Genomic DNA, 72,089 nt, shown 5'->3' with positions numbered 1-72,089 from the left:
TATGACCACTAGAGGGAGACAAAGGAGCACTGGAGCCAGTTATGAAGGCAGCTGCTGTTATGACCATGGAGCCCATTGATCAATAATCACATACGTAATGCGATCTGGGCACGATATTAGTGCAGTGATAATACCGATGAGATGTATGAAATAGCGCATGCAGGGACAGGGGCCCATCCCTGCGATGTGCTCGGCATCCTCTGTCAGGACTCCTGTGCAAACATGGTCTATTCAACACACATGTGCGGTGGCTATTGCCGGGGAGGGTTGCGGACACAAGCTCTTGCGCCAAAGTGCGGAATGCTTTGCAGTCTATGGGGGCTGTGGCTGTTATCAGACATGGAGGAATCACATCAGATATCAGAGATGCTGTAATCCCCTCATAGAATATTAAGCCTCCTGTGAATGTACTGAGTGATACAGGGGAGAGTAGCAGAGTGAGACTGGGGGTGGTGGTGATGAGAGTGATGATGAGAGGAGTAGCAGAGAGGTGATGACAGTGGTGATGAGAGGAGCAGCAGAGTGGTGATGAGAGTGATGATGAGAGGAGTAGCAGAGTGATGATGAGAGGAGCAGCAGAGTGGTGATGAGGTGATGATGAGAGGAGCAGCAGAGTGATGATGAGAGGAGTAGCAGAGTGATGATGAGAGGAGCAGCAGAGTGGTGATGAGGTGATGATGAGAGGAGCAGCAGAGTGATGATGAGAGGAGTAGCAGAGTGGTGATGACAGTGATGATGAGAGGAGCAGCAAAGTGGTGATGAGAGTGATGATGAGAGGAGCAGCAGAGTGGTGATGAGAGGAGCAGCAGAGTGGTGATGAGAGTGATGATGAGAGGAGTAGCAGAGTGATGATGAGAGGAGCAGCAGAGTGGTGATGAGAGTGATGATGAGAGGAGTAGCAGAGTGATGATGAGAGCAGTAGCAGTGTGATGATGAGAGGAGCAGCAGAGTGATGATGAGAGGAGCAGCAGAGTGGTGATGAGAGTGATGATGAAGGAGTAGCAGAGTGATGATGAGAGGAGCAGCAGAGTGGTGATGAGAGTGATGATGAGAGGAGTAGCAGAGTGATGATGAGAGGAGCAGCAGAGTGATGATGAGAGTGATGATGAGAGGAGCAGCAGAGAGGTGATGAGAGGAGCAGCAGAGTTGTGATGAGAGTGATGATGAGAGGAGCAGCAGAGTGATGATGAGAGTGATGATGAGAGAGTAGCAAAGGGGTGATGACAGTGATGATGAGAGGAGCAGCAGAGTAGTGATGAGGTGATGATGAGAGGAGAGCAGAGTGATGATGAGAGGAGCAGCAGAGTGGTCATGAGAGTGATGATGAGAGGAGTAGCAAAGTGATGATGAGAGTGGTGATGAGAGGAGCAGCAGCAGAGTGGTGATGATGAGAGGAGCAGCAGAGTGATGATGAGAGTGATGATGAGAGAGTAGCAAAGGGGTGATGACAGTGATGATGAGAGGAGCAGCAGAGTAGTGATGAGGTGATGATGAGAGGAGAGCAGAGTGATGATGAGAGGAGCAGCAGAGTGGTCATGAGAGTGATGATGAGAGGAGTAGCAAAGTGATGATGAGAGTGGTGATGAGAGGAGCAGCAGAGTGGTGATGAGAGTGATGATGAGATGAGCAGCAGAGTGATGATGAGAGTGATGATGAGAGGAGCAGCAGAGTGGTGATGAGAGGAGCAGCAGAGTGGTGATGAGAGTGATGATGAGAGGAGCAGCAGAGTGATGATGAGAGTGATGATGAGAGGAGCAGCAGAGTGGTGAGGAGAGTGATGATGAGAGGAGCAGCAGAGTGATGATGAGTGGAGTAGAAGAGTGATGATGAGAGGAGCAGCAGAGTGATGATGAGAGGAGCAGCAGAGTGATGATGAGAGTGATGATGAGAGGAGTAGCAGAGTGTTGATGAGAGTGATGATGAGAGGAGTAGCAGAGTTGTGATGAGAGGAGTAGCAGAGTGGTGGTGAGAGTGATAATGAGAGGAGTAGCAGAGTGGTGATGAGAGTGATGATGAGAGGAGCTGCAGAGTGATGATGAGAGGAGCAGCAGAGTGATGATGAGAGGAGCAGCAGAGTGATAATGAGAGGAGCAGCAGAGTGATGATGAGAGGAGCAGCAGAGTGGTGATGAGAGTGATGATGAGAGGAGTAGCAGAGTGATGATGGGAGGAGTAGCAGAGTGATGATGAGAGGACTAGCAGAGTGGTGATGAGAGTGATGATGAGAGGAGTAGCAGAGTGATGATGAGAGGAGCAGCAGAGTGATGATGAGAGGACTAGCAGAGTGGTGATGAGAGTGATGATGGGAGGAGCAGCAGAGTGGTGATGAGAGTGATGATGAGAGGAGTAGCAATGTGGTGATGAGAGTGATGATGAGAGGAGCTGCAGAGTGATGATGAGGGGAGCAATAGAGTGATGATGAGAGGAGCAGCAGAGTGATGATGAGAGTGATGATGAGAGGAGTAGCAGAGTGATGATGAGAGGAGCAGCAGAGTGATGATGAGAGGACTAGCAGAGTGGTGAGCAGAGTGATGATGAGAGGAGCAGCAGAGTGATGATGAGAGCAGCAGCAGAGTGATGATGAGAGGAGTAGCAGAGTGATGATGAGAGGAGCAGCAGAGTGATGATGAGAGGACTAGCAGAGTGGTGATGAGAGTGATGATGAGAGGAGTAGCAGAGTGGTGATGAGAGTGATGATGAGAGGAGTAGCAGAGTGATGATAAGGGGAGCAATAGAGTGATGATGAGAGGACTAGCAGAGTGGTGATGAGAGTGATGATGGGAGGAGCAGCAGAGTGGTGATGAGAGTGATGATGAGAGGAGCAGCAGAGTGGTGATGAGAGTGATGATGAGAGGAGTAGCAGAGTGATGATGAGAGTGATGATGAGAGGAGCAGCAGAGAAGTGATGAGAGGAGCAGCAGAGTGGTGAGGAGAGTGATGATGAGAGGAGCAGCAGAGTTGTGATGAGAGTGATGATGAGAGGAGCAGCAGAGCGATGATGAGAGGAGTAGCAGAGTGGTGATGAGAGTGATGATGAGAGGAGCAGCAGAGTGATGATGAGAGTGATGATGAGAGGAGTAGCAGAGTGATGATGAGAGGAGTAGCAGAGTGGTGATGGGAGTGATGATGAGAGGAGCAGCAGAGTGGTGATGAGAGTGATGATGAGAGGAGTAGCAGAATGATGATGAGAGTGATGATGAGAGTGATGATGAGAGGAGCAGCAGAATGATGATGAGAGGAGCAGCAAAGTGGTGATGAGAGTGATGATGAGAGGAGCAGCAGCAGAGTGATGATGAGATGAGCAGCAGAGTGGTGAGGAGAGTGATGATCAGAGGAGTAGCAGAGTGGTGATGAGAGTGATGATGAGAGGAGCAGCAGAGTGGTGATGATGAGAGGACTAGCAGAGTGATGAAGATAGTGATGATGAGAGGAGTAGCAGAGTGATGATGAGAGGAGCAGCAGAGTGGTGAGGAGAGTGATGATGAGAGGAGCAGCAGAGTTGTGATGAGAGTGATGATGAGAGGAGTAGCAGAGTGATGATGAGAGGAGTAGCAGAGTGATGATGAGAGGAGTATCAGAGTGGTGATGAGAGTGATGATGAGAGGAGCAGCAGAGTGATGATGAGAGTGATGATGAGAGGAGTAGCAGAGTGATGATGAGAGGAGTAGCAGAGTGGTGATGGGAGTGATGATGAGAGGAGCAGCAGAGTGATGATGAGAGTGATGATGAGAGGAGTAGCAGAGTGGTGGTGAGAGTGATGATGAGAGGAGTAGCAGAGTGGTGATGAGAGTGATGATGAGAGGAGCAGCAGAGTTGTGATGAGAGGAGTAGCAGAGTGGTGGTGAGAGTGATGATGAGAGGAGTAGCAGAGTGGTGATGAGAGTGATGATGAGAGGAGCAGCAGAGCGATGATGAGAGGAGTAGCAGAGTGGTGATGAGAGTGATGATGAGAGGAGCAGCAGAGTGGTGATGAGAGTTATGATGACAGGAGTAGCAGAGTGATGATGACAGTGATGATGAGAGGAGTAGCAGAGTGGTGCTGAGAGGGATAATGAGAGGAGCAGCAGAGTGATGATGAGAGGAGTAGCAGAGTGATGATGAGAGTGATGATGAGAGGAGCAGCAGAGTGATGATGAGAGGAGCAGCAGAGTGATGATGAGAGGAGCAGCAGAGTAGTGATTAGAGGAGCAGCAGAGTGATGATGAGAGTGATGATGAGAGGAGTAGCAGAGTTGTGATGAGAGTGATGAAGAGAGGAGCAGCAGAGTCGTGATGAGAGTGGTGATGAGAGGAGCAGCAGAGTGGTGATGAGAGTGGTGATGAGAGGAGCAGCAGAGTGGTGATGAGAGTGATGATGAGACGAGTAGCAGAGTGGTGATGAGAGGAGCAGCAGAGTGATGATGAGAGGAGTTACAGAGTGGTGATGAGAGTGATGATGAGAGGAGAAGCAGAGTGAAGATGAGAGTGATGATGAGAGGAGTAGCAGAGTGAAGATGAGAGTGATGATGAGAGGAGTAGCAGAGTGATGATGAGAGTGATGAAGAGAGGAGCAGCAGAGTGGTGATGAGAGTGATGATGAGAGGAGCCGCAGAGTGATGATGAGAGTGATGATGAGAGGAGCAGCAGTGTTATGATGAGAGGAGTAGCAGTGTGCTGATGACAGTGATGATGAGAGGAGTAGCAGAGTGATGATGAGAGTGATGCTGAGAGGAGCAGCAGAGTGATGATGAGAGGAGCAGCAGAGTGATGATGAGAGGAGCAGCAGAGTGGTGATGAGAGTGATGATGAGAAGAGCAGCAGAGTGGTGATGAGAGGAGCAGCAGAGTGGTGATGAGAGTGATGATGAGAAGAGCAGCAGAGTGGTGATGAGAGGAGCAGCAGAGTGATGATGAGAGTGGTGATGAGAGGTGTAGCAGAGTGGTGATGAGAGTGATGATGAGAGGAGTAGCAGAGTGATGATGAGAGTGGTGATGAGAGGAGCAGCAGAGTGATGATGAGAGGAGCAGCAGAGTGATAATGAGAGGAGCAGCAGAGTGATGATGAGAGGAGCAGCAGAGTGGTGATGAGAGTGATGATGAGAGAGATGATGAGAGGAGCAGCAGAGTGATGATGAGAGGAGTAGCAGAGTGAAGATGAGAGTGATGATGAAAGGAGTAGCAGAGTGATGATGAGAGTGATGATGAGAGGAGCCGCAGAGTGATGATGACAGTGATGATGAGAGGAGTAGCAGAGTGATGATGACAGTGATGCTGAGAGGAGCAGCAGAGTGATGATGAGAGGAGCAGCAGAGTGATGATGAGAGGAGCAGCAGAGTGGTGATGAGAGTGATGATGAGAGGAGCAGCAGAGTGGTGATGAGAGTGATGATGAGAAGAGCAGCAGAGTGGTGATGAGAGGAGCAGCAGAGTGGTGATGAGAGTGATGGTGAGAGGAGCAGCAGAGTCGTGATGAGAGTGGTGATGAGAGGAGCAGCAGAGTGGTGATGAGAGTGATGAAGAGAGGAGTAGCAGAGTGATGATGAGAGTGGTGATGAGAGGTGTAGCAGAGTGGTGATGAGAGTGATGGTGAGAGGAGCCGCAGAGTGATGATGAGATGAGCAGCAGAGTGATGATGAGAGGAGCAGCAGAGTGATGATGAGAGTGATGATGAGAGGAGCAGCAGAGTGAAGATGAGAGGAGCAGCAGACTGGTCATGAGAGTGATTAGGAGAGGAGTAGCAGAGTGGTGATGAGAGTGGTGATGAGAGGAGCAGCAGAATGATGATGAGAGGAGTAGCAGAGTGATGGTGAGAGTGATGATGAGAGGAGCAGCAGAGTGATGATGAGAGGAGCAGCAGAGTGATGATGAGAGGAGTAGCAGAGTGATGATGAGAGTGGTGATGAGAGGAGCAGCAGAATGATGATGAGAGGAGCAGCAGAGTGATGATGAGAGTGATGATGAGAGGAGCAGCAGAGTGATGATGAGAGTGATGATGAGAGGAGCAGCAGAGTGGTGATGAGAGTGATGGTGAGAGGAGCAGCAGAGTCGTGATGAGAGTGGTGATGAGAGGAGCAGCAGAGTGGTGATGAGAGTGATGATGAGAGGAGCATCAGAGTGTTGATGAGAGGAGCAGCAGAGTGATGATGAGAGGAGTAGCAGAGTGAAGATGAGAGTGATGATGAGAGGAGTAGCAGAGTGATGATGAGAGTGGTGATGAGAGGAGCAGCAGAGTGATGATGAGAGGAGTAGCAGAGTGATGATGAGAGTGATGAAGAGAGGAGCAGCAGAGTGGTGATGAGAGTGATGATGAGAGGAGCCGCAGAGTGATGATGAGAGTGATGATGAGAGGAGCAGCAGTGTTATGATGAGAGGAGTAGCAGTGTGCTGATGACAGTGATGATGAGAGTGATGATGAGAGTGATGCTGAGAGGAGCAGCAGAGTGATGATGAGAGGAGCAGCAGAATGATGATGAGAGGAGCAGCAGAGTGGTGATGAGAGTGATGATGAGAGGAGCAGCAGAGTGGTGATGAGAGTGATGATGAGAAGAGCAGCAGAGTGATGATGAGAGGAGTAGCAGAGTGATGGTGAGAGTGATGATGAGAGGAGCAGCAGAGTGATGATGAGAGGAGCAGCAGAGTGATGATGAGAGGAGCAGCAGAGTAGTGATTAGAGGAGCAGCAGAGTGGTGATGAGAGTGATGATGAGAGAAGTATTAGAGTGGTGATGAGAGTGATGATGAGAGGAGTAGCAGAGTGGTAATGAGAGTGATGATGAGACGAGTAGCAGAGTGGTGATGAGAGGAGCAGCAGAGTGGTGATGAGTTTGATGAGAGAGCAGCAGAGTGATGATGAGTGGAGCAGCAGAGTCATGATGAGAGGAGTTACAGAGTGGTGATGAGAGTGATGATGAGAGGAGTAGCAGAGTGGTGATGAGAGTGATGATGAGAGGAGCAGCAGAGTGATGATGAGAGGAGCACAGAGTGGTGATGAGAGTGTTGATGAGAGGAGTAGCAGAGTAGTGATGAGAGTGATGATGAGAGGAGTAGCAGAGTGATGATGAGAGTGGTGATGAGAGGAGTAGCAGAGGTGTGATGAGAGTGATGATGAGAGGAGTACCAGTGTGATGATGACAGTGGTGATGAGAGGAGTAGCAAAGTGAGGATGAGAGTGATGGTGAGAGGAGCCGCAGAGTGATGGTGAGAAGAGTAGCAGAGTGATGATGAGAGGAGCAGCAGAGTGGTGATGAGAGTGATGGTGAGAGGAGCAGCAGAGTGGTGATGAGAGTGATGATGAGAAGAGCAGCAGAGTGATGATGAGAGGAGCAGCAGAGTGGTGATGAGAGTGATGATGAGAGGAGCAGCAGACTGGTGATGAGAGGAGCAGCAGAGAGGTGATGACAGTGATGATGAGAGGAGCAGCAGAGTGGTGATGAGAGTGATGAAGAGAGGAGCAGCAGAGTGATGATGAGAGTGATGATGAGAGGAGCAGCAGAGTGGTGAGGAGAGTGATGATGAGAGGAGCAGCAGAGTTGTGATGAGAGTGATGATGAGAGGAGCAGCAGAGCGATGATGAGAGGAGTAGCAGAGTGGTGATGAGAGTGATGATGAGAGGAGCATCAGAGTGTTGATGAGAGGAGCAGCAGAGTGGTGATGAGAGTGATGATGAGAGTACCAGAGTGGTGATGAGAGTGGTGATGAGAGGAGCAGCAGAGTGATGATGAGAGGAGCAGCAGAGTGATGATGAGAGTGATGATGAGAGGAGTAGCAGAGTGGTGCTGGGAGTGATGATGAGAGGAGCAGCAGAGTGGTGATGAGAGTGATGGTGAGAGGAGCAGCAGAGTGGTGATGAGAGTGATGATGAGACGAGTAGCAGAGTGGTGATGAGAGTGATGATGAGAGGAGTAGCAGAGTGGTGATGAGAGTGATGATGAGAGGAGCAGCAGAGTGGTGATGAGAGTGATGATGAGAGGAGTAGCGGAGTGATGATGAGAGTGGTGAAGAGAGGAGCAGCAGAGTGGTGATGAGAGTGATGATGAGAGGAGTAGCGGAGTGATGATGAGAGTGGTGAAGAGAGGAGTTACAGAGTGGTGATGAGAGTGATGATGAGAGGAGCAGCAGAGTGGTGATGAGAGTGATGATGAGAGGAGTAGCAGAGTGGTGATGAGAGTGATGATGAGAGGAGTAGCAGAGTAGTGATGAGAGGAGCAGCAGAGTGGTGATGAGAGTGATGATGAGAGTACCAGAGTGGTGATGAGAGTGGTGATGAGAGGAGCAGCAGAGTGATGATGAGAGGAGCAGCAGAGTGATGATGAGAGTGATGATGAGAGGAGTAGCAGAGTGGTGCTGGGAGTGATGATGAGAGGAGCAGCAGAGTGGTGATGAGAGTGATGGTGAGAGGAGCAGCAGAGTGGTGATGAGAGTGATGATGAGACGAGTAGCAGAGTGGTGATGAGAGTGATGATGAGAGGAGTAGCAGAGTGGTGATGAGAGTGATGATGAGAGGAGCAGCAGAGTGGTGATGAGAGTGATGATGAGAGGAGTAGCGGAGTGATGATGAGAGTGGTGAAGAGAGGAGCAGCAGAGTGGTGATGAGAGTGATGATGAGAGGAGTAGCGGAGTGATGATGAGAGTGGTGAAGAGAGGAGTTACAGAGTGGTGATGAGAGTGATGATGAGAGGAGTAGCAGAGTGATGATGAGAGTGATGATGAGAGGAGTAGCAGAGTGGTGATGAGAGTGATGATGAGAGGAGTAGCAGAGTAGTGATTAGAGGAGCAGCAGAGTGGTGATGAGAGTGATGATGAGAGAAGTATTAGAGTGGTGATGAGAGTGATGATGAGAGGAGTAGCAGAGTGGTAATGAGAGTGATGATGAGACGAGTAGCAGAGTGGTGATGAGAGGAGCAGCAGAGTGGTGATGAGTTTGATGAGAGAGCAGCAGAGTGATGATGAGTGGAGCAGCAGAGTCATGATGAGAGGAGTTACAGAGTGGTGATGAGAGTGATGATGAGAGGAGTAGCAGAGTGGTGATGAGAGTGATGATGAGAGGAGCAGCAGAGTGATGATGAGAGGAGCACAGAGTGGTGATGAGAGTGTTGATGAGAGGAGTAGCAGAGTAGTGATGAGAGTGATGATGAGAGGAGTAGCAGAGTAGTGATGAGAGTGTTGATGAGAGGAGTAGCAGAGTGATGATGAGAGTGATGATGAGAGGAGTAGCAGAGTGGTGATGAGAGTGATGATGAGAGGAGTAGCAGAGTAGTGATGAGAGGAGCAGCAGAGTGGTGAGGAGAGTGATGATGAGAGGAGCAGCAGAGTGATGATGAGAGTGATGATGAGAGGAGCAGTAGTGTGATGATGAGAGGAGTAGCAGAGTGATGATGAGAGGAGCAGCAGAGTGGTGATGAGTTTGATGAGAGGAGTAGCAGAGTGGTGATGAGAGGAGTATTAGAGTGGTGATGAGAGTGGTGATGAGAGGAGCAGCAGAGTGATGATGAGAGGAGCAGCAGACTGGTCATGAGAGTGATTATGAGAGGAGTAGCAGAGTGGTGATGAGAGTGATGATGAGAGGAGCAGCAGAGTGGTGAGGAGAGTGATGATGTGAGGAGTAGCAGAGTGGTGATGAGAGGAGCAGCAGAGTGATGATGAGAGGAGCAGCAGAGTGATGATGAGAGTGATGATGAGAGGAGCAGCAGAGTGGTGAGGAGAGTGATGATGTGAGGAGTAGCAGCGTGGGGAGGAGAGTGATGATGAAAGGAGTAGCAGAGTGGTGATGAGAGTGATGATGAGACGAGTAGCAGAGTGATGATGAGAGTGATGATGAGAGAAGTATTAGAGTGATGATAAGAGTGATGATGAGAGGAGCAGCAGAGTGGTGATGAGAAGAGTAGCAGAGTGATGATGAGAGTGGTGATGAGAGGAGCAGCAGAGTGATGATGAGAGTGATGATGAGAGGAGTAGCAGAGTAGTGATGTGAGGAGTAGCAGAGTGGTGATGAGAGTGATGATGAGAGAAGTATTAGAGTGGTGATGAGAGTGATGATGAGAGGAGTAGCAGAGTGGTGATGAGAGTGATGATGAGACGAGTAGCAGAGTGGTGATGAGAGGAGCAGCAGAGTGATGATGAGAGGAGTAGCAGAGTGATGATGAGAGGAGCAGCAGAGTGGTGATGAGTTTGATGAGAGAGCAGCAGAGTGATGATGAGTGGAGCAGCAGAGTCATGATGAGAGGAGTTACAGAGTGGTGATGAGAGTGATGATGAGAGGAGCAGCAGAGTGGTGATGAGAGTGATGATGAGAGGAGTAGCAGAGTGGTGATGAGAGTGATGATGAGAGGAGTTACAGAGTGGTGATGAGAGTGATGATGAGAGGAGCAGCAGAGTGAAGATGAGAGTGATGATGAGAGGAGCAGCAGAGTGGTGATGAGAGTGATGATGAGAGGAGTAGCAGAGTGGTGATGAGAGTGATGATGAGAGGAGTAGCAGAGTGGTGATGAGAGTGATGATGAGAGGAGTTACAGAGTGGTGATGAGAGTGGTGATGAGAGGAGCAGCAGAGTGATGATGAGAGGAGCAGCAGAGTGATGATGAGAGTGATGATGAGAGGAGCAGCAGAGTGGTGAGGAGAGTGATGATGTGAGGAGTAGCAGAGTGGGGAGGAGAGTGATGATGAAAGGAGTAGCAGAGTGATGAGAGTGATGATGAGAGGAGTAGCAGAGTGGTGATGAGAGTGATGATGAGAGGAGTAGCAGAGTGGTGATGAGAGTCATGATCAGAGGAGCAGCAGAGTGGTGATGAGAGTGATGATGAGAGGAGCAGCAGAGTGGTGATGAGAGTGATGATGAGACGAGTAGCAGAGTGGTGATGAGAGGAGCAGCAGAGTGATGATGAGAGTGATGATGAGAGGAGCAGCAGAGTGGTGATGAGAGTGATGATGAGAGAAGTATTAGAGTGGTGATGAGAGTGATGATGAGAGGAGTATTAGAGTGGTGATGAGAGTGGTGATGAGAGGAGCAGCAGAGTGATGATGAGAGGAGCAGCAGAGTAGTGATGAGAGTGATGATGAGACAAGTAGCAGAGTGGTGATGAGAGGAGCAGCAGAGTGATGATGAGAGTGATGATGAGAAGAGTAGCAGAGTGGTGATGAGAGTGATGATGAGAGGAGTAGCAGAGTAGTGATGAGAGTGATGATGAGAGGAGCAGCAGAGTGGTGATGAGAGTGTTGATGAGAGGAGTAGCAGAGTGATGATGAGAGGAGCACAGAGTGGTGAAGAGAGGAGTTACAGAGTGGTGATGAGAGTGATGATGAGAGGAGTAGCAGAGTGGTGATGAGAGTGATGGTGAGAGGAGTTACAGAGTGGTGATGAGAGTGATGATGAGAAGAGTAGCAGAGTGATGGTGAGTTGACTTACAGAGTGGTGATGAGAGTGATGACGAGTGGAGTAGCAGAGTAGTGATGAGAGTGATGATGAGAGGAGAAGCAGAGTGGTGATGAGAGTGATGATGAGACGAGTAGCAGAGTGGTGATGAGAGGAGCAGCAGAGTGATGATGAGAGGAGAAGCAGAGTGGTGATGAGAGTGATGATGAGAGGAGTAGCAGAGTGATGATGAGAGTGATGCTGAGAGGAGTAGCAGAGTGGTGATGAGAGTGATGATGAGAGGAGTAGCAGAGTGATGATGAGAGTGATGGTGAGAGGAGTAGCAGAGTTATAAGAGTGATGGTGAGAGGAGTAGCAGAGTGATGATGAGAGTGATGATGAGAGGAGTAGCAGAGTGATGATGAGAAGAGTAGCAGAGTGATGATGAGAGGAGTAGCAGTGTGGTGATGAGAGTGATGATGAGAGGAGTAGCAGAGTGGTGATGAGAGTGATGATGAGAGGAGTAGCAGAGTGGTGATGAGAGTCATGATGAGAGGAGCAGCAGAGTGGTGATGAGAGTGATGATGAGAAAAGTAGCAGAGTGATGGTGAGAGGAGCAGCAGAGTGATGATGAGAGTGATGATGAGAAGAGTTGCAGAGTGATGGTGAGAGGAGTTACAGAGTGATGATGAGAAGAGTTGCAGAGTGATGGTGAGAGGAGTTACAGAGTGGTGATGAGAGTGATGATGAGAGTGATGGTGAGTTGACTTACAGAGTGGTGATGAGAGTGATGATGAGAGGAGTAGCAGAGTGGTGCTGGGAGTGATGATGAGAGGAGCAGCAGAGTGGTGATGAGAGGAGTAGCAGAGTGGTGAAGAGAGTGATGATGAGAGGAGCAGCAGAGTGGTGATGATAGTGATGATGAGAGGAGCAGCAGAGTGGTGATGAGAGTGATGATGAGAGGAGTAGCAGAGTGGTGATGAGAGTGATGATGAGAGGAGCAGCAGAGTGATGATGAGAGTGATGATGAGAGGAGCAGCAGAGTGATGATGAGAGTGATGATGAGAGGAGCAGCAGAGTGATGATGAGAGTGATGATGAGAGGAGTAGCAGAGTGGTGATGAGAGTGATGATGAGAGGAGTAGCAGAGTGGTGATGAGAGTCATGATGAGAGGAGCAGCAGAGTGGTGATGAGAGTGATGATGAGAGGAGTAGCAGAGTGGTGATGAGAGTCATGATGAGAGGAGCAGCAGAGTGGTGATGAGAGTGATGATGAGAAAAGTAGCAGAGTGATGGTGAGAGGAGCAGCAGAGTGATGATGAGAGTGATGATGAGAAGAGTTGCAGAGTGATGGTGAGAGGAGTTACAGAGTGATGATGAGAAGAGTTGCAGAGTGATGGTGAGAGGAGTTACAGAGTGGTGATGAGAGTGATGATGAGAGTGATGGTGAGTTGACTTACAGAGTGGTGATGAGAGTGATGATGAGAGGAGTAGCAGAGTGGTGCTGGGAGTGATGATGAGAGGAGCAGCAGAGTGGTGATGAGAGGAGTAGCAGAGTGGTGAAGAGAGTGATGATGAGAGGAGCAGCAGAGTGGTGATGATAGTGATGATGAGAGGAGCAGCAGAGTGGTGATGAGAGTGATGATGAGAGGAGTAGCAGAGTGGTGATGAGAGTGATGATGAGAGGAGCAGCAGAGTGATGATGAGAGTGATGATGAGAGGAGCAGCAGAGTGATGATGAGAGTGATGATGAGAGGAGCAGCAGAGTGATGATGAGAGTGATGATGAGAGGAGCAGCAGAGTGATGATGAGAGGAGCAGCAGAGTGGTGATGAGAGGAGCAGCAGAGTGATGATGAGAGTGATGGTGAGAGGAGTAGCAGAGGGGTGATGAGAGGAGGAGCAGTGTGGTGATGATGAGAGGAGCAGCAGAGTGGTGATGAGAGGAGTAGCAGAGTGGTGATGAGAGTCATGATGAGAGGAGCAGCAGTGTGATGATGAGAGGAGTAGCAGAGTGATGATGAGAGTGATGCTGAGAGGAGTAGCAGAGTGGTGATGAGAGTGATGATGAGAGGAGTAGCAGAGTGATGATGAGAGTGATGGTGAGAGGAGTAGCAGAGTGATAAGAGTGATGGTGAGAGGAGTAGCAGAGTGATGATGAGAGTGATGATGAGAGGAGTAGCAGAGTGATGATGAGAAGAGTAGCAGAGTGATGATGAGAGGAGTAGCAGAGTGGTGATGAGAGTGATGATGAGAGGAGTAGCAGAGTGGTGATGAGAGTGATGATGAGAGTGATGGTGAGTTGACTTACAGAGTGGTGATGAGAGTGATGATGAGAGGAGTAGCAGAGTGGTGCTGAGAGTGATGATGAGAGGAGCAGCAGAGTGGTGATGATAGTGATGATGAGAGGAGCAGCAGAGTGGTGATGAGAGTGATGATGAGAGGAGTCGCAGAGTGGTGATGAGAGTGATGATGAGAGGAGCAGCAGAGTGATGATGAGAGTGATGATGAGAGGAGCAGCAGAGTGATGATGAGAGTGATGATGAGAGGAGCAGCAGAGTGATGATGAGAGTGATGATGAGAGGAGCAGCAGAGTGATGATGAGAGGAGCAGCAGAGTGGTGATGAGAGGAGCAGCAGAGTGATGATGAGAGTGATGGTGAGAGGAGTAGCAGAGGGGTGATGAGAGGAGGAGCAGTGTGGTGATGATGAGAGGAGCAGCAGAGTGGTGATGAGAGGAGTAGCAGAGTGGTGATGAGAGTCATGATGAGAGGAGCAGCAGTGTGATGATGAGAGGAGTAGCAGAGTGATGATGAGAGGAGCAGCAGAGTGGTGATGAGTTTGATGAGAGGAGTTACAGAGTGGTGATGAGAGGAGTAGCAGAGTGGTGATGAGAGGAGTTACAGAGTGGTGATGAGAGTGATGATGAGAGGAGTAGCAGAGTGGTGATGAGAGTGATGATGAGAGGAGTAGCAGAGTGGTGATGAGAGGAGTTACAGAGTGGTGATGAGAGTGATGATGAGAGGAGCAGCAGAGTGGTGATGAGAGTGATGATGAGAGGAGTAGCAGAGTAGTGATGAGAGTGATGATGAGAGGAGTAGCAGAGTGGTGATGAGAGTGGTGATGAGAGGAGTAGCAGAGTGGTGATGAGAGGAGTTACAGAGTGGTGATGAGAGTGATGCTGAGAGGAGTAGCAGAGTGGTGATGAGAGTGATGATGAGAGGAGTAGCAGAGTGATGATGAGAGTGATGATGAGAGGAGCAGCAGAGTGGTGATGAGAGTGATGATGAGAGGAGTAGCAGAGTAGTGATGAGAGTGATGATGAGAGGAGCAGCAGAGTGAAGATGAGAGTGATGATGAGAGGAGCAGCAGAGTGGTGATGAGAGTGATGATGAGAGGAGTAGCAGAGTGATGATGAGAGGAGCAGCAGAGTGATGATGAGAGGAGCAGCAGAGTGGTGATGAGAGGAGCAGCAGAGTGGTGATGAGAGTGATGGTGAGAAGAGTAGCAGAGTGATGATGAGAGGAGCAGCAGAGTGGTGATGAGAGTGATGATTAGAGGAGCAGCAGAGTGGTGATGAGAGTGATGATGAGAGGAGCAGCAGAGTGGTGATGAGAGTGATGATGAGACGAGTAGCAGAGTGGTGATGAGAGGAGCAGCAGAGTGATGATGAGAGTGATGATGAGAGGAGTAGCAGAGTGGTGATGAGAGTGGTGATTAGAGGAGCAGCAGAGTGGTGAGGAGAGTGATGATGAGAGGAGTAGCAGAGTAGTGATGAGAGTGATGATGAGAGGAGTAGCAGAGTGGTGATGAGAGTGATGATGAGAGGAGTAGCAGAGTAGTGATGAGAGTGATGATGAGAGGAGTAGCAGAGTGGTGATGAGAGTGGTGATTAGAGGAGCAGCAGAGTGGTGATGAGAGTGATGATGAGACGAGTAGCAGAGTGATGATGAGAGGAGTAGCAGTGTGGTGATGAGAGTGATGATGAGAGGAGTAGCAGAGTGGTGAGGAGAGTGATGATGAGAGGAGTAGCAGAGTAGTGATGAGAGTGATGATGAGAGGAGTAGCAGAGTGGTGATGAGAGTGATGATGAGAGGAGTAGCAGAGTGGTGATGAGAGTGATGCTGAGAGGAGTAGCAGAGTGGTGATGAGAGTGATGATGAGAGGAGTAGCAGAGTGATGATGAGAGGAGCAGCAGAGTGATGATGAGAGTGGTGATGAGAGGAGCAGCAGAGTGGTGATGAGAGTGGTGATGAGAGGAGCAGCAGAGTGATGATGAGAGTGATGATGAGAGGAGTAGCAGAGTGGTGATGAGAGTGGTGATTAGAGGAGCAGCAGAGTGGTGAGGAGAGTGATGATGAGAGGAGTAGCAGAGTAGTGATGAGAGTGATGATGAGAGGAGTAACAGAGTGGTGATGAGAGTGATGATGAGAGGAGTAGCAGAGTAGTGATGAGAGTGATGATGAGAGGAGTAGCAGAGTCGTGATGAGAGTGGTGATTAGAGGAGCAGCAGAGTGGTGATGAGAGTGATGATGAGACGAGTAGCAGAGTGATGATGAGAGGAGTAGCAGTGTGGTGATGAGAGTGATGATGAGAGGAGTAGCAGAGTGGTGAGGAGAGTGATGATGAGAGGAGTAGCAGAGTAGTGATGAGAGTGATGATGAGAGGAGTAGCAGAGTGGTGATGAGAGTGATGCTGAGAGGAGTAGCAGAGTGGTGATGAGAGTGATGCTGAGAGGAGTAGCAGAGTGATGATGAGAGTGATGATGAGAGGAGCAGCAGAGTGATGATGAGAGTGGTGATGAGAGGAGCAGCAGAGTGGTGATGAGAGTGATGATGAGAGGAGTATTAGAGTGGTGATGAGAGTGATGATGAGAGGAGTATTAGAGTGGTGATGAGAGTGATGATGAGAGGAGTAGCAGAGTGGTGATGAGAGTGATGATGAGAGGAGTATTAGAGTGGTGATGAGAGTGGTGATGAGAGGAGCAGCAGAGTGATGATGAGAGTGATGGTGAGAAGAGTAGCAGAGTGATGATGAGAGTGGTGATGAGAGAAGTAGCAGAGTGACGCTGGAGACACTGTGAGGAGCTCTCTGATGGCTTCTCCTCCAGGCACTGAAGCATTCTGCTGTTTGTCTGTGGGATGGTGGTGAGAGGACTCCCTGCTCCCCTCTGGCAGTACCAGGCTTCGTGTGGGAAGAAGCAGCAGCAGCCAGGACTATGAGTGCAGAATGCTCCAGCTACACCACCATGGAGAAGGTTCTGGTTGGGGCTTTCAGCTGTCCCAGATCAGACAGTGACTTGGGGGCCATATACTGCTGTGGATTTAAGGACTTCAAGTACTGCTGTGATGACCCCAGTAGCTTTTTCCCCTATGAGCACAGTTACATGTGGTGGCTGAGGTAAGTGCTGTCTCTTCTGCTCCATCTCCTGCACATAATACAGAATTATCTATGCTTGGGAAACTGAGGGGTATGCTGGTACTTGTAGTTCCACTACTGACAGACCACATACTGCCATCTCAGTACTGTACAGACATTACCGTATAACACACACTGCTGTGTACCGTGCGCTGCTCTGTGTATTACCTGACACACTCTGCGCTGTACATTACCGTATAACACACACTGCTGTGTACTGTGTGCTTGCTCTGTGTATTACCTGACACACTCTGCGCTGTACATTACTGTATAACACACACTGCTGTGTACTGTGCGCTGCTCTGTGTATTACCTGACACACTCTGCGCTGTACATTACTGTATAACACACACTGCTGTGTACTGTGTGCTGTACATTACCGTATAACACACACTGCTGTGTACTGTGCGCTGCTCTGTGTATTACCTGACACACTCTGCGCTGTACATTACTGTATAACACACACTGCTGTGTACTGTGCGCTGCTCTGTGTATTACCTGACACACTCTGCGCTGTACATTACTGTATAACACACACTTCTGTGTACTGTGCGCTGCTCTGTGTATTACCTGACACACTCTGCGCTGTACATTACTGTATAACACACACTGCTGTGTACTGTGTGCTGTACATTACCGTATAACACACACTGCTGTGTACTGTGCGCTGCTCTGTGTATTACCTGACACACTCTGCGCTGTACATTACTGTATAACACACACTGCTGTGTACTGTGCGCTGCTCTGTGTATTACCTGACACACTCTGCGCTGTACATTACTGTATAACACACACTTCTGTGTACTGTGCGCTGCTCTGTGTATTACCTGACACACTCTGCGCTGTACATTACTGTATAACACACACTGCTGTGTACTGTGTGCTGTACATTACCGTATAACACACACTGCTGTGTACTGTGCGCTGCTCTGTGTATTACCTGACACACTCTGCGCTGTACATTACTGTATAACACACACTGCTGTGTACTGTGCGCTGCTCTGTGTATTACCTGACACACTCTGCGCTGTACATTACTGTATAACACACACTTCTGTGTACTGTGCGCTGCTCTGTGTATTACCTGACACACTCTGCACTGTACATTACCGTATAACACACACTGCTGTGTACTGTGCGCTGTACATTACTGAATAACACACACTGCTGTGTACTGTGCGCTGCTCTGTGTATTACCTGACACACTCTGCACTGTACATTACCGTATAACACACACTGCTGTGTACTGTGCGCTGCTCTGTGTATTACATGACACACTCTGCGCTGTACATTACTGTATAACACACACTGCTGTGTACTGTGTTCTTGCTCTGTGTATTACCTGACACTCTGCACTGTACATTACTGTAGGGAAAGCATGTACTCTATAACAATGTGTATAATAAATGCGATCCAGCTATTTGCACTGACCCAGGGGCGCAGTGATTGGGGCAGGTGCCCCGGGGTGCATAAAGCCTAATTTCATTCCCTGCACTAACCATTCTCCACAACCATGGTAATATTGGATGTAATTGTCATTTACCAATAGCCTACCATGTCCCATCTGTCCTATAGGAGTGCACTGCCCTATACATTATATTCTATAATACCTGTGTACTCTGCAATATACTGTATAACGTCATCCCTGCACCGTGCTGGGTGATTACTCTGCAATATACTGTATAACGTCATCCCTGCACCGTGCTGGGTGATTACTCTGCAATATACTGTATAACGTCATCCCTGCACCGTGCTGGGTGATTACTCTGCAATATACTGTATAATGTCATCCCTGCACTGTGCTGGGTGATTATTCTGCAATATACTGTATAACGTCCTCCCTGCACCGTGCTGGGTGATTACTGTGCAATATACTGTATAACGTCCTCCTTGCACCGTGCTGGGGGATTACTCTGCAATATACTGTATAACGTCATCCCTGCACCGTGCTGGGTGATTACTCTGCAATATACTGTATAACGTCATCCCTGCACTGTGCTGGGTGATTACTCTGCAATATACTGTATAACATCATCCCTGCACCGTACTGGGTGCTTACTGTGCAATATACTGTATAACGTCATCCCTGCACTGTGCTGGGTGATTACTCTGCAATATACTGTATAACGTCATCCCTGCACCGTGCTGGGTGATTACTGTGCTGACTCCATCCTGACGGGACTGGCACCATAAAACCATTTACACAGCTGTTACCATTATAGTAAGGATTAAAGGAGCACAAATATCATTTTTATAGTAAATCCATATAAGTTTATTATACTCTCGATATCGTATATAATAAACATGTTTTACTGTGAACATTAGATTTGCTCTCCTCTAATTATTACTATACTGGTAATAGATGGTTTTTGCATATTTTGGGATTTAAAGGAAACACAGTAACATTATTCCCATTTTAGGAGCAGCAATTATTTAGTAAATCTGCTGGATAAACTTTTTAACAACTGTTCCCTAAAGGCGCCTGTCCATTAGCCGACTTTTAGAGCGATCCGACCAAAGCCAGGAGGTAATGGTTAGCCGGGAAGGACCAGCGATGCGCATACACGGGTCCTTGCCGACCCCGTCTATCTACGGAACGTCCATCAACCTAGCAATGATTTTCAGGTTCGGCATTTTCAGATATAGGAGGTCGGACTCCTGCACTGAATGACGTTCAGGTCACATAGTGAATAGGCCCCTTTAGAGTTCCTAAGAGATCTGTATTATCCCTGTTAAGACTCCAGCCAGAAAGCTGCGTGCTGGCTGCATAGATAACAGTATATATATATATACTATTACACCCAGGCAGATATTGTTACTCTCTACTGTATCAACCAGAATGAATAAAACCAGTAGGTGCTAATAATTCCTGTCTGTTGTTGGTATATAACAGGAACTGATTGCTATCTGCTGTTCCAAATGAAGTATCTGCAGACTTAACAAGATATTGAAATAGTGAAGGGATTTGTATAGGAACTGCGCTTAACCAATGAGCAGATATTTATATCATCCCATACACAGACAATGTAATTCACATTGACATCATTTAGTAAGATATACACATATAATGTTGCATAGGTCCCAGCAAAAATAAAATACACAATTAAAAGAGAGTAAATATTTAGCAATGACGGCAATAATAAAATGTATCCTATAAATATCTAATTCTCCGCTGAGAAACTGCTGTTATTCCAACGTATAATAATGTAACAGTCTGCTGATGAATTGTGGCAATGTCCATATTATAATTATATAAAGATACAGTTTCTCACCCCGATGTCTGCACAGTAATTCCGCTGTAATCCTTTAGTAGCCCATTGAGGATGGGACATATAGACAGGGCAGCTTATCCGGATGGTAGTGTCCAAACAGGGTCACCGGACCCTCGGCTTCCAACAGCAGTCCCCACGCTCACGCTGTGTCCGCACAGTACAGCAGTCCCCACGCTCACACTGTGTCCACACAGTACAGCAGTCCCCACACTCACGCTGTGTCCTCACGCACCAGCAGTCCCCACGCTCACACTGTGTCCTCATGCACCAGCAGTCCCCTCGTTCACGCTGTGTCCGCACAGTACAGCAGTCCCCACGCTCACGCTGTGTCCGCGCAGTACAGCAGTCCCCACGCTCACGCTGTGTCCGCACACACCAGCAGTCCCCACGCTCACGCTGTGTCCGCACAGTACAGCAGTCCCCACACTCACGCTGTGTCCTCACGCACCAGCAGTCCCCACGCTCACACTGTGTCCTCACGCACCAGCAGTCCCCTCGTTCACGCTGTGTCCGCACAGTACAGCAGTCCCCACGCTCACACTGTGTCCGCACAGTACAGCAGTCCCCACGCTCACGCTGTATCCGCACACTACAGCAGTCCCCACGCTCACGCTGTGTCCGCACAGTACAGTAGTCCCCACGCTCACGCTGTGTCCGCACAGTACAGCAGTCCCCACACTCACGCTGTGTCCGCACAGTACAGCAGTCCCCACGCTCACGCTGTGTCCGCACAGTACAGCAGTCCCCACACTCACGCTGTGTCCGCACAGTACAGCAGTCCCCACGCTCACGCTGTGTCCGCACACACCAGCAGTCCCCACGCTCACGCTGTGTCCGCACAGTACAGCAGTCCCCACGCTCACGCTGTGTCCGCACACACCAGCAGTCCCCACGCTCACACTGTGTCCGCACAGTACAGTAGTCCCCTCGTTCACGCGTGTCCGCATAGCGAGAACGACATGTCTGCCATACGTGAGGCTGCGGGTGCAGGGAGCTGGGCAGCCTATAGCTGGTCACTGGGAAGATTCCAGCAATGTTCAATATGAGTCCTCAGACCATCGGCTATCTGCCGCAGTAATCTCACTCACGCTGTGTCCATGCAGCGAGGCCGGCGTCTATGACGGAAAAACAATCACATCCAATATATCGCAGTGTAGTCCGATAAATATATCGGATGTGATTGTTTTTATCATTATAAATCTTTGTTTGAATGAATTCATTACATCTTCATTGTGAAACTCTCCTATGAAAAGTAACCACAGGTGCTTCCGGGTTAATTACATTTTCATTTATCCCAAGGTGAATAAATAGCAGCACTCCTACAGTAATGATCCATCCTCTGAGGAAATGACCTAATGCTGCATAGACACGTCTAACGATTATCTGTCCAACTAGCTGATTGGTTGGAATGAGAACCTGGTAACGTATGGGAGTAACTGACAATCAGCAATTTGCTCCTAAATGCAGGAAAATGGACAAAAACTGTTGTTTGAGCAAATTGTTTAGATCAAACATTTAACAATCTTGTCTGACGTCATTTTCATCTGTTTTCTGACATTTAGGAGCAAATTGCTGATCATCAGTTACTCCCATACATTACCAGATCTTCATCCCAACCAATCACCTAGTTGTCTGGTTAGACAGATCTTCTTTAGATGTGTGACCATCTTAAGGGTGAAGAAATACATTATTGGCAGGTTCTCCTTCCTATGTCACACAGCAGGGATCCAGCTATCGTCTGCAAACACCGCTGTAACCCAACTACCACAGGGACTTCTACTGGGTGACTGTGGCTACAGGCTCTCATCTCCCCTGGTATAGCTTCAACTGCACAATTGTCCTTCATAGACGCCAGCCTTGGACACAGCGTGAGCGAGGTTACCGCGGCAGATAGCCGATGGTCTGAGGACTCATTTTGGACATTGCCGGAATCTTCCCAGTGACCAGCTATAGGTTGCCCAGCTCCCTGCACCCGCAGCCTCACGTACGGCAGAGACGTCGGTCTCGCTATGCGGACACGCGTGAACGAGGGGACTACTGTACTGTGCGGACACAGCGTGAACGAGGGGACTACTGTACTGTGCGGACACAGCGTGAACGAGGGGACTGCTGTACTGTGCGGACACAGCGTGAGCGTGGGGACTGCTGGTGTGTGCGGACACAGCGTGAGCGTGGGGACTGCTGGTGTGTGCGGACACAGCGTGAGCGTGGGGACTGCTGTACTGTGCGGACACAGCGTGAGTGTGGGGACTGCTGGTGCGTGAAAACACAGCGTGAGCGTGGGGACTGCTGTACTGTGCGGACACAGCGTGAGCGTGGGGACTGCTGTACTGTGCGGACACAGCGTGAGCGTGGGGACTGCTGTACTGTGCGGACACAGCATGAGCGTGGGGACTGCTGGTGCGTGAGGACACAGCGTGAGCGTGGGGACTGCTGGTGTGTGCAGACACAGCGTGAGCGTGGGGACTGCTGTACTGTGCGGACACAGCGTGAGCGTGGGGACTGCTGTACTGTGCGGACACAGCGTGAGCGTGGGGACTGCTGTACTGTGCGGACACAGCGTGAGCGTGGGGACTGCTGGTGCGTGAGGACACAGCGTGAGCGTGGGGACTGCTGTACTGTGCAGACACAATGTGAGCGTGGGGACTGCTGGTGTGTGCGGACACAGCATGAGCGTGGGGACTGCTGTACTGTGCGGACACAGCGTGAGCGTGGGGACTGCTGGTGCGTGAAAACACAGCGTGAGCGTGGGGACTGCTGTACTGTGCGGACACAGCGTGAGCGTGGGGACTGCTGTACTGTGCAGACACAATGTGAGCGTGGGGACTGCTGGTGTGTGCGGACACAGCGTAAGCGTGGGGACTGCTGTACTGTGCGGACACAGCGTGAGTGTGGGGACTGCTGGTGCGTGAAAACACAGCGTGAGCGTGGGGACTGCTGTACTGTGCGGACACAGCGTGAGCGTGGGGACTGCTGTACTGTGCGGACACAGCATGAGCGTGGGGACTGCTGGTGCGTGAGGACACAGCGTGAGCGTGGGGACTGCTGGTGTGTGCAGACACAGCATGAGCGTGGGGACTGCTGTACTGTGCGGACACAGCGTGAGCGTGGGGACTGCTGTACTGTGCGGACACAGTGTGAGCGTGGGGACTGCTGTACTGTGCGGACACAGCGTGAGCGTGGGGACTGCTGGTGCGTGAGGACACAGCGTGAGCGTGGGGACTGCTGTACTGTGCAGACACAATGTGAGCGTGGGGACTGCTGGTGTGTGCGGACACAGCATGAGCGTGGGGACTGCTGTACTGTGCGGACACAGCGTGAGCGTGGGGACTGCTGTACTGTGCGGACACAGCGTGAGCATGGGGACTGCTGGTGTGTGCGGACACAGCGTGAGCGTGGGGACTGCTGTACTGTGCGGACACAGCGTGAGCGTGGGGACTGCTGTACTGTGTGGACACAGCGTGAGCGTGGGGACTGCTGTACTGTGCGGACACAGCGTGAGCGTGGGGACTGCTGGTGTATGCGGACACAGCATGAGCGTGGGGACTGCTGTACTGTGCGGACATAGCGTGAGCATGGGGACTCCTGGTGTGTGCGGACACAGCGTGAGTGTGGGGACTGCAGTACTGTGCGGACACAGCATGAGCGTGTGGACTCCTGGTGTGTGCGGACACAGCATGAGTGTGGGGACTGCTGGTGCGTGAGGACACAGCGTTAGCGTGGGGACTGCTGTACTGTGCGGACACAGCGTGAGCGTGGGGACTGCTGGTGCGTGAGGACACAGCGTGAGCGTGGGGACTGCTGTACTGTGAGGACACAGCGTGAGCGTGGGGACTGCTGTACTGTGTGGACACAGCGTGAGCGCGGGGACTGCTGGTGCGTGAGGACACAGCGTGAGCGTGGGGACTGCTGTACTGTGCGGACACAGCATGAGCGTGGGGACTGCTATTGGAAGCCGAGGGTCCGGTGACCCTGTTCGGACACTACCATCCGGATAAGCTGCCCTGTCTTTATGTCCCATCCTCAATGGGCTACTAAAGGATTACAGCGGAATTACTGTGCAGACATCGGGGTGAGAAACTGTATCTTTATATAATTATAATATGGACATTGCCACAATTCATCAGCAGACTGTTACATTATTATACGTTGGAATAACAGCAGTTTCTCTGCGGAGAATTAGATTATTTATAGGATACATTTTATTATTGCCGTCATTGCTAAATATTTACTCTCTTTTAATTGTGTATTTTATTTTTGCTGGGACCTATGCAACATTATATGTGTATATCTTACTAAATGATGTCAATGTGAATTACATTGTCTGTGTATGGGATGATATAAATATCTACTAATTGGTTAAGTGCAGTTCCTATACAAATCCTCTACTGTATCACCATTGTCTGCATAGGTAACATTATATACATATATACATTTATTACTCCCCAGGCAGATATTATTACCCTCTGCTGTATCACCATTGTCTGTATAGGTAACATTATATATATATATATATATATACACATTTATTACTCCCCAGGCAGATATTATTACCCTCTTCTGTATCACCATTGTCTGCATAGGTAACATTATATACATATATACATGTATTACTCCCCAGGCAGATATTATTACCCTCTGCTGTATCACCATTGTCTGTATAGGTAACATTATATACATATATACATTTATTACTCCCCAGTCAGATATTATTATTACATACACAGTACAGACCCTGCGCAGACCGAGAGACCTCCCCCACACACAATGCTGGCACATGTGCTGTCAGCAGACCGGTAGTAACATGCCAGGGGCTCTAAACTGGAGGTAAAGTGAATGCATCACACGTTACTATTACACATATGTATCAGGATGAGACCCTATTGATGCACTTATCCCTAGGTGTAATCTTTGATAATCTTAATTTCCTATTGGTGCAAAAACAAATTATAATTATTGTTTCTAAAACTGAATAATAAATATACCCCTTACAGTTTACACTGATACCTTCATATGTCACATGTATATACAGTCAGGTGCATAAATATTGGGACATTGACAGAATTTTCATATTTTGGCCTCTAGTCACCACCACAATGGCTTTGAAATGAAACAAACAAGATGTGATTTACCTGCAGACTTTCAGATTTAATTTGAGGGTAATTACATCCAGATCAGGTGAACGGTGTAGGAATTACAATGGTTTCTATATGTGCCTCCTACTTTTTAAGGGGCCAAAAGTAATGGGACAAACTAAACAATCCTAAATCTAACTTTCACTTTTTAATATTTTGTTGCAAATCCTTTGCAGGCAATTACAGCCTGAAGTCTGGAACACATAGACATCACCAGACGCTGGGTTACATCCCTGGTGATGCTCTGCCAGGCCTCTACTGCAAATGTCTTCAGTTCCTGCTTGTTCTTGGGACATTTTCCCTTCAGTTTTGTCTTCATCAAGTGAAATGCATGCTCAATCAGATTCAGGTCAGGGGATTGACTTGGCCATTGCATAACATTCCACTTTTTAGCCTTAAAAAACTCTTTGGTTGCTTTTGCAGTAGGCTTCCGGTCATTGTCCATCTGCACTGTGAAGCGCTGTCCAATGAGTTCTGAAGCATTTGACTGAATATGAGCATATAATATTGCCCGAAACACTTCAGAATTCATTCTGCTGCTTTTGTCAGCAGTCACATCATCAATAAATACAAGGGAACCAGTTCCATTGGCAGCCATACATGCCCACGCCATGACACTACCACCACCATGCTTCACTGATGAGGTGGTATGTTTTGGATCATGAGCAGTTCCTTTCCTTCTCCATACTCTTCTCTTCCCATCACTCTGGTACAAGTTGATCTTTTTCTCATCTGTCCATAGGATGTTGTTCCAGAACTGTAATGGCTTTTTTAGATGTTGTTTGGCAAACTTTTTGGATCTCATATTGAGAGTCGACAGCAACTGATTCCAAATGCAAATGTCACACCTAGAATCAACTCCAGACCTTTTACCTGCTTAATTGATAATGAAATAACGAAGGAATAGCCCACACCTGTCCATGAAATAGCTTTTGAGTCAACTGAAAAGCTATTTCATTACTTTTGGCCCCTTAAAAAGTGGGAAGCACATATAGAAACCGCTGTAATTCCTACACCGTTCACCTGATTTGGATGTAATGACCCTCAAATTAAATCTGAAAGTCTGCAGGTAAATCACATCTTGTTTGTTTCATTTCAAAGCCATTGTGGTGGAGAATAGAGGCCAAAATATGGAAATTCTGTCAATGTCCCAATATTTATGCACCTGACTGTATATGTAATTCTGTATATGTAATGTATACCCATTAGGCTGTTACGTAGGCTGTTACTTATCCTGTTACTTATCCTGTTACTTATCCTGTTACTTAGGCTTTTACTTAGGCTGTTACTTACGCTGCTGGTCGTGTTCTCTTGTTTCTACAGCGTGGGAGCACTGATGGGCTTATCCATAGCAGCTGTGGTCCTCCTGGCATTTATCATCACCGTTTGTGTTCTCTGCTATCTGTTTATCAGTAACAAACCACACAACAAGCTGGACACTGGTCTGAGTCTACAGTCACCAGGTGAGTTCAGAAATGGGCTATGTGTGTGTGTGTGTGGGCTACGTGTGTGTGGGCTACGTGTGTGTGTGTGTGTGTGTGTGTGGGCTACGTGTGTGTGTGTGTGGGCTATGTGTTTGTGGGCTACGTGTGTGTGTGGGCTATGTGTGTGTGGGCTATGTGTGTGTGGGCTATGTGTGTGTGGGCTATGTGTGTGTGGGCTATGTGTGTGTGTGTGGGCTACGTGTGTGTGTGTGGGCTACGTGTGTGTGTGTGGGCTACGTGTGTGTGGGCTACGTGTGTGTGGGCTACGTGTGTGTGTGTGGGCTACGTGTGTGTGTGTGGGCTGTGTTTCTTCTGCAGCACTGAGAACCTAGAATAGACTTCACATACAGATGTGTATCACGCTGATGATTGTGCATTATGCAGAGATGGGATGCACCATTGCAGACATTGCGGTGAGCAGCGTTACACATATACATCACTATTGTCTCCATGTGTGTGTTAGAATACTGTGGGTGAGATGCACCATTGCAGACATTGTGGTGAGAAGCGTTACATATACATCACTATTGTCTCCATGTGTGTGTGTTAGAATATTGTGGGTGAGATGCACCATTGCAGACATTGTGGTGAGTAGCATTACACATATACATCACTATTGTCTCCCTGTGTGTGTTAGAATATTGTGGGTGGGGTGCACTATTGCAGACATTGTGGTGAGAAGCGTTACATATACATCACTATTGTCTCCATGTGTGTGTTAGAATATTGTGGGTGAGATGCACCATTGCAGACATTGTGGTGAGCAGCGTTACACATAAACATCACTATTGTCTCCATGTGTGTGTTAGAATATTGTGGGTTGGATGCACCATTGTAGACATTGCGGTGAGCGGCTTTACACATATTCATCACTATTGTCTCCATGTGTGTGTGTGTTAGAATATTGTGAGTGGGATGCAGCATTACAGACATTGCGGTGAGTAGCGGTACATGTATACATCACTATTGTCTCCATGTGTGTTAGAATATTGTGGGTGGGATACACCATTACAGACATTGTGGTGAGCAGTGTTACACATATACATCACTATTGTCTCCATGTGTGTGTTAAATATTGTGGATGGGGTGCACCATTGCAGACATTGTGGTGAGCTGCGTTACACATATACATCACTATTGTCTCCGTGTGTGTGTGTTAGAATATTGTGGGTGGTGTGCACCATTGCAGACATTGTGGTGAGCGGCGTAGCACATATACATCACTATTGTCTCCATGTGTGTGTTAGAATATTGTGGGTGGTGTGCACCATTGCAGACATTGTGGTGAGCGGCGTAGCACATATACATCACTATTGTCTCCATGTGTGTGTTAGAATATTGTGGGTGGGGTGCACCATTGCAGACATTGTGGTGAGCAGCGTTACACATATACATCACTATTGTCTCCATGTGTGTGTTAGAATATTGTGGGTGGGATGCACCATTGCAGACATTGTGGTGAAACCTCCGAAAATGACATTTCTGTGGTTTGGCTGCTCACCTCATATGCACCAAGCTGTGGATTACGATACATTCCAGGGCATGGATGCGGTGGGCAACGCCCTCTTTAGCCTATGGGCTTCTATTTGCGACTCAAAGGTCAGCTTTTACCGGGAGAGCTGTCCTTGGCAATTTTATTCATGGTGAATGGCGTTATTTACGCCGACATGCATGCGTTGAGTGGCGTGATGTGTCCCACCCTCTGTGCCATTGTATAAGGGGCATTAGTATTCCTTTGCTGGCAGCACAGACTGTGTCCAGCAACAATATTTGCCAATGAATAAGATTAGTCCACAGACTTCTTGGAGAAGTTATAAATCCATTTCCCTTTAGAATCCAAGCTCAAAATAAGCCACAAGTGAGACCTGCAAATGCCACTTGTATGTACAATGTGTGCCATGTACACTGTACTTAATTGTTTCATTAGTATTCTGCTGTTACTTAAACATACAAATTGCTTTCTCAGGGAGACCCAGCTGGAGAGGTAGAGGTGGGGGGTTGCAGAGGCTGGCATCACCCCCCTCCCCAGCTATGGATTGCGGTGATTGGGCGGTGGCACAGGTTCATGATGACTACAAGTTACATCATTAAGGGCCTGTTTCAGAGTTATGCGCTAATACTGCCGCATCTATGTATGTGTGTAAAAATGCTAATGCAACAGCAGCTGCCACATGTATTGAGCCCCGCCCGAGCCATCGCAGCTGTCTACAACTGTATACGCATAAGCCTGCGTTTATAGCCGCCACTGCAAGATGCCTCCTCCAAACGCTCCCTGACTCTCAGTCACACTGCGAATAAATTATCGCAGTGTGCGACTATGGTAATGTACCCTGGCACATGCACAGTGGCAACAAATTGTGTCATTTGCGAAAACATGGCCATTATGTACAACACTGAATCAGACCCAAAGCCCCGACACATCTGGGAGGATGATTTACTCTCTCAAGAGTCCAGGAGAACTCCCCAAACATCGGGATGAGTAGATTATATGTATGATTATAAATACAACAGTATATTACATGTCACCACCCATCTAAGTCTCTGCTTTCCGATATAGATTCTCCTCACATTTCTGCACAATACAGGACAATTTATTATTGATGACAGCAGAGCTAGTAACCAGGCTGATTTCTGTACACAGTGACCATTTCTACAGCAATTTCATTATATCTAACACTAGATCCTCTGCAGATTCTCCTACAATAAGCATTAACACTGTCTCTCCTACACTATAGCTTATTATACATACAAAGTCATGGTGTGGGTGGTGCACTTCATCATGTTACACTATATAGCTTATTATACATACAAAGTCATGGTGCGGGTGGTGCACTTCATGTTACACTATAGCTTATTATACATACAAAGTAATGGTGTGGGTGGTGCACTTTATAGCTTATTATACATACAAAGTCATGGTGTGGGTGGTGCACCTCATCATGTTACACTATAGCTTATTATACATACAAAGTCATGGTGCGGGTGGTGCACTTCGCTATGTTACACTATATAGCTTATTATACATATAAAGTCATTGTGTGGGTGGTGCAATTCATCATGTTGCACTATATAGCTTATTATACATACAAAGTCATGGTGCAATTCATCATGTTATACTATAGCTTATTATACATACAAAGTCATGGTGTGGGTGGTGCAATTAATCATGTTACACTATATAGCTTATTATACATACAAAGTCATGGTGTGGGTGGTGCACTTCATCATGTTACATTATTGCTTATTATACATACAAAGTCATGGTGCAGGTGGTGCACTTCATCATGTTACAGTATAGCTTATTATACATACAAAGTCATGGTGCGGGTGGTGCACTTCATCATGTTACACTGTAGCTTATTATACATACAAAGTCATGGTGCGGGTGGTGCAATTAATCATGTTACACTATATAGCTTATTACACCTACAAAGTCATGGTGTGGGTGGTGCACTTCATCATGTTACACTATGTAGCTTATTATACATACAAAGTCATGGTGTGGGTGGTGCACTTCATCATGTTACATTATAGCTTATTATACATACAAAGTCATGGTGCGGGTGGTGCACTTCATCATGTTACACTATATAGCTTATTATACATACAAAGTCATGGTGCGGGTGGTGCACTTCATGTTACACTATAGCTTATTATACATACAAAGTCATGGTGCGGGTGGTGCACTTCATCATGTTACACTATATAGCTTATTGTACATACAAAGTCATGGTGTGGGTGGTGCACTTGATCATGTTACACTATATAACTTATTATACATACAAAGTCATGGTGCAGGTGGTGCACTTGATCATGTTACACTATATAGCTTATTATACATACACAGTCATGGTGTGGGTGGTGCACTTCATCATGTTGCGTTCTGTGATCTATACTCCTTACATCTTTCACTCTCTGTTTTAATGAACTTCATCTATGTCAATTACTTTCTTCAACACTAATAGAAATAAAGACCAACAACATGAACATTTATGAAGTATAAACAGATCAGATATATACTTGCTGATGAAATTAGGAGCCCTGATCTGAGTAAATGACGGCATGTCGACTCCACACTCCAGCTGCCGTAACCTCTCCTGCTGACGACACATGACGACATGGCAGAGAAAGAAGCATGTGTCTGTATAAGATTGTGTAACTGTCCCCTAGGGGTATATACAGTCAGGTCCATAAATATTGGGACATTGAGAGAATTTTCAGATTTTGGCCTCTATTCACCACCACAATGGCTTTGAAATGAAACAAACAAAATGTGCTTTACCTGCAGACTTTCAGATTTAATTCGAGGGTAATTACATCCAAATCGGGTGAACGGTGTAGGAATTACAACGGTTTCTATATGTGCCTCCCACTTTTTAAGGGGCCAAAAGTAATGGGACTATCAACTCAAAAGCTATTTCATGGACGGGTGTGGGCTATTCCCTCGTTATTTCATTATCAATTAAGCAGGTAAAAGGTCTGGAGTTGATTGTAGGTGTGACATTTGCATTTGGAATCAGTTGATGTCGACTCTCAATATGAGATCCAAAGAGCTGTCACTATCAGTGAAGCAAGCCATCATTAGGCTGAAAAATCAAACAAACCCATCAGAGAGATGGCAAAAACATTAGGTGTGACCAAATCAACTGTTTGGAACATTCTTAAAAAGAAAGAACGCACCGGATAGCTCAGCAACACCAAAAGACCCGGAAGACCACGGAAAACAACTGTGGTGGATGACAGAAGAATTATTTCCCTGGTGAAGAAAAACCCCTTCACAACAGTTGGCCAAATCAAGAGCACTCTCCAGGAGGTAGATGTATATGTGTCAAAGTCAATAATCAAGAGAAGACTTCACAAGAGCGAATATAGAGGGTTCACCACAAGATGCAAACCATTGGTGAGCCACAAAAACAGGAAGACCAGATTAGAGTTTGCCAAACAAAATCTAAAAAAGCCATTACAGTTCTGGAACAACATCCTATGGACAGATGAGACAAAGATCAACTTGTACCAGAGTGATGGGAAGAGAAGAGTACGGAGAAGGAAAGGAACTGCTCATGATCCAAAACATACACCTCATCAGTGAAGCATGGTGGTGGTAGTGTCATGGCGTGGGCATGTATGGCTGCCAATGGAACTGGTTCCCTTGTGTTTATTGATGATGTGACTGCTGACAAAAGCAGCAGAATGAATTCTGAAGTGTTTCGGGCAATATTATATGCTCATATTCAGTGAAATGCTTCAGAACTCATTGGACGGCGCTTCACAGTGCAGATGGAAAATGACCCGAAGCATACTGCAAAAGCAACCAAAGAGTTTTTTAAGGCTAAAAAGTGGAATGTTATGCAATGACCAAGTCAATCCCCTGACCTGAATCGGACTGAGCATGCATTTCACTTGATGAAGACAAAACTGAAGGGAAAATGCCCCAAGAACAAGCAGGAACTGAAGACATTTGTAGTAGAGGCCTGGCAGAGCATCACCAGGGATGAAACCCAGCGTCTGGTGATGTCTATGCGTTCCAGACTTCAGGCTGTAATTGCCTGCAAAGGATTTGCAACAAAGTATTAAAAAGTGAAAGTTAGATTTAGGATTGTTTAGTTTGTCCCATTACTTTTGGCCCCTTAAAAAGTAGGAGGCACATATAGAAACCGTTGTAATTCCTACACCGTTCACCTGATTTGGATGTAATTACCCTCAAATTACATCTGAAAGTCTGCAGGTAAAGCACATCTTGTTTGTTTCATTTCAAAGCCATTGTGGTGGTGAATAGAGGACAAAATATGAAAATTCTGTCAATGTCCCAATATTTATGCACCTGACTGTATATATATTAATAGATTTGGCCAGCCCCTGATAATAAGGAATCATTATTCATCTAATTGTATTATTGCTGGGTGACTGGGGCACATAGGAGCCCGTCTTGCCATCTGATCCCAATCACTTTTTATTTTTATTTCGGCCAGCTGTACATGCGCTGACATCGATCGGGGCATATGCCAGTTGGCAGCCCTGTGGAGTGTAGCCCATGGCTTTAGCTGCCACGGTGGTTACCAAGTTGGGTGCTTATGGCTGCCAATCAAAAAATATGTGGCCAAAAACGAGAGCAGCCCTGTCACCCACCACATAACTGACCCTAAGGGGGACATATAAGCACAATTTACTTCATTACAATTTTGCTGAATTTCTCAATAAGAAACTTTTGGCCCAGGGGTACTGTGGTAATAATGCTGATATTCTGGGGTACTGTGGTAATAATGCTGATACTCTGGGGTGCCGTGGTAATTATTCTGATACTCAGGGGTGCTGTGGTAATAATGCTGATACTCTGGGGTGCCGTGGTAATAATGCTGATACTCTGGGGTGCCGTGGTAATAATGCTGATACTCTGGGGTGCCGTGGTAATAATGCTGATATTCTGGGGTGCCGTGGTAATAATGCTGATACTCTGGGGTGCCGTGGTAATAATGCTGATACTCTGGGGTGCCGTGGTAATAGTGCCGATACTCTGGGGTGCTGTGGTAATAATGCTGATACTCTGGGGTGCTGTGGTAATAATGCTGATACTCTGGGGTGCCGTGGTAATAATGCTGATACTCTGGGGTGCCATGGTAATAATGCTGATACTCTTGGGTGCCATGGTAATAATGCTGATACTCTGGGGTGCCGTGGTAATAATGCTGATACTCTGGGGTGCTGTGGTAATAATGCCGATACTCTGGGGTGCCGTGGTAATAATGGTGATACTCTGGGGTGCCGTGGTAATAATGCTGATACTCTGGGCCACCATGATTCAAATAAGTTTGGGAACCACTGTGCTAGGACCAAGATCCAGAATAGTAAGTCTGACATCTTCACAGCTGCTCCTGGAAGTGGAGGGACCGCTGTACATATGGAGATCTCTGCTACCGTCCCTCCATGGTATCTGTCTATCGGGGTACTTAATATTTGCAGTTACCCCCTGAAAATGGATGATATACTGCAAATATAATTTGATAAATAGGCCTTTTAGAAGCTTCATTTAATGAAGGGTGACTGGTCAGTGCAATGATGCTCATACTGTAGGAATGGTCTGAGCAGTGGGCAGAAATCCCTGTAGGGCGGAGGCTCCTGCACAGTGAATGCTAGCTCAGTGGTTTAATGTAATAGTAAATAGACTACTAGTTACACATTATACAAGTCCCAGTTCACAAGCACTCATTGCATAGACAACCCATTGTTCTAAGCATGAATAACTACACCCATTGCTCCAATGCAGGTGGAGATGAAATGAATTGTGAATTACTAATAAAATGATCAGCAGTACCTGGAGCAGATAAGGGAAGATTCCATCAGCAGCTCATGGTGCCGGAACTGAATGCATACAGTGCAGCTCAGGATAACAGGACAGGTTCATACAGTGCAGCTCAGGATAACAGGATAGGTTCATTCAGTGCAGCTCAGGATAACAGGACAGGTTCATTCAGTGCAGCTCAGGATAACAGGACAGGTTCATTCAGTGCAGCTCATGGTGCCGGAACTGAATGCATACAGTGCAGCTCTGGATAACAGGACAGGTTCATTCAGTGCAGCTCAGGATAACAGGACAGGTTCATACAGTGCAGCTCAGGATAACAGGACAGGTTCATTCAGTGCAGCTCAGGATAACAGGACAGGTTCATACAGTGCAGCTCAGGATAACAGGACAGGTTCATTCAGTGCAGCTCAGGATAACAGGACAGGTTCATACAGGGCAGCTCAGGATAGCAGGACAGGTCCAGACAGAGAAGCCTAGGATAACAGGACAGGTTCATACAGAGCAGCTCAGGATAGCAGGACAGGTTCAGGAAGGGTAGCTAAACAAATGTCCCCTCTCTGTGTAATCCATTTGGCAATATCTAGAGCCAACACAAAATGTTCGGCAATATGTAGTAGAAAGTGTAATATATATGCCTTCACGGCAGGCCTGTCCAGATTCAGTCTGACAATGCAACCACAGTGGCCTATATCAACCATCAGGGAGGCACGCTAAGTCCGGCAGCAATGAGGGAAGTGGCAAACATTCTGGTTTGGGCAGAATGCCATCTTTCCAGCAATTTTGGCAATATTCATCCCAGGAATCCTCAACTGGGAAGTGCAATTTCTAAGTCATCAGGACATCAGACGCCAGAGAATGGGCTCTTCATCCGGACGTCTTTCAGCTCCTGGTGGACAAGGGGGGACTATCGGACATAGACCTTATTGCATCACGTCACAACCACAAGGTTCCCAGGTACGGGTCCAGGACAAGGGACCCCGTCAGCCGCCTTTGTGGATGCTTCGGCGGTGAGGTGGGGCTTCAGGTTGCCATTACAGTTTCCTCAAATCTCCCTCCTCCCATGGGTGGTCAGAAAATTAAAGCAAGAGGGCGGCAGGATGATACTAATAGCTCATGCTTGGCCCAGGAGACATTGGTTCACTGATCTGACAGGTCTATCCATAGACAGTCCGCTTTGACTTCCTCTAAGGCTGGATCTGCTAGTGCAGGGTCCCTGCCTATATCTGGATCTACCCCAGCTGGCTTTGATGGCATGGCTCTTGAGTCTTCCGTCTTAAAGGACAAAGATTTTTCTACCTCTGTGATCCAGACAATGCTTAGGGCAAGGAAGCCTGCTTCAGCCCGCATCTATGACAGGATTTGGCATTAATTTTCTCTTCGGTGTTCCCACAGAAAATATGACCCTAAGGTTTTCAGGGTCTCCCGAGTTCTTGTTTTTCTTCAGGCTGGACTAGACTTAGGTCTTCATCTGGCTATCTTGAGAGTTCAGGTTTCTGCATTGTCACTCTGGTTCCAGCACAGAATTGCCAACTCTGCCAGATGTTAGAACATTTTTTTCAGGGTGTTCTCCATCTGCAACCTCCGTTTGACCCTCCGGTGCCACCGCAGGATTTATACTTGATTCTCAGGGTGCTGCAGGCTCTCCCCTTTAAACCCTTGGACACAGTGGATCTGAAATGGTTGACAGCGAAGATGCTTCTTCTCCTCGCTATCTTCTCAGCTCGCAGAGTTTCTAATTTGGCAGCACTTTCATGTCACTCTCCATTTTTGATTTTTCACCAGAATAGAGCTGTCCTCCGTGCAAGGACAGGTTACCTTCCAAAGGTTGTATCCCATTTTCATATGAGTGAAGAAATTGTAGTCCCAGCCTTTCAGTCTTCTGGCTTTTCTGAAGGTGAAGCTTCACTGGATGTGGTTCGAGCTGTTCAAATCTATGTGGATCAGATGCAATTTTTGTGTTGTATGGTTTTCATAAGTGAGGCTGGCCAGCTAACAAGCAGGCTCAGTGGCTACGTATGACTATTTCTTGTGTATTCTCAAACTGATCTCCCTGTTCCAAACGTGGTTACAGCACGTTCTACTTGGTCTGTGGGACCATTGTGGGCGTTTAGACATGCCGCCTCTGCAGAACAGTTTTGCAAGGTGGCGGATACTCCTCTCTGCTCATGATCGTCCCCACTCTTAAGGGAACTGTTTTAGGATATCCCCATAGTATCCCTGTGGACTCTATGAAACCCAAAGAAGAAAATAAGAGTTATGGTATAACATACATTTGTTAATTCTTTTTCTTCAAGTTTCATAGGGTCCACAGGGCAGCCACCCTGACACACCTGGCCTCAGTTGGGATCTATTCCTTCCTTTTTGTATCACTGATTCCCTCTTCATTTTTTTTTTTAGAGTGTTTCTTGTGTACAATGTACTTCCTTCTCCACTTTCCGTCTCTCCATTAGGCATTCAGTTTGTAAACAAACCTATGGCTGGGGGCGGGTATATAGGGAGGAGGTCCTGTGCATGCTGGGAGCTTAAAGACGGTAGCTGTTTGGTGCAATGGAATACTCCAACTACATACCCCATGGTATCCCTGTGGACCCTATGAACCTAGAAGAAAAAGAGTTAACACAGGTATGGTATACCATAACTCTTATTTTAGGTGCAGGGCAAAATGAAGTCCCCTTCAGCCTCATCCCTCATTGTGTCTCTCCAACCCTTCCCCATCATTGTCTCTCTAGCTATAGCCAGTCCCCTACGGCATCTACAGCCACCCAGTGTCTCTCCATCTACCTTATGACTATCAGCAAAGCCACCTAATGTCTTTCCAGCCAGCGCTTTCTATCTCTTCAGCCTCCCAGTGTCTCTCCAGTTGCATCCCCTAGTGTCTCTTAGGCCCCTTAAAAAGTGGGAGGCACATATAGAAACCGTTGTAATTCCTACACCGTTCACCTGATTTGGATGTAATTACCCTCAAATTAAATCTGAAAGTCTGCAGGTAAATCACATCTTGTTTTTTTCATTTCAAAGCCATTGTGGTGGTGACTAGAGGCCAAAATATGAAAATTCTGTCAATGTGCCAATATTTATGCACCTGACTGTATGTATGTATGTGTATATATATATATATATATATATATATATATATATATATATATATAAATATACGCAAGTACAGTGCACAAGGATTGACAAAATAAATGTAGAATAAAGCAGATGTATATCAGGGAACACCCATAGATTATGGGCACTGAAACATTGGATATATCTGCCAAATTCTACTTTATTTTGTCAGGCTGCGAGTGCTGCACTTGTGGGGTCTCTACATGATGGCGGTCTGTGAGGGGGCTGGGCGCAGAATACTGTGTGAAGTGGTTGTGCTGGACATTTTAAGTCCAACAGGTCTGGCACGCACAGTAAAATTACAATACAGTACTTTGCTCAGTGCCCTCACATGATGATGATGATATATTCCAACAGGAAGTGCGGCACTTGCGGCCTATGGTAAATGATCCGCAATGCAGTAGATGTATGCTGATGTTTTGGTGCTTGATTTGATAACAGTACGAATATTAATAAAGCACTAAAACGTACGGGTGTAGTAGGTATTACCGCCGGACGCACGTCCGGCGTTTCAAATCCCGACAGCGACTGCTGGCAAGGGTGAAAATCCCGATCGTCAAAAGGTAAGTATGTTCTAACCTAATTCTACACCCTAACCCTCCCTTAGGGGTGCCTAACCCTAATCCCCACCCTTCACCACCGCCTAAACCTTCATCCACCAGGGGGGTGCCTAACCTTAACCCCCCTTCCCCTAGCCTAACCCTCCCAGGGGGGTGCCTAACCCTAAGTCCCCCCCGGGAGCCCTAAACCTAACCTTCCCCCCTCATGGCTGTCCACGTCCGGCATCCCTTCGATCGGGATGTCGGGCGTCAGTCTTCCGGCGTCTGGTTAATGACAGGCATCTAGATTTAGATGCCGGTCATTAGTACCACATTGAACGTCTGGAAGCCGGCGGTCGGGATTTAGACCATCGGCTTCCAAACTACATCCCAAACGTACATCTGTGTTGAGGATCATTTACCGCAGACCACGAGTGCCGCACCTCTTGCTGGAATATAATCTAATATATATATATATATATATATATATATATATATATAACAAGATAGGCGGCACTCTGGCGACTTAAAAAATACACTGGACCCCGTAAATAAGGTCAACGTTTCAGAACACTTTACTTGGGTTCTTTCGTCAGAGTGCCGCCTATCTTGTTCTATTTTTGGTATTTCCATCCCCGTACAGGGCTGGTTATTGAGGAGGGCACCGGCGCGTGTTGTTGTTGAAGGAGCATTTGAGTGCCAGCTATCCTTTCCGTGTGTGTGTGTGTGTGTGTGTGTGTGTGTGTGTGTGTATATATATATATATATATATATATATATACACTGTATATAACAAATTCCAAAATCCCAACTGAACATTGATATATTCCCTTCATTATCTTCTACAAAACACCCCCACACAACATAACACTATCCCCAAATAACTTAAATATACCCCAATACAAAATTAGTACACACAATATTATTATACAGCCCACCCCCTTATGTTAACATTAATAGACCCCCAAATAATATTAATATATTCCCATCCCCCATATAATGTAACAGTAAAAAGCTCCCATCCCCCAGATACTTCCCTGCCATTGCAGGCGGTTCTGGTCTCTTCATAATAGACGTTGCTGGCTGGGGAGGAATCCATCAAAGCTGCATGAATGGGGCGGAGTCTCGGGAAGGGGCGGAGCCTCGTGAGGGCAGGCAGAAGGGAGTCCTGAAAGCAGCACATTGGTGGCTGGTTGCGGGGAGGGAGCAGCCAGTATGCAATCAGACAGGGAAGGGGGCGGGGCCGGGCTCAGGCTGCGCTGCACAGTCATGGCAGATGTCTGCAGTCACAGCCAGACAGCTGCCGGGAAGTGTGGGGGCGGTGGCCGTGAGTTTCAGGATCTGTGACTGCCGACAGTGTTAAGTAAAAGGATGTCTCTTTCAGAGACATCCTTATTACTTTATTGTCAGCCTCACTACCGCCTCCTCAGGTGCCAGTACTCTAGGCAGCTGCCTAAACCTGCCTAATGGTAGCGCCAGCCCTGTATACCGCATCACTTCTTTATGCACTACTTGTGCCAAGTATAATATGTAGCTCCAATCTACTGCCAGAGCCATAGTGAAGTTCAGTGTGTATAGTCATATCTCAGACTAATGCACACAGTACCAATTGCAAGTGCAACTATTGATGCTGACTGAGCAATTGTTTGCCATTGCGGATGCTGTGAGGAGACAAGGGAAAAGGACTTCTAGGACTTGCCTGCATGTTGAAAAGACAACCCCATGACCCATTTCTGTGTTCTCAAATTGAAGCCCTCAGTCTGCATGTCTCATACAGGAAGTTTGCCAGCAGCAGACAGCAAGGGAGTGTTCCTGTTACAAAGCCCTCCTCCTTCCTCTCTAGAAAGACTGACACCTGGGCCCACCAATGAGAGAGAGAGGGAAGTAGGGTGGTGCAGCAAGGGAATTGTGGGTAGTGTGTCAGTACAGTGTGACTCTGGAGATTGGGGTGTTGTCCCCTCTTTAGACATATAGCAGCTCTGTGTGCCCTGCTACAGCTGTCATTGCTGGCCAGGTAGGGAGGAGATATACAGCAGCTCTGTGTGCCTTGCTACAGCTGCCATTGCAGGCCAGGTAGGGAGGAGATATACAGCAGCTCTGTGTGCCCTGTTACAGCTGCCATTGCTGGCCAGGTAGGGAGGAGATATATAGCAGCTCTGTGTGCCCTGTTACAGCTGCCATTGCTGGCCAGGTAGGGAGGAGATATACAGCAGCTCTGTCTGCCCTGCCACAGCTGTCATTGCTAGCCAGGTAGGGAGGAGATATACAGCAGCTCTGTGTGCCCTGCTACAGCTGTCATTGCTGGCCAGGTAGGGAGGAGATATACAGCAGCTCTGTGTGCCCTGCTACAGCTGTCATTGCTGGCCAGGTAGGGAGGAGATATATAGCAGCTCTGTGTGCCCTGTTACAGCTGCCATTGCTGGCCAGGTAGGGAGGAGATATACAGCAGCTCTGTGTGCCCTGTTACAGCTGTCATTGCTGGCCAGGTAGGGAGGAGATATACAGCAGCTCTGTGTGCCCTGTTACAGCTGCCATTGCTGGCCAGGTAGGGAGGAGATATATAGCAGCTCTGTGTGCCCTGTTACAGCTGCCATTGCTGGCCAGGTAGGGAGGAGATATACAGCAGCTCTGTGTGCCCTGTTACAGCTGTCATTGCTGGCCAGGTAGGGAGGAGATATAGAGTAGCTGGGAAAGACTTTGCTGAACTCTGAGTGGACTGTAATGATATAACCCTGCTTACTGTGTGCTGGATTTCTGTGTCTCCATGAATAAAGTTCATCATTCCTTCATTAAAACCTGCTCCACTGTGTGATCCCTGAACCCCAGGATACCCAGGTCACCCAGTATCCTCACATTTGGTGGCAGCGGTGGGATCACAGTTCCTGCAGTAATTCCAGGGGAGTGAGTAGAAGCAACGCTAACCCCAGAGAATATCATCATGGAGAGTCAGTCAGTCAGGAGTTGCAACCGGCGGCCAATTGAAAACGTTATGAGAGAGCAGTAGAAGTTTTACCGGACAGCCCGGAAACCGCACCTGCAAGGATTTTGCAGGATGAAGGGAATTGCATATAATGGGACTGACACCCGGAGATTCTGGTACTGCGGTTGTTGGAGTGGGATCGTGCACACCCAGAAGATCCCGACCACCTGAGTGATGATGAAGGACCGACAGGGAGTGGAAGCACTTCTTCCAGTCGGTTACCTGAGTCAACCACCGCTACTCCCGCCCTACTACAGAGCTGGCTGGGGGCGCTAGGTGAAAGCGCAACTACACAAGAGAGAGCTGGCATGATCCAAGCGATATTAGGGGTACAAATCCCTACTAGCAGCGAAACTGTGCTATTGCCCAGAGGGGCTGAGCAAGAGAAGTGGCGCTTGGGATTTAAGGATGTTCCCACATTTCGAGAGAATGAAACCGACATTGACACTCACCTCCAGATCTCTGAGAATCTCATGGGCGTGCACGGGATAGAGCCAGCTGAATGGCCCAAGTTTTTTAATTAAACAAGCTAAAATAGTTAACACACATTAATACATACAATTCACACAGTTCTACAGACAAGATGATTTTCCTTGCAGATATATGTGTGACATGTGCTTTTTAGTCACTTTTATCACGGAGATCCCCACTAAGGATCCGACAGTTCCTCTCCTGTGCTTTGGACCCAGCGGCTTCACTTCTGTTGGCGGCACATGATTTGGCTGTGCACACGCTTACTATTGCCGTTGCCGGTGTCAGCTGACACACATACTACGCACGCTCGCATTGAGGATTCAACAGCTGCATCCGTATGTCTGGGACCTAACGGCTTCACCGTTAATTGGTAGAACTCGGTCTGGATGTGCGCACATTCACTTTTCTAATCAGGAACCGGTGGTAAGAGTATTTCTACAAGATTGGGGGACCCCCAAACCTGCTGGTTCCACGGACTGTGAGTACTATCAAATACCACGGTTTCTCATGCCATGAAATTCTTTAATCATTTTGCAGTGACTCGGTCTATACTCCATTTGTATAGAGGCTGTGTACGGTGTATTTATATTAGTGATCGGCTGTGTACGGTGTATTTATATTAGTGATCGGCTGTGTACGGTGTATTTATATTAGTGATCATCGTTTATTTCTCAGATCAACTTGGATTTGAATATGAAAGCTACCTCCAAGTTTATTCTAAACTGATAACGATCATCCATACATGACTTTCTATTGAGTTTTCCAGGATTATATCACATGCGTGGCAGATAGTCTGAGACTGAATATACCAAAGGGGTCACTGTTTATTCCTAAATAGGAAGTGAATACTTGAGCCATATCACAGGAGTGTGACTATAGCATAACAAGGAGTTATAACAGATTAAAACTCCATTTATTGTGCTTACAGTTGCTTTTCCATATATATTTGTGGAAACATTCTATCACCTGGTCCACAATAACGGTGAATCACGCTTACTACCACAAAGTTACACCCTTTTTATGCAACTTGTGTATCAATATTGCTTTTTAGTGACATTGTCACTTTTATCTGCAAGGAAAATCATTTTGTCTGTAGAACTGTGTGAATTGTATGTATTAATGTGTGTTAACTATTTTAGCTTGTTTAATTAAAACATTTTTAATTTACCACTTTATTCATTATTGATCTCATTGACATATATAGTGACAGCGCAGATTTTGTTTTTGTATGATCTTCTCTAATTGAAACGCACACAGAGTTTGACATCTGCTGCAGTCTTATATACTGTCCTTTATATATGTTATTTGTTTAATAGTGTTTAGCGCCAGAATTTATCCTTTTGTTTGAATGGCCCAAGTACTTGGGGCCAAGTCTCACCGGTAGGGCTCTGGAGGCTTACCGGGCTCTAACTCCCCAGGAATGTGGAGTCTACACCTGCATAAAGAAGGCATTGCTGGCTAAGTTCCAGATCACTGCAGAGTCTTATCGTCTCAAATTCAGGACACTGAGCAAAAGTGGGACTGCTTCCTACCAAGAGTTTGCCAGTCAGCTACGGCAAGCTTGTGGAAAATGGCTCGAGGGTAGACAGGCCTTTACTGTGGAGCAGATTGTCAACCTAATTGTAGTAGAACAACTAATGATTAAGATGGAACCAGAGGTACGGGAGTGGGTCGCAGACCGGAAGCCCAGCACACCTGAACAAACTGCAGAATGGGCTGATATATAGCTAACCATCCCGAATGGAGAGTCTTCAGTGCAACAGGTGGTACAAGAGCCCCACGAGTGGAGAAGCTCCCCGACAGAGAACCATGCATAAATGATAGTAGTAAAGGAAGCCCTATCAAAAACATCTCTTATCAACCACCCAGACTCATAGTGGCTAACCCAGAACCTCGTAAGTGTTACTGCTGAAATCAACCAGGACACTTGTTGAGGGACTGTCCATGCACGTGAGGGCCATTCCCTGGGGCTAGACTGGCCCCAGTCTCTGTGGTATGTTACCCCATGGAGGATTATTGTGAGGAGGTCATCCAGTCAGATGCAGCCGAGATGATGGATGGGGTGTATTTTGTAGACCTGGTTCTGTGGGAGAAGCAGGCAACTCCTCAGAATATGCAGGGGTACTTACAGCCTGTGTTGGTAGAGGACCAGTGGGTACAGGGCCTACAAGATTCTGGGGCCTCACTCACATTGATTGAGCCAGACCTGATTCCCACCTCCCGGGTGATTCCTGGACAGTATGTACGAATTACCACCCCCGGGGGACAACATACCGATATCCCCGTCACCAAGATACATCTCGACTGGGGAGCCGATCAAGAGATCGGAGTGCTCAAGGGGCTACCAGCCAAGGTCATTCTCGGGAATGATCTGGGACAGGGACTGGTGACACACTTTGTTCAAGTGGTGACCAGGAGCCAAACCCAAAGTGCAGTGACCCAGGTGACAGATACAGAACCAACCTACCCTGACCACAATGGTGAGTGATTCCAGTCCCTTGTCCAGTACTTCAGAGACAGACTTGTGGGAGGTGGACCGGAGCAAGTTTCGACAGGCCCAATAGACAGACCCTTCCCTAAGTAAATTAAGGAGCGTAGCCGACCTGGGGTTGGAAACAGCCGATGGGAGCAAGATAGTTTGGGAAGAGGAATTGCTGTACCGAGTGGTCGTTCTTCAGTCTGGACAGGAAACAGTCATGCCTACTAAACAGTTGTTGGTACCTACACTGTACAGAATACAATTACTGGCCCTTGCTCATGACATTCCAGTGGCCGGGCATTTTGGCATCCGTAAAACACTAGCCCGATTGTTGCGGAATTTCTTCTGGCCACGGATCTCTAGAGACGTTAAGCAGTATCGAGACACCTGCGATACCTGCCAGAGACTGGGGAAGCCCCAGCAAAAAGCTCCTCTGCACCCATTACCTATTATAGGGGAGCCCTTTGCCCATGTTGCCATAGACCTAGTTGGACCATTAGCTATTGCCAGTCATATGGGAATGAAGTACATCCTAACAATGGTGGACTTTGCTACACGCTATCCTGAGGCTGTGGCCCTATCATCTATTGACACAGAACACGTTGCGCAAGCATTGACGGACATATTCAATCAACTTGGATACCCGCAGGAAGTCTTCACAGATCAAGGGCCCCAATTCCAAGGTGAATTAATGCAAACCCTGTGGGAAAAGTGGGGGGTTCGACCTCTTCGGACCACCTCTTATCATCCACAGTACAACGGACTCTGTGAACGTTTCAATGGAACGCTAAAAAGACTTCTATAAGCTTAGTCCGAGGGGAGGGACTGGGAGAGAGCCCTTCAACAGCTGCTATTCGCTTATCGGGAAGTCCCACAGGTGTCTACTAGATATTCCCCATTTGAACTTTTGTATGGCCGGAAAGTGCGGGGGCCTCTAGACCTGGTCAAAGAGAGCTGGGAGGGAACTTTCCAAGTACACCAGCAGCCCATTTTACAATATGTAGAGAATATGCGGAACCGCATGAGAAGATTGCTACAGTTAACCCAAGAGCATCATAGGGAATCACAAGAGAGACAAAAGGAATGGTATGACACCTACGCTCAAGACTGAGAGTTGCATCCAGGGCAAAGTGTAATGGTGCTTATCCCAGTGCGAAGAAACAAACTGCAGGCCACATGGGAAGGACCATATACCGTGGTAAGGCGCACCGGACTGGTCATTTACGTGATTGCCATGGATAAGGGAGGGAAGTGCCTATGCACCTTCCATATAAATTGAATAAAGGGCTATCGTGATCGTCAAGTAGTAACAATGGCGGTATGTTGTCCTCCGATGGAGACACCAGAAACTGATCCATTGCTTGACCTTTTGGGAGCTGCTAAATAGAAGAAAGGAGTGGAATCAGTCCAGGTGGGATGACAGTTGAATGCAGCCCAGCAGCAGGAGATGTGGAGGATCTTAGAGGCTGAACAGGCCCAGTTTTTTTGTCTACCTAGTCGAACTCATCTGACCGCCCACCATGTGGACACTGGGAGTGCTAGGCCCATCCGACAAGTCGCTTACTGGATGACTCCAGGTGTTATGAGGCAGGTAAAGGCTGAGATCAAGGAGATGCTAGCTTTGGGGGTTATAGTGCCATCTAAAAGCCCATGGGCTGCTGGGGTTGTGTTGGTTCCCAAGAAAGATGGGACCACGCTGTTTTGTGTGGACTATCGCAAATTGAACGAAGTTACCACCACTAATGCTTACCCTATGCCCAGTGTTGATGAGCTACTGGATCGGATTGGAGGGGCTGAGTTTGTCTCAATGCTGGACTTGAGCAAAGGCTACTGGCAAAGCCCACTTACCAAAGAGGCCCAGGAGCATTCTCACACCGGATGAAGAATGCTTCTGCCACATTCCAGCGAATGGTTAATGACATCCTGGAGGGGTGTCAAGACTTTTCCCAAGCCTACCTAGATGACATTGCTATCTTCAGTTATACCTGGGAGGAGCATTTAATTCAGGTGACAGAAGTGCTCAAGAGGATTAGACAGGCTGGACTCACCATACGCCCAGATAAGTGTCAGATGGGGATGGCTGAGGTTCAGTACCCAGGACATCTGGTTGGATGAGGTGCTATCAGACCTGATCTGGCAAAGGTGGAGGCTATTGCCAATTGGCCCCAACCTGTCAACCAGAAACAAGTTCCTTGGAGTCACTGGCTATTACAGGAAATTTATACCACATTACAGCACAGTGGCCAAGGCTCTGATGGACTTGACCAAAAAGAGATATGCTCGAAATATTGAATGGACTGTTGAGTGTGAGCAAGCTTTCAACACCTTAAAAGACTTACTGACTCTAGCCCCAGTGTTGACTGCCTACAACAGAGAGTTTATTGTGCAGACAGACTCCTCAGGGTGTGGACTTGGGGCAGTGTTGAGTCAAGTGGGAGAAGATGGTAGAGAACATCCAATCATGTGTCTATCACGTAAACTAGCTGACCGAGAGATAACCTACGCCACTATCGAAAAAGAATGTCTAGCCATAGTCTGGGCCTTAAAGAAGCTACAACCATATCTTTATGGGAAGGAATTTACTGTTGTCACTGACCATAACCCGTTGTATTGGCTAAATAGAACCTCGGGGGAAAATGGGTTGTTGAGGTGGAGTCTGGCTTTACAAAGTTTCAACTTTTCCATTTCTCACAAAAAGGGATGAGAACATCACAATGCTGACGGGCTATCCAGATGTGAGGAAACAAATATCAAACTTCGCAGACCCTCGGGCCAAGTCGACAGTCAGGACTCCAACATCGGGACCATGTCTGTCTCCTCGATTTAAGAAGGGGGACGTATGTGAGGAGGCAAGGGAAAAGGACTTCTAGGACTTGCCTGCATGTTGAAAAGAGTTAACCCCATGACCCAGTACTGTGTTCTTAAATTGAAGCCCTCAGTTTGCATGTCTCATACAGGAAGTTTGCCAGCAGCAGACTGCAAGAGAGTGTTCCTGTTGCAAAGCCCTCTTCCTCTCGGGAAAGACTGACACCTGGGCCCACCAATGAGAGAGAGGGAAGTAGGGTGGTGCAGCATGGGGAATTGTGGGTAGTGTGTCAGTACGGTGTGACTCTGGAGGTTGGGGTGCTGTCCCCTCTCAGTGTCTTAAGATATATAGCAGCTCTGTGTGCCCTGTTACAGCTGTCATTGCTGGCCAGGTGGGGAGGAGACATAGAGCAGCTCTGTGTGCCCTGTTACAGCTGTCATTGCTGGCCAGGTAGGGAGGAGATATATAGCAGCTCTGTGTGCCCTGCTACAGCTGTCATTGCTGGCCAGTTAGGGAGGAGATATACAGCAGCTGGAAAAGACTTTGCTGAACTCTGAGTGGACTGTAATTATATAACCCTACTTACTGTTTGCTGGATTTCTGTGTCTCCATGAATAAAGTTCATCTTGCATTTATTATAACCCGCTCCACTCTGTGATCCCTGAACCCCAGGATACCCAGGTCACCCGGTATCCTCACAGATGCGTATAAGCCTCGCTGCGCATGTGTTGTCATCACAATGGACAGGAAACAGTCATGCCTACTAAACAGTTGGTGGCATACAGAACACAATTACTAGCCCTTGCTCATGACATTCCAGTGGCCGAGCATTTTGGCACCTGTAACACACAACTATGGATGCATAGAGGAATCCACCATAGAGTGAGTGAGCGTTTGGGGGTGCTGACAAGGGAGTGGTGGGAGAAATGCAGGCGCGCCTGTCTGTTTGATTGCTGTTGTTGGGCGTGCATAAATTAGCTTTTGCGATTCCGTACGCTTGAGTACTCACTGCGTGCAATGAGCCTTTTCTGCAGCAGGTCAAACCTGCTGTAAATGTGCGTGACTGGCTGATGTGCCTCGATGGTATCGACGCGGCATAATTTGGATGTGAGAAAGCAGTAGTGGGGTCTCTATGCCGGATGAGCTATGGCAGGCATTAGCATACATTCGCAGCTGCGTTCTGTACGAATTTACAGCTACGTATGGAATAGCGATCCTTGCTGAATCCGCCCCATTGTCTGTTCTCCTACATTTAGTAAGAAGCCCAGGCTGTTTGCTAACTTGTACGCCTCCAATTGCCTCTCCGGAGGTAGTTGCGGTCTCTACAGAGATAACTGGTGCGCTAGATGCTTCTGCCTTTCTCAAACTCGTGACCTGTCGCCATGCATATGCTTTGCTCAGTGTAGACATCACATTTACAATGTAAATTAGTCCATATTTATTATATTCCATATTTAAATTTCCTTATCTTTTAGCAGTAGAAAATGCAATTAATCCTTTGTCTCTTGAGTTTAGCTTTCATAAAGGAAAGGGATCATTGATGTACAATTAATTGAATGATACATTAAACACTCAGTATAACATTTACTTTCTGATACAATGTCAGCACATTGGGGAACATCAGTAGAATACATCTATTCTGCAGTAAAACTGGAGCCGTAGCAAAATAAATTAACCTATTGCCCCCCAAAAAAAGATAAAACCCTGTAAAGCTCTCCGGCTTCTCTCCTGAGGAAATTTCATTGTGGTAAAAAATAAACTTAGCCCAGGAAAACTGATGATGCCGGAGAAAAAAGCAATTATTAGAGTATTCCAAGTGTGACACAGCCGGACATCTTATCTTGTGTGTCTGAGGATTGTATGAGTCATGGATGAGGGCATGTGAGTCCCAGATACATGATGCAGAGGGTACATCCTCAGCCTGACTCAAATGCAGGACTCGGGGGCCTATTCGTCAAATGATAAATGGCCCAGTAACCATGCGGAAACGCATGTTTAAGTTACCGGGCCATTCATCATGAGGAGTCTGATAGGACCCCCAGGTATTCAACAAACTCCAAAAACAAAGTTTTCATCAGATGGCGTTTGCTCTCGTAGTCCCACTCCTTCCTATGGGAAGGAGTTCCGGGGATTTGAAGAGGGATCCGAGCAGATCCCTCCTCTGCCTCCTCACTACCTCCCCAGTGGCTCTGCGCATGCATGACCCAAGGTCACACATGCGTAGCCAGGACGATGGGGAGCAGGTAAGTAAAACAGCTACAGAAGTAGCTGCGATAATAACCACGGGGACAAGTGCTTTTCGGAGCAGCTGTCCCCGCACCGGAGCAATCAAAAATTGCTCCGGTGTCACGGTTCCCCCGCTGCGAGTTGGAAACTTAAGTATGCCTCACAGCGATTTCAAAACTTCATCATCGGAGACCATATGGCCTTCGATGATAAATAGGCCCCCTTGTCACGGAGAGGTAACATTTATATAGTGAATAATTCATATATTTACATTAGAGATGTGCGCCGACCCCCGTGTTTTGGTTTTGGATCTGGATTGGTTTTGCCAAAACTGCCCCTTGCGTGTTTTGTTTCTGGGTTTTATCCACCTTACAGCTCACAATATTGTTTTCATTCAGTTTAGGCCCAAAATTTGCACCAAGCTAGCTGGCTGACTAAGCTAAGCGGCAGCAGTGGGCGGCACCACATGGTGGTTCAACTTCCAAAATGGCACATCAGGAAACAAATGTTTTTATTATTCAAGAGGCCTGAGGGAGTTGGAGTAAAAAAATTTTAATGATGGCATCCAAATAGGCATGTCAGACAGTTCGTTTGTCTACTAGCAGGAAAAAAAGAATTCTACGGGAAAGACCTTTACCTTCAATTACGTGCAAAAATGACAGAGGACGTTATGATGTAGATCAGGGTTTCCCAACCTCAGTCCTCAAGGCACACTAACAGTCCAGGTTTTAGTGGTGTCCATGCTTGAGCACAGATGGTTAAATCAAAATAACTGAGGTACTAATTAAGACACCTATGTTTAAGTGTGGCTATCCTTAAAATCTGGACTGTTAGTGTGCCTTGAAAACCGTGGTTGGGAACCTCTGATGTAGATCATTGATGATCATAATGTACATCATTGCAGATGACGTAACAGGGTGGAGTTTCCTAGATGGTTAAGGTCCCTATCTCTACTACTTTTGGCTTTACAAATGGTACAGATGCCTTCACAACTGTTTGTCAGCATTTGGGTTAAAATAATTCCACACCCAAGATGTGGCTTTTCTGTTCTTATGCCCAGGCATCACCCCAGCCTATAACCCCAGTTTAAATCGTTACCCCAGCCTATACCATCATTCCAGATTAGATTATACCAACACCCAAGCCTATATTGTCATCCCATCCTGTGTTGTGTATAAATTACAGTTGCGCTCCCTGAAAGATTGGGGATTCATTGTCCACTTTAGTGGATGTGAGCTCCATTCTAGTCCATATCACCACACCCCCTACACATCTTCTGACCTGGGCTACCGGAGGAGCAGCTGCACTCTGGAATATGGTTGCATGGAGTTTCCCCTCTGACTCGCTGAAATTCAGGTATAGGGGCCATGGGTACGGAGTAGGGACACTATAATCAGAGAACGCTGCTTTATTCCATTTTTTAAACCATATCCTCTAATCTCAGTTGAGGCGTTTGTGATGTCATTATGTTTAATATATTATGCACATTATTTAGCACTTTGTTGTGGTCTTGTAGTCAGCGTGCAGTCTGATAATTTATTCACGATTGAGGAAAGAAGTGAAAAGTTGATTTTTTTTATTGCTAACTTTGTGTTATTAAATTGTAAAATTGTGAAGTTTCCACTTAGTGTCACAAGATTTTTTATGAATAAGAAAAGAATAACACACTGCGCTACCACTAACAGGTGTCACGATATTTTTTACGAATACACTGCATTTCCACTAACAGTGTGACAATATTTTTTACGAATACTCTGCGTTTCCACTAACAGTGTGACAATATTTTTTACGAATACACTGCGTTTCCACTTAGCGCCACAATATTTTTTACGAATACACTGCGTTTCCACTTAGTGCCACAATATTTTTTACGAATACACTGCGTTTCCACTTAGTGCCACAATATTTTTACGAATACACTGCGTTTTCCACTAACAGTGTGACAATATTTTTTACGAATACACTGCATTTTAAACTGTGTCACAATATTTTTTATGAATAAACTGCGTTTTCCACTTAGAGTGTGACAATATTTTTTTTACGAATACACTGCATTTCCACTAACAGTGTGACAATATTTATTATACACTGAGCTACCACTTAGAGTCACAAACAATATGTGTCTGAATATTACACTGCGGTCTGACAGGCAGCGTTACAGTAAAAAATAATAATAATAAATACAGGTTGAGTCTCCCATATCCAAATATTCTGAAATATGTAATATTCCGAAATACTAAATTATTTTGGCATGACTCAGATAATGAAACCTTTGATTTTTGATGGTTCAATGTACACAAACTTTGTCTAAGGCACAAATTATTAAAAATATTCTATAATATTACCTGCAGGCTGTGTGTATAAGGTGTATATAACACATAAATGCATTCTGTGTGTATATTTGGGTCCTATTCCCAAGATATTTCATTATGATATGCAAATATTCCAAAATACGGAATATTCCGTTATCCAAAATACCCCTGGTCACAAGCATTTTGGATATGGGAGACTCAACCTGTATAGTACACTGGGGTACAGCACACAAAAAATATATAATATATAATTTTTTTATTAATTATATTATTTATTTGCTTTTATTTTTTTTTATACACTGGGCATCCTTGCATGGACCGAGCACCCCTGGTTGGACACAGCTGCCCCTGTATGGACACATCAGCCCCAGCCCTAGGTGGACACAGCAACCCCTGGATTAACACAGCAGACCATGGATGGACAAAGAAGCCCCTGCCCTTGATGGACACAGCAACCCCTGGATGGACACAGCAGCCCCTCTTGCCCCTCTTGGATGAAGCACAGCCCTGACAGCATGGAACTCAGCAAGCAAATGGCGCTGATCACCGTGAGGAGGGACTTTTATACAATCCAAAACCCGTGAGAATCCAACAACCTATCTGAATCCCCACACCGGAACGCCGAAGGACGATAGACCGAATGAGGTAAGTCTGAGGCGTCCTTAGCGTTCACAGCGGGGGGGGGGGGAGGGTTAAGTTTAGGGAGTGTAGCAGGGTCAGGGTTAGGTTTTGGGTGGGAAGATTAGGGATAGGCACCCCCAGGGGGTAGGTTAGGGTTAGACACCCCCCTGGGAGGGTTAGGGTGCAGGAAGGGGGGGTTAAGATTAGGCACCACCCTGGGAGTTTTAGGATTAGGCACTACCCTGGGAGTTTTAGGATTAGGTACCCCTAAGGGAGGGTTAGGGTAAGGAGAGTGGAGGGTTAGGATACTTACCAGCTGGCGTTGGGATCTCCTGCTGTCGGGCTTCTTGTGTCAGGATTTGAACAGGCAGCTAAACAACCTCTGGTATTACATACTGATTCCCTCCCACCCAGGGGCGTTTTAAGAGAGCAGGGGGCCCGTGTGCAGCCTCTGTTTGGGCCCCCTCCTCTCTGTCAGCAGAATAAGTGCTGTAGATTCTGGCTTCAGAAGACGCCATTTTCCCGGGGACATCTGTGCATGCGCAGATCACTGGGAAAATGGCCACCGCCATTTTCCCAGTGAGTTTTTGCTGCCCTGCAGCACCGATCTGGTGCTGTGGAGCAACACATTGGAATCTGCGGAGAGGGAAGTATATTAACTATGGGTGCAGGATGTGCAGTGTGGGCCCCCCTGGACCCAGGGACCCATGTGTACCACCTTGCACCCATTATAAAGACACCCTTGCTCCCACCACAGCCACTCTTTATCCTTCTGAGGTTGCGCAGCCACTAATGTCTCTCAGTAACTTGTGCAATATAACTGATGGGAAGGTCTCCCCCCACACTGATATCTCATGCTAGCATTAACCCCTTCATTGCCTGTGGTGGGCTACACCCAGTAGTATGGGTTACACATGTAACATAATTGTCTACCTGCAAGAGCTTTTCATGTTGCAGTTTAATTGATCACAATAAATGTTCTATTCACATGAATGATTGTGCTGGTATAGAGTGATTATGGGCAGCAGGGTATTCTCCTCTTTGGTATGCTCCTCTCTTTGGTATGCTCTTCTCTCTGGTATGCTCTTCTCTTTGGTATTCTCCTCTTTGCACTGTATTTGATATAAGGCACTAGCCATATGTGTTATACATGCAGACCTTTACATTCACATGTTACAGGTATTCGTACTCCTCTGACATAGACAATGACTCACAATATGCTATACTAGGATAGTGCACTGTGACATGAGCCATCATAGTGTAACAACACAGTGTGATGATGTCATAGGAGAGCTCAGAGCAGCGACTTGTCCTGTATCTCCGCAGCCCCCTTGCAGAACACCAGTGGAAGCTCACAGCGCCGCCATGACACTTAGAAATGTCACAGAATGCACACACACAAATTCTCAGAAAACAAGGCTCCTTTATCCCAATATTTTACCTGTCTGCTCCCAACCCCATTTACTGACACCATAAGGTTTTATGTACAGATGCTTTGCAAACATATACAGTTACAATATAACTTTAATGGTAAAAATACTATTTAAAACTAATATGTATGTCTGATTCTGGCCTCTAACTCTTTAATACCTTGTGCAAAGCACACATATGGAGGCTGGGTGAGTCTGTAAGTGGGGTGTTACAAGAACTGGGAAGGGAACTTTCCAAACACCTTAATTTGCAATTGCAAGTGATGACTGGCTAACTCCCTGGCCTGTCTACCAGCTCCTTTTGTATCTCATGTGGCTCACCAGCAGTGATTGGGTGCAGGGAGCATAAGCAAAGTCTGACTGACTATATTCTTTCAGAAATACAAATTAAAATCATCACCCAATAACACCCTTATCCAGTGCCAGATTAATGTACACATGGGCCTGGAGCTGAAATTTATGATGGGCCTATTGTGTGCCGCTGCAAGGGGTGTGGCAAGTGCCGTAGCAGTGTGACTGGTAATGTGGGGTCATGCCCAGTGCAGTGTGGTTGGGGTTTACATAGGGGTGTAGCCTGTGCAACGTTCTCTTAGGACGCTCAATGCAGTGCTGCATTTCCAGGTGCCGGCGGCCTCAGTACTTTTGCGCAACAGCATGACGTCATGCGTATGTGTAGGCCGGCACTCCTGTGCAAAGTATAGTGCTATGGCGTCTGGTGCCCTCCTAATTACCTCTGCCTGTGAAGGGAGGGAACCATGTAGCAGTCGAATGGGCGGCAGGCACTCTGGTCGAATTGTATAAAACACACTAAAAATCCATTTAAGTTATCAACAATTCAGAACTTGTATTTAGGATTACTGAGAGGACGAATACAAGTTCTGAAGCGTTGAAAACTTAAACAGATTTACACATACCCATACCCATACCCACACATATACACGTAAATTGGGAGGGTACAGGAATTTGAGGCACACTTAAGGGGGCCGAAGCAGGTGTGGTGAGATATGTTGACAGTCATAATGTCAACATTCATTATGTTAACATGAAAATGTCGACATCAGGGGTTAGGCACTAGGGGAAGGTTAGGGTTAGGCTACGGATGGAGGAGGTTAGGATTAGGCTACATGGGGTGGTTAGGCACCCCATGTTCGCTGACGACATCTATCATTGCCCGTACTTACAGGGCAACCTGACGATATCGTCAGGTTCTGCAAGTACGGGGTTGAGAGAGGGTGACGTCACTGAACAATATATCGTTCAGTGTGGGTGCTCAATGTCATTAATGACATTGAGCACATCACTGTTGGGGAAACACTAGACGATATTGCTCATGGAGCATATCGTCTAGAGGATACACGCCTTTAGACTGCTGGGGGAGGAGGTTAAGGTAAAGACCTATAAGGTAGGGGTAGGCATTAGGGTTAGGGGGGAATTCGCACAGGAAGGCTAGAGCAGCAGAGGTCATGACCGCTGGGACCCAGAAGCCGCACTAGAGTCACTGCAGCCGTCAGGAGCAGGTTAGACAGCACTGGGCCAACAGGGATGATATGTCGACATTCTATCACTGACATGAATAACTTCAACACTATGACCATGTTGACAATCTCCTATCAACATGATGAATGTTGACATATCACACCACACCCGCTTCAGTCCACTTAACTGTGCCTCAAGCTCCTGTACCCTCCCTATTTACCAGTGTGTGTATGATTATATATATATATATATATATATATATATATATACATACATACACACACATATGAATATATACACGCACTATATATAAAAAAAAAAAATATTATATATATATATATATATATATATACTGTATATATACACACACACCTAATTTAATGTGTGTATATATATATATATATATATATACACACACACATTATATATATATATATATATATATAGGGAGAGGGAGAGAGAGATATATTATACACATACACACACACATTTGTGTAAAAATCCACAAAGAAGAACCGCACACACTTAATAGAATTAGCGGATGCTGAGGTTACATATTGTAGCATATATCATATTCAATCCCAAGGGATCAAAAAACGAGACCAGCACACCTTTAACTTAATGCATGTAAAATGGAATGTATTAAAACACAGCCATGCTTAATCGGGTTATACACAAATGCACGTCACATCTGCTATGCAGTAGATTCCTGTTATACTTATCAGTGCCTGGTGACCATATGTATATATTCAATCAAGAGCCCGACAGGCGTTTCAGTGGCAAACCACCTTCATCATGAGCACAGAGTAAATGGGCCTATCCATCAGAAGACTTTTTGAATAATCCGACCAAAACCAGGAGGTTTTGGTCGCTTCGCTCAGAAAATCATCTAATGGATAGCCGGCAAGGACCAGCGATGCGTGTGCAAGCTGGGTCCCTGCCGACTATCTGTGGAACATGCCCGTCAACCTGACGATGATCGTCAGGTTCGGAATGTTCTCAGATAGGAGGTCGGTCTCCTGCACTGAATGACGTTCAGTGAACGCCGTTCAGTGCGGGCACCGCACCTAGGCGACCTGAAGGACTGAACGCTAGTCGTTCAGTTTTTAAGTCACCTAATGGATAGGCCCCTTAAGTGTCAAAGCATGGTGTTAAATAGGAAGTGTGGCGCCAAATCAAACAAACATACATAGATCTCACCTGTCACCCGGGGGCCAGACTACATGCTGGCAGCCGCGTCCCGGAATCAATGTCACAGAGAGTTCCATCTAACCAGCCGGACACATGGTCAGGCATAATAGGTCCGCCCAGAGGGAGAAACACGCTGCAAAGGGGCCAATGCCAGTGTGTCTCCTGGGGGCCGGACATGATGCAATGTGATCACGGCCATCAAACAAGGACCAATAGCTAGAAGCACGTGACTCACATACATCACGTTTGTTTCAGTCAATGGAACATCAATGTTATAGGCGTTGACATAAATGTTATAGGTGTTGCCATAGAAATCAACATAGGTAAACATAGACAAGATCTAATGGTGGGTACACACTGGGCGATATTACTGAGCGACTGCACGATTACAACATCGTAATCGTGCAATCGCTCAGTAATCGTGCACAAATCGTGCACTTTTATGTCGGAAACGACCAGCGATGCGCACTCCCGCTGGTCGTTTCCAACATTGTCCATTGCCTGAACATGCAGCACAATCTGACGATGTCGTCAGGTTGCTGCATGTTGGGGAATGGGGGAGAGAGCCCGGCGCTGAACGATATCGTTAATGATATCGTTCAGCGGCTGTGCTCAATGTCATGAACGACATTGAGCACACCCTGCCGGGGACACACTAGACGATATCGCTCAGGGAGCATATCGTGTAGTGTGTACGCACCTTAACAGTGTGAGTGTCTGACAGGCACCAAAAACTTGGCAAACAGACTAACATATAAGACAAAGATATTAAGCGCCAAGATACACAGATGGCCCAATCACCATATTAAATAAATGTGAACATATAATATGGCGCACTCAAATAAAACCCCAAAAGAGAAAATAACGACATTAATAAAACTAATAATTATTAATGGAAAACAATTATTAATGATTTTTTTATATATAATATGCATATATATATACATAAATATATACACACATATGTATATGTACATATACAGTACACACATGTATATATTCACACTGACCTGTATAAACGGACAAGCTGGGCTGATATACAAGTAACCTTGTAGGTGGTGCAAGGATTACTTTGTCAGGGCTCCCCTGCGTTTGTACTATACTTCACTCAGTGAATGCTGCACTTTCTCCCTGTACTTTGGATTCATATGTACATATACAGGATACACATGTATATGTAACATATACATGTATAATATGTTCACACTGACCTGTATAAACGGACAAGCTGGGCTGAGCTTCCTTCCCTCTTCAGCTTGGCGATTGGTTGAGAGGAGGAAGGAACAGGGGGCGGGGCTTCGGCGGACCAAAGGTGGGCGGGGCTTCATCTGCCGAGTGTGGGCGGGGCTTCGGCTGCCGTGGGTGGGCGGGGCTTCAGCCTGGCCGGCTGGATCGTCCAAGAGGAGGGGGTCAGAATGGGCTAAGCTAAGCTGTTCTGGCGGCTGTTAGGTGAGTGGCCTGGGCTGTTAGTTGGTAGTGTCAGGAAAGAAAAAAAAATATTTTTTCTTGCCTGCACTGCAATGCAATCTGCGTGGGCCTATTTTCAATGGGAGGCCTGGAGCTGTAGCTCCACCAGCCCCATTGTTAATCCGGCCCTGCCCTTATCATGACACCATCTAATATGGGATGGGTATAGGATACCAGCCCCCCACAGCCTAAACGTAACCTTCCCACTCAGTACCTAAACCTAACCCTCCCTCTCCAGTGCCTAAACCTACCCCCTAACCCCCTCCCCCACAGTCTAAACCTAACTTTCCCACCCAGTGCCTAAACCTAACCCTCCCTCTCTAGTGCCTAACCCTACCCCTAACCCTCCCCCCCACAGCCTAAACCTAACCTCCCCACCCAGTGCCTAAACCTAACCTTCCCACTCAATATCTAAACTTAACCTTCCCTCTTCAGTGCCTAACCCTACCCCCTAACCCTCTCCCCCACAACCTAAACCTAACCTTCCCACCCAGTGCCTAAACCTAACCCTCCCTCTTCAGTGCCTAACCCTACCCCCTAACCCTCCCCCCACAACCTAAACCTAACCTTCCCACCCAGTGACTAAACCTAACCTTCCCCCCAGTGCCTAAACCTAACACTCCCTCTCTAGTGCCTAACCCTACCTCTAACCCTCCCCCCCCCACAACCAAAACCTAACATTCCACCCAGTATCTAAACCTAACTCTCCCTGTCTGGTGCCTAAAACTAACCTCCCCATCAGTGCCTAAACCTAACCTCCCACCCAGTGCCTAACCCTACCCCTAACCCTCCCCTCCAGTGCCTAAACCTAACCCTAAGCCTCCCCCCTGCAGCCTAAACCAAACCTCCCCCCAGTGCCTAACCCTATCCCTCCTCCCCCCTGCAAACCTAAACCTAACCTCCCCCCCAGTGCCTAAACCTAACCCTATCCCTCCTCCTCCCCGTAAACCTAAACCTAACCTCCCCCCCAGTGCCTACCCCTAAACCTTAACCCTTCCCCTAACACCACTACTGTCAAAAGCCACCGCACTGCATATGCAAGGTGAGGCAAATGCCAGGTGAGCATTTGCTGAAACTCCTCCTACCTCCTATCCATCATGCTGGGATTGATCTGGATTGGCTCCTGCTTCTATTTCCTCCTGGAGTGAATGCTTCTCCGATGCCGGTGATAGCGTTTCACGCCTTTGTCATCAGGTTCCGAGGTCCATCGAGTCGGGATTGAGATTTTCCTTCTTCAGGGAGAACTTCAAACTTGGGCTTTCGGTCTTCCCTCCACTTCATCTGCTCTTCAGACCATGCATTCCTTTTTCTCTACCCTGGGGTTACTTTATGATGACCCAGAAAAGGCAGCCATGGCAGAGGCTAGCCTTTGTTCTCTTAAACAGGAGAACAGGGCAGCAGAGGATTATTATACAGAGTTCCGGAAGTGGTCCATAGACTCGACTTGGTTGGAACGATCCTGCTTTTCAGAGTCAGTTCCGAGGGGGTATATCAGATCAGATAAAGGATATCCTGGTCCAACATCCCTCTGCAGACACACTGGATGACCTAATAAGTCTGACCATCTGCATCGACCACCGTCTCCAGGAGCGCAGGTTGGAAAAGAATCTGCCATAACAGGCTCCTCGATCACCTCTTTGGATGCCTTTGGCAGAACAGGAGGAACATATGCAACTGGGGGCTTTCCGTCTCCCTGCTGAAGAGAGACAGAGGAGATGCACACTTGGACTGTGCATGTATTGTGGAGGTAAAGGACATATGGCCCAACTTTGCCCTGTCAAGTCTAGGCCTTGCATCCATCTGTCCAAAAAATCCAGTCCTTTTCCCCACCATACTCAAGTCACCACATGGCCAGGTATCTGTTTCTGCCTTCATTGATAGTGGAGCTAAAAAAACTTCATGGATCTGGCATTCTTTGAGACGTTGGGATTTACTCCTGAACCTTTGCGTAGTCCAGTCGAAGTTGTTGGTTTGGATGCAGGAGTCTTTCCTCAGTTCCCATGTCCTTCTGGATGCCACTGATACAGTTGACCGTTGGAGCTCTACATCTGGAAGAACTTTCCTTTCTTCTCCTTCAATGTGCATTGGCTAATGTCGTGCTGGGTTTGCCGTGGCTGAAGAAGCATAACCCAGTTTTCCAATGGCAAACTGGGGAGATTCTGCAATGGGGGGTCCTCCTGTCTCATTCATACTGTCTCATCCTGTTTGTCTATCAGCAGCCATTCCATCAGAATCTCCATTGATCCCCACTACTTATCGTGATCTAGCAGAAGTGTTCTCTAAAAGAAAAAAAGCTGATGTTCTACAACCACATCGGTCCTTCGATTGTGTCATTGATCTGATACCTGATACCAGACTTCCCAAAGGTAGACTCTATGCCTTGTTTATCCCTGAGAGTAAGGTGATGCAGAAGTATATCCAGGATGCTCTGGGTTTATTCGGCCATCCAAGTCCTCAGTAGGTGCCGGTTTCTTTTTTGTCCAGAAAAAAGACGGATCACTCCGACCCTGCATTGATTTTAGAGGGCTGAATAAAATCACTGTCAAAAATGCCTATACCTTGCTTCTCATCTCAGTCTTGTTGACCAATTATGGAAGGCTTCTATCTTTTTCAAAGATTGACTTGCGAGGTGCATACAATCTTATCCACATCCAGAAAGGAGACGAATGGATGACGGCATTCAACACCCACTCGGGGCATTTCGAGTCTCTGGTTATGCTTTTCAGTCTCTCCAATGCCCCAGCCATCTTCCAGGACTTTATTAATGAGATCTTGAGGGATTTCCTGGGGGTCTTTGCTGTTGTTTATTTGGATGACATTCTCATCTATTCCAAATCTGTGGAACAACATCAACAACACATGAGACTTGTTACTGCAAAGACTCCTAGATAATTGTTTATATGCCAAGTTGGAGAAGTGTGAATTCGAGGTGGAAGAGATCTCCTTCTTGGGTTACATAATCTCCTCTCGTGGATTCTCCATGGATTCGAGTAAGGTGAAGGCTGTCCTGGATTGGGAAAAACCCACATCTCTAAAGGCCATTCAGTGGTTCCTAGGATTTGCAAATTATTACCGCTGATTTATCAAATCCTTCTCAATCATCCCCCCATCGTGGATTTGACCAAGAAAGGGGTGGATGTTGGTAATTGGCCTTCCAGAGCCGTTCATGCCTTCAACTCTCTCAAGATGGCATTTGTGTCTGCTCCTGTCCTCTGACATCCCAGTCCTGACCTTCCTTTTGTGGTTGAAGTGAACGCTTCTGAGATTGGAGTAGGGGCCATTCTTTCTCAGAGAGATTTGGAAGATGATAAATTGCACCCATGCACCCTTTTCTCTCAGAAATTTCAGTCAGCGGAGAGAAATTATGATGTGGGCAACAGAGAGCTTCTGGCCATTAAGTTGGCATTTGGGGATTGGCGACACTGGTTAGAGGGGGCTAACCATGTTTCAGTGTTGATGGATTATAAAGATCTGGCTTATATAGAGACTGCCAAGAGACTGAATGCTAGACAAGCACGACGGGCCCTGTTCTTCACCCGCTTCAACTTTACCATCTCCTTTCGGCCTGGGTCTAAGAATGTGAAGGCAGATGCTCTTTCTCGTAGCTTTTCTGTTGGTCATTTTCCTACTGTTGGGGAAGAAACCATCATTCCAACTTCTCGGATTCATTTAGCCTCGACAAGAACCTTGGCGGACTCTCTTAGGCGGTGCCAGTCTGAAGCTCCTCCTAAGATGTCCCCAGGATTAATATTTGGGCCGGAGGGATCTTGTAAGGCAGTTCTTAAGGATTTCCACTCATCCAAGTCTGTTGGTCATCCAGGCATTTCCAAGATTCTTGAACTTCTTTCCCGCTCTGTCTGGTGGCAGTCCATGTCTCGTGACGTTCATGAGTTTGTGGCAGCTTGTGACATCTGTTACAGAAACAAGACTCTCCATACCACTCCTTCTGGCCTGTTATGTACGTTACCAACTCCTCTCAAACCATGGACGCATATCGCAATGGATCTTCCATCATTTTCCCACTGGATGGTCATCTGTACCATTGTAGACTGATTCTCCAAGATGGTACATTTTGTTCCTCTCAGCAAATTGCCCTCAGCCAAAGAATTGGCAGTACTCTTTGTGCAACATGCTTTAGATCTCATGGACTTCCCTTAGACATTCCCTTAGAATTCGTTACTCGGTTCTGCAGGTGCTTTTGTGCTGATCTGGGCATCAATGTCAGCCTGTCATCAGTCCAATGGGCAGACAGAGCGAGCCAATCAATCTCTGGAACAGTACCTCCATTACTTAATTTCCAAATGTCAAGACAACTGGGTGTCTCTTTGCCATTTGCTTACAACAACTCCTGCCATTCTACTTCCTCAGTGTCTCCGCTCTTCTGCAATTTCAGGATTCATCCTAAGAGCAATTCCTTTGAGATTTTGACTACCACAACTCCTTCTCCTTTATCTGTTTCCAGGTTACGGTTAGTATGGAAAAAAGTACATCAGTCTCTTCTTCAAGCGTCTGGTTGTTCCAAGGTCTGGGCGGACAGACATCGTAGGCCCTGTAGGCTCAAAGTGGGGGACTTGGTTTGGCTGTACTTGCGCTAGAGATCACAAAAGTTGGGACTTAAGTTTATCGGCCCGTTCAGGATTATTTCTCAAGTGAATCCTGTGGCTTTCTGACTGAAGTTACCCTGGACTCTCAGGATCAATAACACTTTCTGTTCTCTTCTGAAACTAGTTTTCCTCTCCACTAGATTTTCTCTTAGGCGTTCAGTCAGACCTCCACCAGTGCTTGTCCATGGGCGCCAGGAATTTGTTGTGGAAAAGATCTTGTACTCCAGAATTTCTAGAGGATGTCTTCAGTTTCTTGTGTTCCTACCCTGAAAAGAAAATTCTTTTGAGAACTTTCCTGACAATGCAGGGTCTAGGGGTTCTTTAACCCCTCGTCAAGGGGGGGTACTGTCACAAGCCGCCGCTCTGCGTATGCAGGGCGAGGCGAATACCGAGCAAGCATTTGCTGAAATTCCTACCTCCTGTCCATCATGCCGGGATCGATCTGGATTGGCTCCAGCTTCTATTTCCTCCTGGTGTGAACGCTGCTCCGATGCCGGTAATAGCGTTTCACGTGTTTCCGGTTGTGGTCAGTCTCATGTTTCCAGTCGAGTTCCAGTATTCCTGTCAGCCTTATTTCTTGCCTGCCGCTTGTGACATCTAGGCGTCAAAGTGCGCATTCCAGCTCCCGGCCGCTTATGTCATCCCGGCGGCACACTGTGCACTTGCAGTCCTGAGTGCGCAAACCAGAGTCCAGCAGCTTGTTTCAACCCGGCGGCACAGGTCACACCTCAGCATCCAAAGTATGCAACTCAGCGTACAATCACTTGTGTCAACCCGGCGACATAGGCCGCACCTCGGCCTCCTTAGTACGCGATCCAGTGTACCATCGCTTGTATCAACCCAGCAACACAGGCTGCTTCCAGCCAAGGCATACCAGCCCTCAAGGCTGCTACATGGCCTAAAGGCCGCATCTTGCTCATGGCCCACAGGCCACAATCTGCCTAAGTCATCTGCACCTAAGACTGTAACTGCTATATCCTTCTTGACTAAACCTCAGATTCATAACAACTCCTTACCGTTGGGACGCTGGCGTTGGGATTCTGACTGGTGTGTGATTCTGGTGCTGGCATTCTGAGCACCGGTATCCTGACAGCTGGGATTAAATCTACATCCCCCCCAATATGATTACTCATCTTGTCTCATGACAGGAACCCATTTCTAAAGCATTAATAGTATCATTATTATACGGCCAGATATCGGGGGCACCATACAGTGGGAATGGAGCATAGTAAAAGATGTAAGAGATCAATTGGCAGAATGAATAATATGCTTCATCCCTAGACTTCAAAAGGAATGTACTATTAAATGACTTGTGGTTCTGGTTAGCATGATACTGTATCAATCATTATGTAACTCTGCATAAAGCAGCATTATATAATGTTGCCCTGCGCCGGGCTCCTCCTCAGCTTCGCTAGTCTACATTGCTGGGTACAGATAATATTCATTGCTTGTTAAATTGATCCAGGCCACCATCCCCATCGAGGTCCATAGAGACAGATGCAGGCAGCGGCCAGGTACCACAGAAGAACCATTGGTGCCTCCGTACGCTCGACAAATTGTAATAAGCTGAGATAAGTCCTTTCTATAGTGTTTTTGCCAGAGAAAGGACTTGTCTGAGCTGCATAAATAGACCCCCAAATTATCATTAAAGGTGCATACACACGTAACGATTTTTTGAACGATTTGTCAATAACTACATCGTTATCGTTAAATCGTTCAAAAAAATAGTTTTGTTTATTATGAGTCATAACAATGAATGATCACAAATGCGCACTCCCATTTGTAGTTATCGTTCATCATCTATTTCAGACTGTCCAACATGACGATTTTCATTAAGGTAAGGAACACTGGGCCTGATTCAGACCCGGTCGCAAGCGCTGTGTGCTTGCAACCGGGTTGATGATTGGCCAGTGCACATGCGCACAATGGAGCCGGCTCCGTCGTGCGATGCGCGAGACCCAGATAGTGACGGGCAATCCGTCGCTCTGGGTCTCTCAACAAAGGGGGTGTGCTGTCGATGTTGCGTGGGTGGGCCGGGGGAGTGGCTGCCCAAATGGAGGCGTTCCCATGTGAACGCCTCCGTTTGGGGGCGGCCCCACTGACATCATGAGTGATGTCAGTGGGAGAGATTTCAACTCTGCTTGAGGGGCTTGCGTCAACGAGACCCTACCACAAGAGTCTTGTCGCAAGCCCGATGGTCGCGATGGTCTTGACCATCGCGACCATCTTCCTGGCTGCTCGCTATAGCTGTGGGTGGTCACCCACAGCTATGCGAGCCAGGAGGCCGTTCAAATAAAAAAATAGCCCGGCCCTGATTCAGAGCCATTATTCGTTCATCGTTCCAAAAATCATTCACTTTTTCAAGGGAAAATCTGACAGAAAATCGTTTGTTACAAAATGGATACGTGTGTATGCACCTTAAGAATTGTAAACTATGTAATTACTATTCAATAACTTTTTATTGAAGACAATTACATAGACTTGCCTATATTTCAGTACATTGTAATAGCAGGTTTAATATCATAATCACATCTGCATTTTTATCTTTTAGGCATAGAGCAGAACTCATTGGAAGATCCCAGTAGATCCAGACAGTTAACAGCCCCCAACGGATTCAAGCGGCACTTTCTGAGCCGTAAGCTGGACTGTGATAATCAGCCCCAGGACCCCGATAGACTGTTCCAGAGATGTTTTCTTGCCACTGTGACAACAATCAATGTACAAGGACCCTCCTGAGCGTGGCTCTCATTGCAGTGCTTGTGTACAGAGCATTTCATGAGGTCACAATATGACCCAGCGCTGGGAGACAGCTTAGTGAGCTCTGACGGTTCTGCAGCAGGTTTGGTAATGTAATGTTATGTCTTATATGGCAATGAATCCCCCCCCGTCCCCTCCCAGCCTGCTTCTGGATAATGGAACGTTATTCAGGTTTCTGAGAAACAGAGGAAGATCTTCAATAAGAGTAAATACATGAAAAGTTAATCACTGCAAATTTCTTTGGGGAAATACATGTGTCAATGCTGTATTACGTTTGTTATATCCAAAGAGCTATTACTCTGTTCCACAGATATTACAAGCCTGTCATGTAACATACAGCGATAGGTATAGCGGCACGTACATTAATGACGGTGTAATTAGATGTACAGTGGTGATATATAGCGAATATTCTCTGCTGGTCTCTGTACATTGTAATAAATTCTCCTCTTTAAAGAAAGTTCATGAATATTCATTTTAGTAATTTTTTTTGTAATTTAGCATCGAATGTACATAAAGGGAACAGGAAGATAAGAAATGTATTTAATTATAAGATTTCTTTTACACAAATGTATAAATGAGCACTATAAGTTCTAGCTAACAGGACTGGTCATTTATGACATTCATTTTCCATTTTGTGTTTTGATGCAGAAATTTTTCACTTTTCTATTGTTAATTGGGATTTTTTTTGTATATTATTTAAACTTAAAATTAGCAGAAACTAAGACATTTACTGTCGTTTTCCAACCTGTTCTGGAAGAATGATACAAAACCCACCCTATAAAATAGTGCAATTTACTAACACATGAAATTGGTAAAAATCTGTCATTTTTTTTTAAAAACTGAAAACCAAAATGTACAATATATCCATATAAATGATAAACAATAGAGGCAAACCAATGAGAGATCTCTGTATTGCTTTATAGGGTACATTGACATCTGATTTACCTCATCAATTAGATAAGAATCAGTGGATGGTCAATATTGCGGAACTACAAGTCTTAGCTCGCCACCTGCAATCGCACTTATTAAAACGTATTCATCACACAAAACAAATTAAATGTCAAAGAAATGGCCTAAATCCATGCTCGGGGAGCACAACATGCTCTGTTAGTGCTCGGGGAGCACTAACAGAGCATGTTTTCAAGGTACAGTATCCTTGCAGAATCACAAGCAAAATAATTAGCACCGCCTGCAGATCTTGTAGAATGTATCAGTCCGTAATAAATGCGCCTGTGCTCCAGAAAGGAGATATGGAAAACATGCACTGTTCGGGTGCTCTGAGGACTGGAGCTGAGAAGCTGGGCTGTAGTATCAGTGGCCAATTGAAGCACAAAACGAAATCCGCAGTGTTCTGTACCATTCCGTGTCCCTCCACCGTAACATACAAATCAGCAGTGCTCTGTACCATTCCGTGTCCCTCCACCGTAACATACAAATCCGCAGTGCTCTGTACCATTCAGTGTCCCTCCACCGTAACATACAAATCCGCAGTGCTCTGTACCATTCCGTGTCCCTCCACCGTAACATACAAATCCGCAGTGCTCTGTACCATTCCGTGTCCCTCCACCGTAACATACAAATCTGCAGTGCTCTGTACCATTCAGTGTCCCTCCACCGTAACATACAAATCCGCAGTGCTCTGTACCATTCCGTGTCCCTCCACCGTAACATACAAAACCGCAGTGCTCTGTACCATTCCGTGTCCCTCCACTGTAACATGCGATTTAGCAGCTCTACATATTAGCTCATAAGGACCTCACAGATACTGACAGCACTGACAGTAAAGGTCACCATATACGGAGCCATATGCACCTTGCGACGAAACAGCCAATCCGATAGTGACACACGGAGTGATTCACTGCCTGACCGCCCAATATGCCGGCACTCCCCTCCCCCACCCGCATAGCGCTGCATGGGATCATACATTGCTTCCCCAGATCAAGTGAACATGCAGTAAGATCTGGAGGAGCGATGTACGACCCCACGGGAGAACGCCCAGGCCGGTATCATGCCCACACATGGTACAATATAGCAGCGATATCGTACCAATCCATCGGATCGGCTGCTATATCGCACTGTGTATGGGGGCCTTTAGTAAACTGCTTCTCTTACATTGCTCGCTGTCACCCCACAGTCACGGTCAGCGGCATTAGTATGCGGGTGCACTACACATGCAGACGCTCATTCTCACACCCTGCACCCAAATCTTCAGACACTTGTACCGAATTCTGCTGGCGAGGAACGTCTGCTCTGTACAGCGAATATAAAGTATCCTTATAGGAGATAAGACGTCTTTTCCTTCACATCTGATACATTTCATCCTCTTCATTGAACTTTATCAAAGATCTTTTGATCTATTTGCCAGTAGGGTTCACACTTCAGCTGCGCCAACCATGATGGCGTTGATGGCTTTGCAGAGAAGATACAGATATGAGTAAAGCTGCATACACACACACACATATACACATACACACATACACATACACACATACACATACACACAACGATTTAATAAATGAACGATTTCAGTAAATGATTTTCGTTCATTTTTCCCTTGAAAAAATGAACGAAAATCAACAAAAATCGTTTACTAAATGTAATGAACAATTTTTTTGAACTACAAACGATTTTGGCATATTCCCTTACTGAAAATCGGTGAGTTGGTCAGTCTGACTGAACTACAAACGTGAACGCACATGAACGATAATCGTTCATCGTTTTAACTCCAAAAGTAAACGACTTTTTCAACGATTGAACGATAAACGATATCGTTATCGATAATCGTTCAAAAACTCGTTGTGTGTGTATGCACCTTAAGGAATACATATGTGCAGGAGGGTAACACAAATAATAACCAGGCCACCTGAATAATTGTTGAGGAAAGTTCAATGGTGTGTGTCTATCCCCTCACTCCAGCTTCTGGAATCTCAAATTGTGATAAACTCTGCATTCCTGGCCCTACCCCTGTGACTTATCAGTACAAGAACATGGCGCTGTTCTGCGTAGTGGTTGGTCTGTCATAGGGGCCAATGTAGAGGTTGGTCTGGCATTGTGGCCGGCATAGTGGTGATCTGGCATTGTAGCTGGCATAGTGATGGTGTGGCATTGTGTCCAACATAGTGGTGGTGTGGCAATGTGGCTGGCATAGTGGTGGTGTGGCACTGTGGCTGGCATAGTGGTGGTGTGGCACTGTGGCTGGCATAGTGGTGGTGTGGCAATGTGGCTGGCATAGTGGTGGTGTGGCATTGTGGCCGGCATAGTAGTGGTCTGACATTGTGGCCGGCATAGTAGTGGTCTGACATTGTGGCCGGCATAGTGGTGGTCTGACATTGTGGCCGGCATAGTGGTGGTCTGACATTGTGGCTGGCATAGTGGTGGTCTGACATTGTGGCCGGCATAGTAGTGGTCTGACATTGTGGCCGGCATAGTGGTGGTCTGACATTGTGGCTGGCATAGTGGTGGTCTGACATTGTGGCCGGCATAGTAGTGGTCTGACATTGTGGCCGGCATAGTGGTGGTCTGACATTGTGGCCGGCATAGTGGTGGTCTGACATTGTGGCCAGCATAGTGGTGGTCTGGTAATATATGATGACATCATTGCAGACTGCAATTTCTAACCTTATATATCTGCAAATAAAACTCCCCACATTATCTCATACACTGATTACAGCAATAACCCTGCTGCCCGTACAGGTGCCTCCTGTGCAGGGGTGCGTGGAGCATCTGTGTCTCTTACCCTCCTGTGCAGGGGTGAGTGGAGCAGCTGTGCCTCTTACCCTCCTGTGCAGGGGTGCGTGGAGCATCTGTGTCTCTTACCCTCCTGTGCAGGGGTGCGTGGAGCATCTGTGTCTCTTACCCTCCTGTGCAGGGGTGAGTGGAGCAGCTGTGCCTCTTACCCTCCTGTGCAGGGGTGCGTGGAGCATCTGTGTCTCTTACCCTCCTGTGCAGGGGTGCGTGGAGCATCTGTGTCTCTTACCCTCCTGTGCAGGGGTGAGTGGAGCAGCTGTGCCTCTTACCCTCCTGTGCAGGGGTGCATGGAGAACCTGTGCTTCTTACCCTCCTGTGCAGGGGTGCGTGGAGCATCTGTACCTCTTACCCTGTTATTCCTAAGCTTCTGCAATTCCCAATAGATAATCACTTCTTATTAGTAAGAACACTCAGGGCTTTATTACTAAAGATAATTATGAGAAGGCTGCCGATGACTTATAGGACTGGATTGGGGCTATAGTAGTATACGGATTACAAGCCTGGTTTTGCCCTTTCCATACCATGGAGAATCAGCAGCTTTGTAAAACCAATCTGCAGGAAATAATGCCCCAGTCAGGTTATCGCTGCTGTCAGGAATGAGTTAAAGATTCTATACTGCTGTGACCAGAACTATATCAGCCTGTAATCACTGAGCTGAGCCCCTGCTATTAATCATTTCCTATTGTGCTGCTCTGATTCCTGCATGGAGCTCTCATGTGGTTGCAATCTACCTTCACTGACCAACCCTGCTTCTAACTCATGTACTGTAGCTTTTGTGAAAAGCATGTATTTACGTTATGCATATATAAATTACAGTATGTATGATTCTGTCTGTTTGCGTTAGAGATGTGCACCGACCCCCATGTTTTGGTTTTGGTTTTGGATCTGGATTTAGAAAAAAAAAATAGATAAAAAGTCTTTAAAACAGCTAAAATCATGTAATTTATGCCATCCAAACCCCGAAATTGGATTTATAGTCTGAATTCCGAACCACAAAAAGAGCAGAACCGCAACCTGGATTTACCAGGATTTCCTCATGAGATCAGAAGCGCGGCTCGGATTTACCCGGATTCACAAACTTAGGATTCGGATTTCTGGAGAGCCGAATCACACATCTCTAGTTAGTATTATTATCGTTTATTTATATGGCACCACAAGTGTTCCGCAGCGCCTTACAAAGTACATAAACAAATAATTTGACGGACATACAGTAAAAAATAGGACAAGGACATGGATAATATACATTGATACATAAGTGACCATAACACCTAGATATGCAACAGAGTGTAAGCACCCAAGTGTTAGGTGCCCTTGTAGGGGTAAGAAGTAGGTGAAAGTAAAGTAAGGAGAAGCACAAGAGGGTAGAGGGCCCTGCTCATAGGAGCTTACATTCTATAGGGGGGGGGGGAAGATAGACAGGTGTGACACAGACGGGGTAGGCAGGGAGGAAGGAGCATGTTGCAGCAAGTTAGGATGAGAGCTGGAAGGCTTTGATGAAGTAGTGGGTCTTGAGAGCCCATTTGAAGGATTGTAAAGAGGAGGAGAGTCTGATGGGGAGTGGGAGAGAGTTCCAAAGGTGGGGAGCAGCACGGGCAAAATCTTGGAGGCGGGAGTGGGAGGAAGTAATCAGTTGGCAGGAGAGGCGGCATTTGTTTAACAAAGAGAGCGGACAGAAGAGTGGAGGGAGATGAGGTCAGAGATGTAAGTGGGAGAGGAATGGGTGAGGGCTTTGTAACAGAGTGTGAGAACCTTGAATTGGGTTCTGAAGGGGAAGGGGAGCCGCCAGTGGAGGGCATGTAGGAGAGGGGAGGCAGATGTAGAGCGTTTGGAGATGAAGATGAGTCGAGCAGCAGCATTGAGGACAGACTGGAGAGGAGAGAGATGGGAGTTGGGGAGGCCAGATAGGAGGAGGTTACATTAGTCCTATCTGGAGATGACCAGTGAGTGGATGAGGGTTTTGGTGGCGTCCTGGGTGAGAAAGGGTCTAATCTTGGAAATACTTTTGAGATGGAAGTGTAGTTTGCGTACACTTACAGATCCTTACCCTTATAGAGGTGGAACAGGGGAGAGGGATCATGCATGGGCTGAGGACTGTATGGGCGTGTTCTGTACATGTGACTAAGGGCCTGATTTACTATAGTATGCAATAGCGATTACACATGCAGTTCAACTGGGATAGTATGCTAATTCATTGCGATCGCTATTCCCTCGCAGCACTACACAAGGACGCCCACTTTACTTACTACACACTTAGCAATCTCTGAGTAAGGTCAGCGCTTGCATAACAACCACGCACGCTATGAGACCTTACCAGAGCCAGCCTAGGCAATATTTTGGCTGATGCCCCCTAGCAAGTATTATATATAAAATATATATATATATATATTATATAGGCACACAATCTAAAAGAGCTGCACTCACTGTTCGTAGATGTCAAAGGATGGGGTGCTCCACTAAGGACATCACTATCCCGAATAAACAAATATCCCAAAGGAATGGGCACTCACCAGTTGTAGAAAAACTGTTTTAATTACTCACATACTGCATATACAAAGTCGATGTTTCGGTCAAATCAGACCTTTGTCAAGACATAATAGTCACAAACATGTTCCACCACAGGGGTTTCTAATAATTCGGATCCTGGAACACACGTGAAACATAAAAAATAAAGTAATGAATCACAGTCTTCCAAGACATTTTCGGGATCATCATAGTAGTAATCCTGATGTCTTGAAATTTAAAGGTATTGAAAAAATGAATATTAGTGGTGACCTGGATAGGGACCTAATAAGGGAAACACATTGGATTTTGGCTTTAGACACTCTGATACTGAAGGGTCTTAATGAGGTGATAGAAATAACCCCCTTTATAAGAGATTGTTAAATGAATGTGTATTGTATAAGCGGGCATATGAAAAATAGAAACAAGCTTTGCAATATACTAAAATCCATTTGATTATACTGTACAACAAATTAATACTTTTAATTTGTTTCCTTTCTACTAATAGTCATACTGTACATTACTAATAGTCATACTGTACATTACTAATTTGAGGTCAAGAAAAACAAATGATTTCAGAAAGTTTTTACTAGCTCTATTGTTTGAGCTACACTACTTACACTATACTGTATGTACATTAGTAATATAGTCATAGTGAAAAGCTATTATAAAATAATCTGATATTTTCTTGATTGATTGAATTAAAACAACTGTTATTTATTTTCTATCAATCACAAATAAGAACACAAAATGAAACAAACATACAGCATAGGAAACATGCAGCATAGGAAACATACAGCATAGGAAACATACAGCATAGGAAACACACATACAGTATAGGAAACAGACATACAGCATAGGAAACACACATACAGCATAGGAAACACACATACAGCATAGGAAACACACATACAGCATAGGAAACACACATACAGCATAGGAAACACACGTACAGCATAGGAAACACACGTACAGCATAGGAAACACACGTACAGCATAGGAAACACACATACAGCATAGGAAACACACATACAGCATAGGAAACACACATACAGCATAGGAAACACACACACAGCATAGGAAACACACATACAGCATAGGAAACACACATACAGCATAGGAAACACACATACAGCATAGGAAACACACATACAGCATAGGAAACACACACACAGCATAGGAAACACACATACAGCATAGGAAACATGCAGCATAGGAAACATACAGCATAGGAAACAGACATACAGCATTGGAAACACACGTACAGCATAGGAAACACACGTACAGCATAGGAAACACACGTACAGCATAGGAAACACACGTACAGCATAGGAAACATACGTACAGCATAGGAAACAAACATACAGCATAGGAAACAAACATACAGCATAGGAAACAAACATACAGCATAGGAAACAAACATACAGCATAGGAAACATAAATA

At 46.6% G+C, this 72,089-nt stretch overlaps 1 protein-coding gene and 1 pseudogene across 1 annotated transcript; both read left to right on the top strand.

Moving 5' to 3' along the window:
• Positions 1-16,470: 16,470 nt before the first annotated feature.
• On the top strand, positions 16,471-64,972 carry SHISAL2A (shisa like 2A). Its single transcript, XM_088466109.1, has 3 exons — positions 16,471-16,717; positions 26,466-26,605; positions 64,194-64,972. The coding sequence occupies exons 1-3, from the start codon at positions 16,536-16,538 to the stop codon at positions 64,376-64,378; spliced, it is 507 nt and encodes a 168-aa protein (XP_088322235.1). The 5' UTR covers positions 16,471-16,535; the 3' UTR covers positions 64,379-64,972.
• LOC148431297 (uncharacterized) lies at positions 40,563-46,336 on the top strand (annotated as a pseudogene).
• Positions 64,973-72,089: the final 7,117 nt, after the last annotated feature.

Source organism: Taudactylus pleione, unplaced genomic scaffold (assembly GCF_031769625.1).
Source record: "Taudactylus pleione unplaced genomic scaffold, aTauple2 ptg002466l, whole genome shotgun sequence".
In the NCBI taxonomy this organism is placed as follows: domain Eukaryota; kingdom Metazoa; phylum Chordata; class Amphibia; order Anura; family Myobatrachidae; genus Taudactylus; species Taudactylus pleione.
The sequence above is the reverse complement of the archived record's forward strand: the minus strand, read 5'-3'. Positions and strand labels throughout refer to the sequence as shown.

What these genes read in the sequence shown, in the direction of transcription:
- SHISAL2A (XM_088466109.1), top strand. Translation starts at nt 16,536, where the DNA reads ATGAGTGCAGAATGCTCCAGCTACACCACCATGGAGAAGGTTCTGGTT. An exon ending in AGTTACATGTGGTGGCTGAG is followed by an intron (nt 16,718 to 26,465) that starts GTAAGTGCTGTC and finishes TTGTTTCTACAG; the next exon opens with CGTGGGAGCACTGATGGGCT. An exon ending in TCTGAGTCTACAGTCACCAG is followed by an intron (nt 26,606 to 64,193) that starts GTGAGTTCAGAA and finishes TTTATCTTTTAG; the next exon opens with GCATAGAGCAGAACTCATTG.